General features: G+C 36.1%; 1 long non-coding RNA gene across 1 annotated transcript; it reads left to right on the top strand.

Annotated features, from left to right (window-relative positions):
- The first annotated feature begins 12,540 nt into the window (after positions 1 to 12,540).
- On the top strand, positions 12,541 to 41,503 carry LOC131168384 (uncharacterized). Its single transcript, XR_009140285.1, has 2 exons — positions 12,541 to 12,906; positions 41,138 to 41,503. It is a non-coding gene; the product is annotated as an uncharacterized LOC131168384 (long non-coding RNA).
- The last annotated feature ends 30,586 nt before the right edge of the window (positions 41,504 to 72,089 follow it).

Below are 72,089 nucleotides of genomic sequence, written 5' to 3'. Positions count from 1 at the left end.
CCCCAATTTTTCCTAAAAACTGTAACCCAAAAATGCCATGTTTTACCCAATAGTTTTCCCCAAATGAGATACCAAAACAGATATACGATCATAGCCTACAAGCTTACTGATCCCGATTTCGAAAAGTAACTAATATAAACTGAATCCCCTTACCTTAACCTGAATTCCAACCACGAACTCTACGGTCCCCAAAACTACAAACCGAGACTCCAAAACCTATAAACCACAGTACAATACATTCTTACAATCCATACTACTATACATATTCTGAAATAGAAACGAAAATCGAGCCTTACCTTGATTTTAGCCTGAAACCCGAAAATCCTGAAACGAGATTCTGATCCACTAGAAATATAAAGAATCCTTCCCTGATCCTCGTAGTAACGTTGGATTTATGAATCAAGCAACGAATGGCAAATAAATCTAGAGAGAGAAAGAGAGCTTCGAGTTTTAGAGATAGAGGGAGAGATTTTTAAGCTAACTTAGCTTGGAAGCAACTCATTTAAGCATATATAGCTCTTTGACTCAGGTGGATTCATCGACGAGATAACTTCTTCGTCGATGAGTTCACGAGGTTTCTCATTGTCAAGACGGTAGTTTCGTCGACGAGTTGGATATTTCCAATTTTTTCAAACCTCTTGGCATTCCCTCATCGATGAGCCTCTAAATTTCGTCGACGAGGAGCCATCAATATTTGTCGACAAATGATGGCCTTGTCAACGAAGTCTGCATAATTACCTTTTTACCCCTCTCTTCCATAATTGAATCCATATATCACGGGTCGGGTTCTTATAGGAGTCACCCGTAGCAATGTGGCTACACTGAAGAAAAGGAGATCCGCCGATATATTCTTTGTCGTCACCCTGAGACTTATGGGGTGTGAGTTGGTCGGCAATGTCTAGTTGCCATCTAGGGGTGTCGCAGCACAGGAGGAGGCCCCACAAGAGTTTCCACCACAGGCCGCTCAGCCATCGAACATTGATCTGATGGCTGCCATCACCAACCTCTCTGATTCCTTTGGGCAGTTTAGAGTATCAGTCGAGTCAGATATGCAACATCTTGCATCATCATCTGTTGCTCTTTATGATGGGTACTGAAAGTTCTCAATCTCCATTGCTAGTCGATTCATAGATCTAGAGAGAACCATGGCTATTAATTTCAGTGAGCTGAACGATCGTATTTAGGAGATGCAGAACGAGAAAGATCGGATGACCATGGATTTTGAATTCAATGCCGATGTCGGTGGCGATGGTGGTGATGATGGGGGGAATTCTAGATTTAGTAGAGCAGTCTGCAGATCAGAATTTGTGGCTTTGATTCGTTTTATTTTATATCATCAGGTATGTACCTATATAAAACAACTTTTACTTTTGTTTTGTTTATCATGACGATCAAACACACCACACGCAGATACTATCATGTGATGTTTTTGTTTTTGATTATGATCATATATATTTGGTAGAATTTAGGATTGTGTGAGTCTTTGTGCGTAAATACCTATACTACTAGAATGCATGCTTAGTATAGAATGCCTCTTGTATAGCGGATGCAGTTGATGAGAATTGTCTGTTGGTAGTTTTAGGTTCTCGCATGCCTTAAACTCTGGAAATACTGTTGTTTGAGAATCGATTTTGTGCAAGTTAATTTTGGGAAATTTCCTAATTACAACTGGCATGCTGCCGAATTTTCCGTAAACATTTGCCCAAAAGGCTGAAATGTTTGAATATCTCATGTGCAAATGAACTTTTAGACTTTAAATATTCACACTTCCTTGTTTTCTTCAAATCTTTATATTCCTTGGAGCTGATTGTGCGTGTATACTTAAAGTGCTTAGACATTGACAGATTCTTATGGATTGATCATATTTTCAAATAAAATGCTGCCAAATTTTTTATTTTCTTAAATCTTGAGTTGTGTTTCTAAAATAGTAATTGAATTACACTCAAGTCAATTTCTGAAGAAAATGCATATTTTTAGGGGGAGTAACTTAATATTACAATCATTAGCCTCTGAGAAACAATATGTATTCTTCACCGTGTATTTGTAACACTTGGTATTAGGCCAACATGCTCTCATCATACTATACCATGTGAAAATACATGCTTGTTTGGGGACACCAAAAATGATTATGATAAAATTAACTTTAAAATCTTTTTGATAGGATGGGTGAAAACCAAATGAAAATTAAATCTCATCTTCACATGATCATAAGATATTTAAGGAGTTTCGAGTAAAATTTCCAACTCTAACTACACTATAATTGTTGGTATTTCTCATTGGATTAGACTTAGTAAAATGATCCTTGCTTGTGTATATGACCCTTATGTCTAGAGCATGATCACATTGGCCTTTATGCACATTGATTTTTGCTTGTGATACACAACTCCTTTGTCCACTTCATGATGATATTGAAATTTATATTGATGGACCATACTGGACTGTTTGAGTAGTTGTGGATAAACTGGTAGGCTATATAAATTCAAACAGGTTACATTTTATACAGGATTTATTTTGGAAAGTCTGATTTACAAACGAAACTCTGCCAAAATTTTTCAAAATATTTCCAAAATTTCTAATGTATAAATATAACACTTTCCCATTGCCTAGAGTGTTAACTCTTATAGCCCTTTTTGTTGTTGCCAAAAGGGGGAGATGGAGAGACAAAAATTATTGTGTAAAGTAATTTGGTTAAAATAGAATGGTTGCACATTGATAGGGGGAGCTTTCTTAGGCTTATTCCCATATTTTTTCCAGTTGTATTTATCATCATAAAAAAGGGGGAGAATGTTGACCTCACAGGTCATGCCCAGTTTTGATTATGACAAATACTCATTATATCTAATGGGTGTTTGAGATTATGTGTAGGAACCTAAATTGTCAAGATCAAAATGCACATAGAGATGGTGAAAATTGAAGACGTAATTACTTTGTGTTGTACTATTTAATTCATTCATGTAATTGATCTATCATAGTGATTAGGGGCCTTTACTTGTAATAAATCACACACATCACATGCATGGTCTAATAGGTAAGCTCAGAATCAAAAACTAGACCTAGAAAAGACCCTAAGACACTCACCATTGCACTTGAATGTATTAGGCACTTGAATAGGGTGAATATGGAATGAATTAAGACCGAAATGCACATTTTGTGCACCTTCGGTTGACCGACCTATACAGGTCAATTTGCTTTTGATTGACCAAACCCGTTCTGGGTCAACAAGTTGACCTCAGCCTGGTCGACCGAGCAATGATAGGTCATTTGACCGTAGTCGACCGAAACCCCTTAAAGTCAACAGTTTGACTTCCTGGTCGATCGAGACATTTTTGTACTGCACTAACCTGATCGATCGAGTTCCCACGTGTGGGAATCCAACGGTCTGGTCGACCGACCAGTTAGATCATTTTCACTCTGGTTGATCGAACTACGCTATTTTGGAAAAATCGCCTCAAACTTACCTTTCTGGTTGACCGACCCTAAAGTTCAAAATTGGCCTAATCGACCGAGCCATAAGAACTTCGTTCAACCGAAAGTCTTCTAGTCGACTGGTGCTCTCTAGTTGCCTTGAATTTTTACCGTGGTTAACTATTTTTTAACAAGGTTAAAATTTCTAAACATCATTGAATCCTTTTTAATAATACCAACCTTGTCCCCAATGGTCAAACTTCATGGGGTGTCTATATATACCCCTTCATTTGGGAAAATTACATATAGGATTAAGAAACCCGATTAAGAAATTCACTCTCATCCTAAAAAATCATGGTACTCATCTTCATACTCAAATCACTTATATTTACCCGCTTTTATTGCTCAAACTCTATGTAAGTTGATTGAGTGCTTGTTTAGATTGGTTTGCTCTCCCATTCTTATTAGATTGATTTGATTTTTACGAGAGCTAAACCTAAGTGTTCTTAGGGGACTTTGTTAATAAGTCTCTCCTAAGAAGACTTGTATAAAACTTCTGAGTATTGCATATTTATTGCAATATCTTGAGAAGTTTGTATTTGTTTTTGGGTTGCAAAAATTATTTCAAAACATTTTCAAATATCTTGAATAATTTATTTTGACACACCTTTGAAAAGATATTTGTTTATGTGATATTGATCTTTGTTGCAATATTCATTGACTTCCATATCATTTGATGAATACAAAGATTAAATATCTTTTGCAAACCAAGCATATATATTATTTGATATTTACATGATTGAGACATCCTGCTGATTGGTATATTTGAGACTTGATTGATATCTTTGTTTGAACACATTGATTGGATATCTTGTGAAACAAAGAACATACTGGTTTGTACTCTTACGCACTGATTACACAGATAGCAAACATATTTGAGAGTTAATATATTGAACCACATTGAGCTTACTTACTATATCTTGGTTGTAGTGTTTATGGTTACACATAATTGGGTACACATCTGCTTTACTTGAAAGCATAATCACTGTACCATTTCATTGATTGAGAAAATCTGTTGTATTTTCAGGCACAGGCCTAAAGAGGGAGACTAGCCCTTTGAAATAGTCCTGGATTGGCTTAGACCCAGTAAGGAAAGCTAGGTGTGCGATCCTACTAAGGTGTGTAGGTTGAGGTCAGCCCCGCTAATTGACCTAGTTGTAAAGGTTGAGGTCAGCCCTGTACTAATTGACCCGGTTGTAATCGGTGCCACTCCACCCTTAAGTGAGCCTTTAGTGAAATCCTTGGGCTTACGAGCTAGAGGCGGGGACGTAGGCACAGTTGGCCAAACCCCAATAACATATCGTGTGTCTTGTTTATATTTTCACACGTTATTTACTGCACATGTATGTTATGGTGTAAATGATGCGTTTGATTTAAATTTCGACACACTATATTTGTTGGCGCATTTGGAACTGCATAAAAAGACCCTAGTTTGTATTATACAAGTATTTCATTTAACCTAGGAGATAAGTTTTAAAATTCCAATTCACCCCCCTCTTGGGAATATACCAATTCCAATAGTTCCCGCGTGGTGCATAGTTACCTCCCCCATATCGATTCTATGGAGGAGCATTGCTCAAGGAAGCGCGACAGTCTCGTGCAATATGATCAGCCTTACCGCACCAAAAGTTGTTACCTGATCCACCTCTGCGCTCCCCTAGATGCTTTTTGTCACATGTAAGGCAAGTAGGGTATAATGGAGTACCCTAAAATTCCCTGTTACCCGTCTTCCATCTTTGGCCTCTTCCGTTACCATACCTCCTCTAATGACTCTGCCTCACACCTATATGAGAACCGGAAGGCATAGGCCTCTTCTTTGGGTTCTGCACCCCTACACCCCTCTGTCGACTCGTCTCTGCCACAGTTTCTTTATCCACTAGCTCCAAGAAGTTCTACACCTGCAAAATTTCCACATGTTCAAAGATCTCTTGTCTCAGGCCCCTGTTAAACTTTCGCGCCTTTTTGAATTCGTCATGTACCATATATAAAGCGAAGTGTGATAGCTCCACAAATCGGGCAGCGTATTACTGAATAGTTTGATGTCACTAAGTCAGGTTCAGGAACTCCTCCGCCTTAGCGTCTCTAGTAGTGGCGGGAAAGTACTGATAGAAGAAAATCTCTCTAAAGTGATCCCAAGTCAACGCTACAGGTACCAGTCTTTGTTCCTCTAGTATTTTAACAGCCAACCACCACCGCTCAGCCTCTCCTGTCAGCTTACATGGCATAGAGAACCTTCTGTTCATCGGTGCAGCGCAACACTACCAAAATCTTCTCCATCCACTCTACCCAATTCTCAACTACGATTGGGTTGGCTCCTCTTAAGAACGATAGGGGGTTCATCCAGGTGAACTGATCAATGGTACCACCCAGGTCGACGATAGGATAGTTCTGTCCCCTAGAACTCCACATGACCTCGCCCATGAACTTCTGGCAAAGTTCCGAATCACCGACGTAGAACCATTGCCATCCTCATTTGACATCCCCTCGTTACTGCTTCCTCCAGTGTTCATATTATTATCCTTGGGATCCATCCCGAAGATATGACCAAAATGAATTTACAATTTTAATATCTTAACATGTCTAGTTCATTTATAATGCTAAAAGACCCATTTAATATCTCAATTCTCAATATAAACCCCAAACATCCAACATAGACACAAAATTGTCAATGGTTTTACTGAGACCCCCAAAAACCGTCAATGGAAAACCAAAGATGAAAATACCAAAAACCTGTTTTGAGCAAATCGTCGACAGATTGTGAACACCCCGCGAAAACTGTCAACAGTTTGGCCCCAACCACCCTTACTAGCCCTGTTTTCCTATACACATTTAATAAATTTAAGTACTGGGCCTAATCCATCACCCTCAAATTATGACATTATTTGCCAACTTAATATTCCCTTTCAAATTTTCAAGTTCCAGTCTCTCCGCTCGGAAACAAAATCGTCGATGGATTGCCATGGTTTTTCTGAAACCTTCGTTTCAGGAAAAACACAGAAGTTCGTCAAGGAAATTATGCCCTCGGGCTACAAAACCAAAACTCAAAATTCCTACTAGTATCCTAACTCAAACCTATACTCTGGTAACATTATCTGACAAAGTTTGTAAAACCTAACAACCTAAACTTTGATACCACTTGTGACACCCCAAACCCACCAACACACATACGAAACTCCCCGTCATTATATTACAACCCAAAATAACAAAACATGACAATTGGTATCTCACCAGCTTTGATAGCCACTACCGGCAGTCTAATTTCTAGCCTCGTAGTATGCTAGACTCGATTCCTTATAGGACCTAAAAAATGAGATGGATATTGGGGGTGAGACATTTCTCAGTAAGGTGGATAAGATTATCATCAGTGTGTGGCTAACATGAGTTTCAGGGTGAACATAATACTACCATTTATTTAACTGTACATGAAATGACATTTTAAAACTGTACTGACATGTATAACTGAAAATACATAATTTCTGGATAACATACTCTTGGCTCAATATAACCCATTTTTAGTAAATTTTCCCATATATATGTACAAGAGACAACCAGAACTGCTAAACTAGCATCGTCATGCTTTCCCATCGACATGTTTCCCCCCATGATGGGTTGTGCAGCCCAAAGGCTGGACTTAGCATATGGCCGGCCGACCATAGCTAAGTCAAAGTAGGTTGTAAATAAGATTGTACCTACCCTATACCCGGAATTCTTGTCAGGAGAGTCACTTGGAATTGCATCGAGAGGGGTCTCTCGGAACTGCATCAGGAGTGGTACTGTACCCAGGCCACAAATCGACTATCCATTTTCACACTATCATACCCGTGTGATTGCACTCCTTGCCAAATTTATAGCTACGGTACCGTGCTTATCGAAATATATGATTTTCTCAAGGTTCTTAGATCATATATGGTAATTTACATAATAAAAAATGAAATCATGAATTTAGTTTCATAAATTTGTATAAAATAGTAGTTGTTCATAATTCTATAAAATATCTATCATATGCTATCTCAGTATAAAACCGTCATATCATAACTCGGCGAATAGCCGTCGTATCATAACTCAACACATAACCATTATATCATACTGAATCGTAATTGTATTATTGTGCTATTCATTTTTGCCATTTTAACCATTCTCATGGCGCACAAATTTTTACTGATAATTTATAGTATAGTAATAAACTGCTTGGGAAAACATATAATTTGCTGAAAATAAAAAGGTGATCATCTGTAGGATTTAATTTAACTCAAACTATAAGTTTTACAGGAAAAATAAGATGAACAACCCATTCCTGTTAGTTTTTCCCAAATTTATATAATAAGCAAAATTACCATTTTCATAAAATTTATTTGTACAGAAAATCATATATACCATTTCTAAAATCATAGATCTCAATTTAATCGGTTTATATCTCAAAAATAGCTGACATAATCTAATCCCCTTACATGTTCCTAGAATATTCGCCTAAAACCTTCAGAAACATGAAACCCTAGCCGTTTAAATCTACCAATGATCAATGACCTACGAGCTGGGAGAAGGGAGAGAGGATCGAGTAGCACGTAATAGTAATTCGGGAGGCTTAGGAGAGAGAAAATAGAAACCCTAGGGGGGAGAGAGAGAGAGAGAGAGAGAGAGAGAGAGAGAGAGAGAGAGAGAGAGAGAGAGAGAGAGAGAGAGAGAGAGAGATTTTTATTTTCTTAAGAAAAATGAGCTCACATATATATAGCCAAGCTGGCCCGCACGACACCATCGATGGTTTGGCACTTAAAATGCTCTCGGTTGTTGTAACCGTAAACGGTTTTCTGAGATAGCCACAAACCATTGAAGGTTTGGTCCTGTACCAAACCATCTCCTTTCTTTTCTTTCCCTTTCTCTTTTCTTTTTATTTATTTCTTTTCTTTTCTTTTCTTCTTTGGGTTTAGGTTACTACAAAGCCTGTTACCACGGATAAATTCAAGCATTGCTTAGACTTGATTAATGTCTTTAGATGCCAGACGAGAGGTGTCCCGACCTATTGTCCCAGGTGGAGCTACATGCTATGTTTTACTTTTCTCCTAAAGGGAGAATATTCGCCAAGGTAGAGATTGTTGTGGTATGTGGCTTATATTGAGTGTAACACATATATAGAGAAAGCATGTTGGATTTTTGAGTCCAATCTCTATTTTGATGCTGACAAACACAAGTGTCTCTTATGTGTGTGTTTTATTTTGTAAACAAGTATAATTTAGGTCACACATAAGATTAAGAGAACATGGAAGCCAAGACAAGACTTAAAGCTCAAATCTAACGTATTCCATGATGTCAAAGAGCAAAGGAAAAGAAGAAGACATAATATTTTTTTTTGTAATTGCATTTATTTTTATTATTTGGTCTATAATAATGCATGCATCTACATGATATGATTATTTTTTCAGACAAGACCATAGATTGACCATAAGGAGCCACAAGACCATAGATTGACCATAGGGATACGTTGGATTTTTTGGGTTAACTCAAAGCCATAGGTTGACCTTATGACACATCATAAAAATTCCCTTAAGCCTAAATTGCACAAGATACCAAACATGACATAAAGGCCATTTTTGTGATGTTTCGCGTGACCAAACCTTGGCAATATAAAATTCCTCGGTCGACCGAACTGACTGGAGGTCAACAGTTGACCATGCCTTGGGCGACTGAACCAAATTGAATTGAATGTCCATAGTCGACTAAACCTTAGAGCTACCACTTTTTACCTTCCATAGGCACCTGAACATTTAGTTCAAAATCACCCTGGGCGACCGAATTATGAAGTTCGACAGACCGAACCATTCACTGGGTGACCGAACCTCAAACATTTGAAAAATTGCCTTGGCCCAGCCACCCCAACATACCCTCGGGCACCCGAACTTGAAAAAGTAACTTTTCTATTTGTTTCTGTTTAGGCGACTGTCCCTAAGGACCGAGCGACCAAAACTCTCTGGTTGCCAATTTTTTACTGGGATAATTAGGGTAAAAACTTAATTAAAACATTTCCCCAACGGTCGTATTTTGTTGAAAAATTATAAATACCCCTTTCATAACTTAGATTAGCAACTTTGATTAGCCAACTTTGCTCTCTAATTTTATCCTAATCAAAGTTCTCCCGAAACACGTTTTTATTGCAAAACTCTTTTCTTGGGGCAAATTTTTTACTCTCCAAAACTCTTTTTATTGTTCTTTGGAAAATCTTTTGAAAGAGAGCAGCTTTATTTTAGGGCATTTACTCCTAGCATTTATGCTTTCATAGAAAAATTTTATCTTGCAAGAATCATTTGAAAAACAAAAACCCTAGGTTCTCCGATTATCTTTGAAAAATATTTTTTAAAGAATATTTTGTTAGGATCAAAACCTTTGAGTGTTCATCATACAAATTACTTTCAAAGGTTGAAATATTATTTTGAAAAACACCCTTACTCTACTTGAGCATTAATTTCATATCATATGAGAGTGCATTAGAGCTTTTAATGTATACTTCCATGCTTATATTTATAAGCATTTTAATATGTACAAAAATAATTTTTATTGTACCGATTTGGGTTCAGCTCAGAAATTGAATTGGAGAGTCTCAGCCCCATAAGTGAGACCGGTTTGGTTCATCCCGAAAATTGAATTGGGGAGTCTCAACCCCATAAGTGAGACAAGTTGGGCTCAGTCTTATAATTGAACTGAGGTTTTCCTCGCCTTATAAGGAGAGGATGTAAATGTCGTCTGCTCCGCTTGTTTAAGTGAGTAGGGGTAGTGTAATCCTTGGGGGGTATGCCCAAAGTAGGGACGTAGACTGGTTTTGCTAAACCTCGATAACAAATATCATGTGTCGCTCTCTCCTTATCTTATGCACTTTAAATCCAGCATGCGTATGCTTGTTCACTTATGGTTATATCGAATTGCATGCACACATTCACTTTAAATGAGATACACATGTATATCTGCACATATTGCTTATTCTGTTTTACATATACGATCATAATTAAAATGGAATATGATATGTGGTGAATTGACGTAAATATTTAATTTAGCCAAAATATTTTTAAAACCCAATTCACCCCCTCTTGGAATCACACCAATTCCAACAATGTATGTTGAGGAAAAAATAAGGAAGTTGGTCTAAAGATAACCGTCAATGGTTTGCAAAGGGAGTCGACAGTTACATCGACGGTTTCAGTCTCAAGAAGAATTTGTCAACGATTTTGTTTGACACTGTTTTTGAATTTTCAGCCGCCACTTGCTCCTGTGGACGTAGGAATTTTGCCGAACCACGTTAATTCTCGTGTCATTGTTTTTATTGCTTTTCTTATTATCTGTGTGATTGTGTTTACATATTATTCATCATTAGTTTCTACATTGCACAATCCGGTTCCGCACACATTCATTTGAACAACAAGAAGCTACCCTTGATAGGGGAACAACAACTGGAAAATTACTACTAATGCTCGGTGTAGGCTAAGGAGCAAAATGAGAAATCTGTCTAGGGAGGAGTTCATGTCTGATTAGCTAGTTGGTGAGACAATGGTTTGTTAAGGCAATGACGACAACTTGAGCATACTTGGGATATATTCACATTTAGATAGTATAATTTCAAAGTGAAAAAAAAATATCATCACTAAGATCTAAAATTATAAGACACAACACAACTCTTGAAAGAGTATAGAAATGAAAAAAAAACATTCTATCTCATTTTTTCCCACTAAAATTGTATTAAAAAATTCATTTTCCTCAACTTTTTTCGGACTTGATGAAAAGATACACATGAAATTCATTAAGGGTTTGAACATATGGAGCAAATTTTGCAAACTGTGGTGCATGCACAATAATTTCGAGCACACATTCACTTGCTTCTAAACCTCCATATTGGTTCACTGCCTCAACTTCTAAGGTAAGTTGTCGCTATGCCAATGAAGTTGTAGGTTCTGGTCTTATTGAAATCCTTTGTTGCAGATCTTACATACAAATCTATTTGTTGTCATTAGGATTTTAGTAAACAAAGAAATGACTGGCATGTTTAGAGAGAATCGAAAAAAAAAAAAAGCATTCTTAATTCTTCATAAATTGATCATTTTTAAGTGATAGAACATATAGCCAAATTACTCCAATAATTATCACGATTTTCCTAATCTTATTGGGCGTTCTAAGAAGATTTCACTTCTTCGGTAGTGTTTCAAGTAGCATCAAATGATTATTTGAAGAAGACACGCTTGCTTCTATAGACACTGATGAAGATGGTAATAGGGTGGCTTGATCAACAAGCTGCTACATTTTGTAGTGGTTCATAACCATTAACAATTATGTGTGTAAAAGGATTGGAAGTGCAGAGAATGTTCAATAGTCGAGAATTGTAGTGGGTGGGAATGGGACGGGGTGGCCATTTAGTTCAGTAGAGAAAAGTTAAGAGTTAAGATTAATAAGTGGGGATACAATGAGATGAACATCAAATTTAGCTTTTAGGGCATGTATGAAATTACAAATTATATGAATACATAATGAAAGGTAAAATTAAAATTAAAATTAAAATTAAAATTTTTGTTATTGTAAGAACTATTATATATTTTTTTTTAAACTTTTAAGAGTAGTTTTCTCAATTATTAGTATATAGCTATTACTACTATATTGTGTTCTTTTGTTAAAAGAAATTAAAAAAAAAAAAAAGAATACACAAGTCCTATTAAAAAATAAACTGCATATATTAACGATCTTAATTATGAAGGAATTAATTATAGTGATTTGTATGTGATATATATATATATATATATATATATATATATATATATATACAAAATGACAAGTGTCACACTAACTCTATTTCTTTATTCACATTTAAAAACTAATTGCTTGTATTGGGAAAAAATAATTGTGCTTCATTAAGATACTTGAATAAATCAATAAAGAAAAGTTATGAATTTGTTTTTAAACAATCATAAATATAGATATTTTTATAATTTTGAAAGTGTCATTTTTATAATTATATAAAAAGCTAAAATAGAAAATAAAATATTTTCGACAATTTTTTTTTTTTTTTTGGGGTCAAAATGTCCTTTTCCACTGTCCCATAGTTTCAGCATTTGAATAAATTGAGAGCTATCTCTTCTGTCAACAGGTCATATGCACCGGAAACGTGCTGGTCTATGTCATCTGGGCCCCATTTCCTCGTCCGTTCGCCACTCCTCCCGTCGGATATAAATTCAGTGAGTGAATCAACGGCTGAAACGGACGAAACGTACTCCCCCAGAAGCACTCCACCACAGCTCTCCTTCAGTTTCGTTAGCGATCGCCTCATCGCACCGACCGGACCGATGAAGCGTACTCTTCCCTCTCCGGTATAAAGAGCATCGACGGAGCATCGCAGTTTCTCCCTCTCTCTCTCTCTCTCTCTCTCTGGTGAAGAGCACCGACCGGAGCATCGCAGTCCGAGATACAAAAAAGGTGCGCAGTTTTTTTTTTTAAAGAAAATTAAGCTCTGCTTTTAATTCAAAGAGTTTACATGTTGTTTCCATTATTTTTTTTTCTAAGATTAATTAATAAATAGAGGATCTTAGTTGTGGAATAGATTTTGATTACTTTGATTATCGCAGGGAGCAGCTCCATATATTTTTTTTTGATTTATTTATTGCATATAGAGATGCATGATTTTAAGGTTTTAGAATTTCACTAAGAACCGACGGGTTTGGGAGGCAGGGTAGGACACTGAAGTTAAAAAAGAAAGATTGATTGTGGGAATTCCGTTCTGGGTGTAAACTTGAAAAGTACGAAGGTCTGTTTGGTAATTAAAAATTTTAAAAAGAAAAAAAATATAAGTTTTTTTAATATTTAATTATTAAAGTGAAAAAAATATTAAATTAACAAATAAAAATAAAAATTTATGATTTTTAAAACTTCTAATCATATTAAAATAAGTTTTTATTTTTAATACACAAAGAATAATAAAAAACAAATTACTTTCTCTTTATTATTCATCCAAACGATTTTAAAAAAGTTAATAAAAATATAAAATAACCTACTTTCTATTATTTTATTATTTAAAAAAAGTGAGAATGAAATTTAAAAATATTTAAAATTGATATATAAAAATTTTATTTTAGGCATCACTACAATTTGTTTTTTTTTTTATTTTAAAAATATAATAAAATATGAATTTACTAGTCTGTCCTTATATTTTTTAATTTGTACAATTAGAAATTTGTACATATTAATGGCTATGGCTTGGAAAGTTCAAATTAATGCAGCATCCTTTCATTTTTGGAGATCAGTCTATTTATTTGAGGTCTAGATTTTATCAATTAAAAAAAATATATTATTTTAAAATTATTTTATACTAATTATACACTAGAAGTTATGATTACTTCATATATTTTAAATAAAAACTCTTTTGAGAGTTTTCTATAGTGTTAGGCTTAGTACAAATAATATTGATATAACTTGTAATATCAATTCATCTTTTTATATGTGTAAGCAATTTTATTTAGATTCACCTATATTTTTTAGATTTAATTAGAATGACAAAAACAATTGCATCAAATTAGTAAGTACAAGTTTTTAATAGATTTTAATTAATAATATAGGAATCAACTTATGTTTTCACTCTTCAAACAAAATTCTTAATCCAAATGAGCCCTTATTAATTAGAAATTACTGTGTTTGAAGTATTTGAAGTAGAAGGCTTGATTTTACTCTTCAAAAAAAAAAAAAAAAATTCTCAATCCAAACGAACCCTTATTAATTAGAAATTAATGTGTTTGAAGTATTTGAAGCAAAAGGCTTGTTCGCTCTCTTTTTCCTTGATATTGCGGTGTTTGTGGTTGAAAAAATAGAATCTATACTTTTTTGTCCAACAACTAGTTTTAGAGATCTTATTAGATTTTTGCAACACCAATCTCAAAATTTTAGATCATTATCAAACACTTTAAAAAAAAAAAAAATCACAATTTTGCATTTCTTGATGGTTAAGGATTACCAATTGTTTAAATTATTAAAATACTAATTACAACCTCTAAAACTTTTCAAACTGCTAAACCAAGTAAATATTTAACTGATCACACACTGCATTAACTTGAAACTATAGATAATAGTGTGAACCAAACTCTAAAGTAAAATAGATGTTGATTGATCCACATTCAAGATGGTTCCTGTCTCTTTGCCTCTTACCTTGTACTGTCTCTAAAGTTGTTGGGAAATGAAGTATTGTGGGAATTAGATTTCATTCCTCCAGAGTCCTAATTCAAACAGGACTATTGCTATAGAAATTAAATTTTGATATAAGCTATTGTCATTGAATCATAGGAAGTCAACATGAAATGATACTTAAAATTTAAAAACTACCTCTATGAAAAAGTAAGTCGATGATAAACCATTGATCATACTCTAAGCTCGCTCACTCTTCAATTGTTATCAATAATTATTTCTATTTAAGAGATAGGGGACCCTAAAAATAGGTAAGAAAATCTCACGTTACTGGGCATCCTTTTAGGCACTCGTATAGTCCTTCTTTAACTTAAAGCATCAAAATGTTTTTTTGGAGCTTGAGCTATTTAATTAGCTTGTTTACTCATGTTTGTTAGATGTGACCCAGGACAAAGTTAATCTTAGTTCAAAATTGCGTTAACAATTTGATGCCATATGTGAAAGCATTTGAATAAAAAGACATGGCATGCTCCAATTCTTGATAAAATGCACAAAACAAACCAGTTTCTGAAGTCAAGGGTAATTACCATGAATTTTTTCTTGTCTCAGGAAACAATTGACACAATCGAGCCCAACACCTTTAAAATTTCTCGGATACACCATACTCTATCTAGAGTAATTCCAAATCGTATAGGAATAAATGATTCTTTTTCGAAAATCATATAAATCGTATACATCATACACCTTTATAACCATTGGGACCCATACTAAACCATACCTCTCTCTTGTATGCGTCCGAGTGCTAACATGTCATTTTATAATTAGGTAGTTCGAAATCATGCATATGTGGCCCCTTACAAGTCTTTCTCATTATTTATAATATTCTTAGAGTAGTGCTTAGAGTACCATGATAATGTTTTGATTTCTTTGACGCATCCGCCTAGTATTTGGCATGGAAAGGAGACCATGGTTGATGAAGAATTGGAGAAAAGAACCTTTGAACTAAAAGAAAGTAGTTAGAGGAATAGGCCAAAACAAGCATCCAAGCTCCAACTAGATGAAATATCATTTATTTAAGGGATAACTCATTTTTGGTTTTGAATATTGTTTGTTAACTTTTATGGTAGCAGCACACACATCTAGTGGATCACTTGTGAAGACATTTCAAGCTCTAATGGTCCTCGATGTGGCACTCGAGGCTATAATGTATGGGGCATTTATCCTTACAGAGAAGAAATCAACCCTAGACTTGATATTTTGGCCTTTAGCTAAGCTCGGTATGTTTGAGGATGCGGAAAACTTTGTTAAACGTCGTGGAAATTTAATAAAAACAAAGGGAGTCTATACTAGGAAATTTGAAGCTTAAACATCAAAGCATATGAGATTCCAAACCTAGACCAAGGCATAGTTGTGGCTATGCTTATCTACGGTCACCTATCGCTAGCTGCACCTTCTTTCTCTCTCTAAACAAAGCTCTTGTGCATGGCAAAGAAGTACAAATGAGGCGCAAGACCGAACTGAGAGAGGAGACCAATATACTGTTGCAATGTGTGACAGTTGTAATAGTCTTGGTACATAACATGGCTATTATGTAACGGTATTGATGGCTTGTGAGACTGTTACAAGGCTATAGCTTAAAGGTTCTTCAATTCATGATCATAACAAATGTTACAGTTCATTATGGTATTGTAACAATTGTTATGGACCATTATGGGTTGCATGTCGTTATGGGCTATTAGTGTGTCGGATTGCCTATGAATGATTATAATAGGTTTCTGAGCCTATTTTGTTTTTTTTTTTTCCCTTTGTTTCCCAATATTGATGCTTAGAAACTCAATTTTAAGTTGGTTTATTTTAGTTAGTAATTTTTTTTAATACAAAATTTTAAATTTATTTCCTTGACATATAGTATGCATTTTTTTTTAATCACTATCATTCAAATAAGCCTAAATTTTTCTCCCATTAAATTACATTTGCTCATATTCTAAGTTCTTTCAATTTTTGTCTTTTTTAACACCTAATTTGGAGAGAAAAATACATTCTATTGCTCTGTGTATTTGTTCTTGTTAACATATGAGCATTTTAAATTTTATTTTTTGAATAACAAAATTTCTATTGAAGATTAAAAAAAGTGCAAGATGTCATTCTTTATTTTGTATATATTTTATATTTATGGTTTCTTAGTTTAAGTTAGCATAAAATTTGTTAGATCACTATGATATGAATTCTTACCAAATTCGTGGCAAGTTAGGTGTAGCTCCTATAAAAGATAAGATAAGGAACGGATAACTCAGATGGTATGAATACTTGCAACGTAGGCCACTTAGTGTACCAGTGAGGAAGAGTGAGTTAGTTACTGTGGGGGACAGTAGAAGGGGTAGGGGGTAGACCTAAAATAATTTGGGAGGAAATAGTGAGTAAGGATTTAATATCTCTGAATCTGTCAAAATAAATGGTCCATGATCGCATAAATTGGCGGAAAATGATTCATATAGCCGACCCCACCTAGTGGGACTTGAGGCTTGGTTTTGTTGTTGTTATTGTTGTTTCTTAGTTTAAGCTTTTTTATAATCAATAAAGTTATAAAAAGTAGGAAATACTTGCCAATAGCAACTGAAGCAACCAAAATAGCATCCAATACATGTATATGCTATAATTAAATTGATTAAAATTTACTAAAAATCATTTAAAGCATTAGTATATCAAATCATGGTATCAAAGCATGTGAATCTAAATATTTTTAACGAGTTTTTGCAAAAAATGAATTCATAGTCGTGGTCTACATTACCTTTTACTTAATGTTTGTAGTGGTTGCAACCATTACATTGCATATGTTATCACCATTACACAAACTGTAACTGTTATTTAAAATAATGACCTAGATACATATTCCCAATTTTACTAATGCTCAAGGCATGACACCAAGGATTTTTGTCATTTTGAAGAATTGTCTAGGGCAGTTATTGGACAAGGTTTGTTGGGAATATTTGAGGGCAACCCGGTCAATGGCAAGAAGAATGAAAGTCCGAGGATGATGAGAAGAATTAGATAGGGACTATTTATTGTGATATTTGGAAAGCCCATAGGAGGAGACACCACTTGTGCTCTGAGGGTTGTAGCCAAAAACTGCAAACCAAAGAGTTTATTAAGAAATGAAAGAACACCTTCAAAACATTTCATAAAGACTAATAATTTTACTCTCTAATTGAAATCTCTAGAGGAAAATCCTATATGATGATGCTAGTTGTAACATTAATAATAGAAAACTATGGAGTAAAGGGGACTTCAGCATACATATTAGACTAGAACACGTAGATCAAAGTTAATATTAATCCAAATTGATATAACTATTGAAGATCATGCTATTTGGTTTTGTGGAGAATTTGTTTAACCTCATGGAATGATCTCTTTATTAGTATTATTGGTAAATGTTGCAAGGAAGACCAACATATTGTGAACTTTTTAGTAGTAAAAACTACCTTGGAAAATAATGCCATTTTAAGTTGGTCCAACCCAGACTCCTTGAGGGTGGTTACTTCAACATATATGTTGATGATCAAATTCCTACTGATGGCTAGAAAATGATATTTTCTTATTCTAAAAAAGATAAAGGTTTGAAGCAAAGCCCTAAATGTGAAAAATCTTAAAATGATTGGTGGTGCCTGGACACTAGAGAAAAGAAGCTCTCGACTAAAAGAATTTGAGAAAATCAAACTGAATGAGCAAGACCAAATCAAATTTTATATTTTTTTTTTCTAGACTTTACCCTTTCTTAAAAGAAGAGATGGTGTATTTATTTCAAAAGAATGTTGATGTATTTGCATGGACCATAGAGGAAATGCCTAATATTGATTCGAGCATTATCATGCATTGACTGAATGTTGATCCTACGTCAAGATTTCAAAATTGTAAGGAGTAGAACTTCGACCTTGAACAGAAGAAAGTGATCAATGAGGAAGTCCAAAAGCTTTTGAAGGGCTACCTTCGTAAAGGAGGTAAGCTACTTGAGCTAGTGGCTCTTAATGTTTTCCGAGTTAAAAAAGCAAATGGAGACAAGTTTGCATATATTTAGAAATGTTAAGAAAGATGTTTGAAACATAGTTTCCTTTCTCAAGATTGATCAATTGGTGGTAGATGCTACCTCTAGGCATAAGTTTTTAAGTTTCATGGATGCATCCTCACATTATAGACAAATCCTTATCCACCTGAAGGATGAAGAGAAGAATGTTCTGATCATAGAAAAGAAACTTACTATTGATGGATTATGTGATTTAGACTTAAGAATACTGCTAGGATTACTTATCAAAGACCAATGAATTGGGTCTTTAAAAAGACATAGATTGACATCATGCTTGTGAAGAGTTGTTAGGCTAGTGGACATATCTCAAATTTAGTTAAGCCTTTCAGTGCCATGAGTGGAATTGAAATGAACTTAAGGAAGATATAGGCCCTACATAAATGTTACCATCTCAAGATTTTCACAAGGTCCTAAAGTCAATATTTAGATTTGTAACTATAACTTGATTCATATCCCAAGTAATGGAATGACATTCCCTTTTCTTTCCCACCCCCTCCCCAAAAAAACGCACACACACACACACACACAAAGTTTCGTGGTTACCATAAGAGGAATTGAAGTGAACTTGAGGAAGATAACAACCCTATTAGATATGTAACAACCTCAAATTTTCAAGAGGTCCTAACAGTAATGGACAGAGTTGTGAATATAAGTTGATTCTTATCTCAAGCAGTGGAATGACAACCCATTTCCATATGGATCTGTTAGTCCTGTTTATCTTTGAATAAGGGCATAGTTGGAAGGAGGAAAGTCGGTCTTTTAGGCCAACCCCACATTTGTATTCTACAAGGGACGAGGGAAAGGCTTCTCTTTCTTGTACTTAAAAAAAAGAAAAAAGGAAAGTTTGAGGGACGAAATAATGTCAAAATTCCTTCGAGGAACTCCGAAGGTTTCTTGGTGTCACACTGACCAAGCTGGAGCCATGCGAGTGTCTTTTATCATATCTAGTTGTTTTCAGTTTTGCTATTAGCTCGATTTAGTTAAGGAATACCAATCAATCTGCTATGTCAACCCTTTATTAAGAGGACCAAATCAATGGTAGCAAAGTGTGGGAAACCTGGTTTACACTATCATTGGTTTGTGCAAGGAAGTTGACTCTACTTTTAGGCTTATACCATTGTCGTGCTAATTATTCAAGCCCAAAAGAAGGTGATGTAGAAAGCAAAAAATGTATGATGAGCTAGTCAAATGGTCTTTGGAATTAAGGGAGTTCAACGTACAATGTGAGTTTTAAGGTAGCAATTAAGGTTGAGGAATGCACCATCTTGGATGGAAGCCAATTTATTGAAAGTGATATCATTGCTCTCCCTAGACAACTCCTCCATGGCAAATGGGACTGGAACATGACTATTCCTTTTCTCATAGAATGAAAAATATTACAACGCATGCTCTATCATTTGAGACTAGTTGGGATGCAAGGTAAGCACTAAAATTATGATATACAAGATAATATTTGGATGAAGGTGTGTGATAGACAAGTTATAGAAATTACATTGAATGTTAAAATTTTGAAGCAATGTCTTTTATAGTGAAAATTATGACGTGCAAGTGATACTAATGTAAAGAAAATTGAGACCAAATTTAGATGCCATTCATATTTTGGTTTTTTGTCATGATAATGAAAATGGTTAATCAATGGACTAGTTCCAGTTGATCTATATAATGCAGGTTTGAATGGGGCTATTTTAATGGGGCCAAAATTTGGCCAAACCTCAACTCAAAACTAAGGTTTATGTTTAATTTGGGAAATTTTTATTCCTAGCGAAATAAGATGGGAATGCAAAAAATTGTATAGGAATATAATAATTTTTAAAAAATCACTCTTGCGAAAGTTTTTGTTATTCCATCCAAAGTAGAATAGGATGTGAATGAATACTCTTTTGATGAAATTTAGGAATAGTCATTTTTATTATCTATTACATGTTATAAATATATAAAATCTTTATTTTTAAATTTTCATTTCATTATGATGTTAACACATTCAATGATAAGCTGTTAAATAGTATGATTTGTTCTATTCCTAAAAAACATATCTTAAGAATCAACTTTGAACTTCAAATTAATGTGTACTTAAAATAATGAAAGAAGTGAACATTGTTTGGATACTGTTAGGAACCTGTGAGCATCCAGAAAGATGTGACACCAGAAATTTAACGTGGTTTGATCTTGTTAGGAACCTGTGAGCATCCAGAAAGATGTGACACTAGAAATTTAATGTGGTTCGGTCAATATCGACCTACGTACACGAAGCACACACCAAGTATTCACTATTTCGCCGAAAAATTACAATTCTCACTTTCTCTCTCCCTCTCTTCCTCCTTTCTCCTTTCTTCCCTTTGAGCTTCTCACTTTTACATATCTTGTATTCCTTAGTCCTCTATTTATAGGGCTGATATTTAAATCACAATTAAACATAATCAATCATAAATGGGAAGTTACAATGGAGAGATAAAATGGAGATAAATGCACTGCGTTTCCAACTCATCACGCGTTTCCAGCTCAGCTCCCGCTCTCCTGGCTGTCTCCCGACTACAGCAATCTCCCACTTGGATATAGAGATGCCTCCTCAACCAGTATCATGAATAAATGATGTGCTCAAAATATATGTCTTCAGGCATAAAGACCAATTGAAGTTAACTAAAGTTGAACACAACTTCAGTTTCTCTGTAGTCACCACCATAGTTAACATATCTACCGGATTTCTGCTACCTTGGATTTTTTCAAATATCAACACACCGTCCTCTATCAGAGATCTGACGAAGTGGTAACGCAATCTAATATGCTTAGTTCTGGAATGAAATGCTGAGTTCTTTGTTAGATGTATCGCACTCTGACTGTCACTGTACAAAACATTTATTTCCTACTTTAATCCAAGCTCCATTAACAAACCCTGAAGCCAAATCATCTCTTTATTGACTTCTGTCACTGCTACATATTTAGCTTCTGTAGTGGATAAAACAACAATCTTCTGTATCTGTGACATCCAACTAACAGCTGTTGAGCCAACAGTGAATATGTACCCCGTGGTGCTTCTGCGATGATCAATCTCACCTGCAAAATCAGCATCTACAAATCCTCGGATTTTCAGATCACTTTTTCCAAAACATAGGCACTTATCAATAGTACCACGAAGATATCTCAAAATCCACTTCACTGCTTCCTAGTGTGTCTTTCCTAGATTTGACATACACCTGCTAAAAGCTCCCACTGCTTGGCCAATATCCGATCTGGTACCAACCATAGCATACATTAAACTTCCAATAGCTGAGGCATATGGTACCTTAGCCATAAAGTCTTTCTCTTCATCTGTTTGGAGAGACTGGTCCTTTGAGAGATGGAAATAACTTGCCAATGGTGTATTTACAGCCTTGGCGCTGCTCATGTTGAACCTCTGTAAAACTCGACTGATGTACTCTGACTGAGATAACTGCAACGTGCCTTGTTGCTTATCTCTAGAGATCTGCATCCCAAGAATCTGTTTTGCAGGATCCAAGTCTTTCATATCAAATTCCTCTGACAGTTGTTGCTTCAATTTTTTGATCTCTTGTATATCTGATCCTGCGACTAGCATATCATCAATGTATAACAATAAAATAATATAGCTAACACGATACCTTTTGAAGTAGTAGTAGTGGTCGGCATTGCATTTCTGAAAATTGTTCTTCTGCATATAGATGTCGAATTTCTTGTACCACTGTCTAGGAGCTTATTTGAGACCATACAAACTCTTTTTCAATTTGCATACAAGATTCTCTTTACCTTTTTCTAAGAAACCTTCTGGCTGTTGCGTATAGATTTCCTCATCAAGATCATCGTGAAAAAATGCCATCTTCATGTCCAATTGTTCAAGATGTAAACTTTCTGAGGCAACAATACTCAGAACAGATCTGGTGGTTGTTAGCTTCACAACTGGTGCAAAAATATCGGTGTAATCAATTCCTTGCTTCTGCTCGAAGCCTTTAACTACCAATCGAGTCTTGTACCTCCTGGAGCCGTCATGCTCCTCTTTGATTCTATAAACCCATTTATTGTGAAAAGCCTTCTCGGTAGTCTGCTGAGGATTCTCTGTGTTCTGCTGATGTGTCCTTACACGTTCTAAAACATCATCCACATCTACAAAAGTTGTTTCAAACTCTGTCGACTCTGTTGTGTTTCTATCCTTGTACAAAATCTTTTCATAAAAAATCACATCTCTGCTTTTGATTACCTTTTTTGTTTTCGTCATCTCAAATGCGATATCCAAATTCATCTCCACCATAAACGATAAAAGTGCATTTTCGGGATTTTGGATCCAGCTTATTCCTGACATGATCATGTACATATACGACACAACCAAAAACTTTCAAATGTGAAAGTCTTACCTCTTTGTTACTCCAAACTTCTTCAGGTAAACTATATTCCAATGGTACTGAAGGACTTCTATTAATCAAATAAGCTGCTGTGTTGACTACTTCTGCCCAAAACATCTTTGGCAAGCCTGACTGCATACGCATGCTTCTGGCTTTCTTTGTCAACGTTCTGTTCATCCGCTTAGTTACGCCATTGTGTTGAGGCGTACCTGACATAGTTCTTTTCATTCTGATACCATGCTCATAGCAGAATTTCTTGAACTCGGTGTCAACATATTCTTCACCGTTATCGGTTCGCAGCTTTTTGATTTTCAAACCGGTTTCGTTTTCTACCATCACTTTCCAAATTTTAAAAGCATAAAAAAAATATCAAATTTATACTTCAGGAAGTAAACCTATACCTTCCGTGAAAGATCATCGATAAACGTGACGAAGTAATGCTTTCCTCCTATAGACGAAATGATTGTTGGTCCCCATACATTTGAATGGACTAGCTCAAGTGTCTCTTTCTTCGGGGTATTGATATTTGTCTGGAAATTGACTCACTTCTGTTTCCCAAATATGCAATCCTCACATGTGTCAATCTGCACCGACTGTAAATCACTCAACTTACCCTTTGAGTGCATTACTTTGAGTCCCTTCTCACTTAGGTGTTCGAGTCGTTGATGCCATAAGTTGCTATCATCATTTCCTGTAGCAACTATAATAGACATGCATGCATCAAGAGTTACATAAAGAGTGCAACTTTTCTTACCTCGAGCAATTATCAATGCATCCTTCGAAATCTTCCATTCATCACCAATGAAAGATGTGTTATAACCTTCATCTGCCAATTGACCGACTAAGATCAAATTCTTCCTCAAGTCTAGAATATAGCTAACTTCTCTCAGTTTCCATACTGACCCATTTATTTTGATCATTACTGTCCCCTTACCGGCAATGTCGCACGGTTGATCATTGCCCAGATAAACTTTACCGAAATTACCTGATGTAAACTCCTTCAGGCAATCTCTACTGCAAGTGACATGAAATGAGGTTCCGGAGTCTAAGACCCAAGACTCTTGCTTGCTCTCCAAAGAGCAGATTAACATCTCATTATTTTCGGAAGCAATATTTTGCTTCTGTCTTTGCCCTCGTCTCGTATTCTTTCTTCTGACTTATGCACTAGTTCTTGTAATGACCAGGAGAGCTGGAGCTGAGTTGGAAACGTGTGATGAGTTGGAAACGCGGTGTATTTATCTCCCTTTTATCTCTCCATTGTAACTTCCCATTTATGATTGATTATGTTTAATTGTGATTAAATTTTGATTAAAATATGAGCCCTATAAATAGAGGGCTGAGGAGTACAAGATATGTACAAGTGAGAAGCTCAGAGAGCAGAGAGGAGAAAGAGGAGGAAGAGAGAGAGAGAGTGAGAATTGTAATTTTTCGGCGAAATAGTGAATATTTGGTGTGTTCTGTGGACGTAGGTCAATATTGACCAAACCACGTTAAATTTCTGGTGTCACATCTTTTTGAATGCTCACAGGTTCCTAACAAGATCGTACCACGTTAAATTTCTGATGTCACATCTTTTTGGATGCTCACAGGTTTCTAACAAGTGTTATCAGAGCCGATAGTTCGTAACTATGGGTGAGCGACGTCGTAAAAGTCGAGACGGGAAGTTAATTCTCCTGATGTGCTAACAGTTGGAGGACCAATTATGTGGCTGAGGCCAATAAGGATCATCTAGACTGAGGATGGATCTGAATAGGGTCAAGACGTGAGAGGTAGAATAGGTTCGAAAGCACGTGGAATGCAATCTTACGCATGTAAGATGCCAGTGGGAAGGCCTACTTGAGCAACTGTTGGAGAATTGGATTTACTCCCAGAAGAGAGACGATTTTCGTTCAAGGGGGAGCAATTGGAACTCACAAGTGAGAGAGAGATTGTTGAGAATTCTACTTGTGAGCTTGTCCCACATTGGAAAATTAGAGTAGATGATGGGTGCTTATATACATGGGTTGGGCCTAAGACTCAATAGACTTAAACTTTTGGGTCAAGTTGGTGTTTACGCATGTGTATCAAACCCATCCATGGGCTCCTCCGATCCTAACAAATACACTAATTCAAATTTTGCCTCGTGTAAGAGAGATTTTGTCAGTTTGAGAAAGAGAAATGTATAGAATTGTAATTGCTTGCTCAAAAATAAAAATTATCTTGTATTAAAAATAAATTATCCTATATAAAAATAACCAAAAAAGAATGATAACATTAGTTAAAAAACAAATTATGGGTTTTTTGGGGGCTCGCTTACCGTGTATTCTAGAGGATATCTCAGTTGTTTAAATTTTAAATTTTTTTTTTTAAAGTATCACCATGACTTAAGATTTAACTTCAAGCTTCGACTTAATGGGCACTAGAAATAGGAAAAGAAACAAACCCCAAGTCAAACGATCACCCAAAGGGGGTTGTTTTCAGTGAAAGAAGAGAAATAGGCAGAATTGTTATTACTCGCTCAAATTAAAAAAAATATTTTTATTAAAAATCATAATAATAATAATAATAATAATAATATAGTTAAAAAAATTATGGAATATTCAAGATTCAACTTTCTTTGTATTGAAGGAACATCTTAGTGGTTAAAGTTTGAGAATTTTATATTTGAGATTCTAAGTTTAGATCTTAAAAAGGACGGGAAGATATATTGACTACCTCTTGTTATGTAGCTTAAAAATTTTAGCCTCTAATTGTCACATCCTCGAATTTGAGACATAACATGGTCAAACATTATCTAGAAAATAATCTCTAAATAGTTTGAAGCCATCATTGCATTAGTCTTATCAAAATAATTATTCCAAATAACAATCTCTGATAAATGATGGGTCAATAATGATACAAAAATGTTAGAAATCAATTCTTAAAAAAAAAAATCGAATAAGATATTAAACTTTATTAATGGTAAATACAGGTCTTCAAAATAAAAAATAAAATTGTATTATCTAAAAGCACTGCAGGAAAAAATTATAGAAATATGATTTTAGCTTGCTCCACGTTGGTCTATTATCCCAGGAGTGAGAAACAACTCTTTTTTGGGTTTTGCAGAAGAACTAACGTATTGCTTTTTGGGGTTTTTGTTCATTAAAGCAGGGCTACAATTGAGTCAAACTTTATCTGAGTTACAAATTGGGCTCATTAATTCAATGAGCCATGCTTTATATTGTTCATGTCCAACTCGTTAATTGAGTTTAAAATGAGTCTAAAAGGGTCAAGTCTAATTTTGTTAAAATTTTATTTTATACTAAAGGGCTTTACAATTAAACCTAAAACTACTCATTAATGTAAACAAATAAATGATTAATTCATTCACATAAGTTTAATATTTTGACTTGTTTTTTATTATATTTTGTGTTATAAAAAAATTTCAGAAGATAAATTAAAATATATGATTAGTGATGACTAGGTTGAAAATATTTTCTTAAAAAATATATATGTAAAGTAATGTCAATTTAAAATGAACTCTAAACCAAATTTATAAATTAATGAGTCTCTTCATGAACAAATAAGCATGTCAATTTTTGATCTTATACTAAAAAAGTTGATGAACTTTACATTTTTGAACTTGTAGGCTTCTTAAACATGATTTGCTTGAGTTTTTAAAAAGCCAACCTACAAGCTGGTTAAATGAACTAGCTTGTGAGTTTGGCGAGTCAAGTATCATCTATCTCAAACTTGACTTATTTAATTTTTGAGTTCAAAATCTAAACTCAAGTTTGACTCATTTATTTTAACAGACAAGCTCGAACAAGCCATTATTGAGCCTAGTACCAAATAACTTGCAAATGATTTGGCTTATTTATTGCCCTAACGTAAGGGTTTTGGGCTCCTACACCCTATACAATTAGTTCATAATAAAATTAGTACAATGGTAAAGCTAACTAACATTCTAGTTCAACTAAATCTTTGGTTGGGGCTATTACATTCTTGTCTCATAAGAAGTTTTATCCTTGAAATTATATATACCTTTGCTTTTCAAATAGGTGTGGATACTTTCCTTTTATGTCTTGTTTCTCCTAATTTGCTTTTTTTTTTGGTGAATCATTTTTTCGTTGAACCTTCACTAAGAGAATAGTACGCTGCTTCAAAACTTGCCCCGTCCTATTTATTCAAATAGGATAGTCTCTTTGTGTCAAATCTTCTTCTTGAACTTGCAACTACTCATAATGCTACATGATTTGGGTCCAGAACATATCTCCTCAACATGGATGCATGAAGCTCATTATCCACATTAGAGAGCTTTGAATGCAATATTATCCTATATGCAAATTCACCGACATTATCGACGACTTCAAATGCCCTAACATAAGGCGGACTCTTTTTCCCTCGCTTATTAAACACGAAGTCAATAATTTTGGTGAACAAAAAGTCACCTACATTAAAATACAATGCTCTTCTCTTCCTATTTGCTCAACTCTTCTCTCTATTTTGGGTTGCTTTAAGCGTCTACTTTATCTTCTCCATATAATTTTTATAATTTTTTCCATTAATAATTTTTGCTCACCAATATCATCCCAATATAAAGAAGACTCGTATAGGGCTTAATAAGGTTCCGTGCAAATACTTGTTGGATGATTATTATTATGTACATATTCCATTAAAGGCATATTACTATCCATCCACAACTAATATCAATTACACAAGCTCTTAGGATACCTTCCAAATATTGTTTTTTCCTCTTCATTTGCCTACCCATTTGAGGATGAAAAGCCATGCTGAACTTCCAATTCACCCCCATTGTATATTGTAAGCACTTCCAAAATTGAGAGAGAAACCAAAAATCCTTGTCATAATCACTGCTCACTAAATACTATGCAAATGAATAATGTTGTTCACATACAACTACACCAACTTATCAAGTAGAGTGATAACCTTAATAAGAAAAAACTAAGCTGATTTTGTGAGTTTTTATACAATTACGCACAGTGTCATTCTCTATTGATGACCTTGGCAATCTTGTCATAAAATCCATAGAAATATGCTTTCGTTTCTGCTCTGGTAGAATGATTGCAAGAGTCCTGCTAGTCCATGATGCTCATACTTGAATTGTTGGCAAACCAAATAACATGACATTAGCTTATCTATTTCTTGTTTCATATTCTTTAACTAAGCGTTTTCCCTCAAATCCCTATACATCTTTGTAGCACTACAGTGTATAGTGAAAAGAGATCCATGAACTTCCTTCAAAGTCTCTTTTTTCAAGTTAACATCACTTGTTACATATAATCTACTCATAAATTGCATAGTAACATCATTATGGATAAAAAATTTTAAATAATAGCCCTTCCTTCTCGTCATCTCTAATCTTGTGTAGCACCATGTTCATATTGCTTCATCATTATCTTCTCCACCGATGATGATTGAATTGGTAAACTATCTAACATACTTCCAAAACCAAAAATGCATACTTCAACTTCCATCTTTGCTAATTCATGCAATAAATAATGCTCACTAGTAAGTAAAGTTGCTTATACCCCCTATTGTCTCCTTATTGAGTGCATCAACAAGAATATTGGTCTTTCGTAGGTTGTAGTTAATGCTCAAATCATGGTCCTTGATCAACTCCAGTCATGTCGCCTACTTCATATTTAATTCTTTCTACGTGATTAAATACTTAAAACTCTTGAGATCAATATACATGTTACACAATGCAAATAATGTCAGGAAATCTTCAAGAAAATTCAATTGTAGCTAACTCTTAAGTCATGTGTAGTGTAATTTCGATCATAAGGATCCAATTGCTCGGACGCATTAGTGACAACCTTATCATTTTTGCATTAACAACACAACCTTATCCATTTTTTGAAACATCATTGTAAATGGTAAATCTTGCATCCCCAAAAGGTAGGCTCAAAACAAGTGTAGATACTGACGAAACTTTTCTCACGTTGATCAGCTCAATAATTTCATTCATTTCTTAGTCAAATATATCAAAGGAATAGAAATTTAAGAGAATCCTTCGATAATTTTCCTAAAACTTTTGACTTTAGAATGATTGGTCAGATAAAACCAGTTTATCATTGCTTCAATCTATTTTGGGTCTACATAAATTCTATCCTTAGATATTACATGCTCGAGAAGTGTGATTCTATCCAACCAAAACTCGCATTTATTTAGCTTGGCAAACAAATCCTTACTCCTTAAAATTTGCAGCACAAGCCTAAAAATTCTCTTCAAGCTCCTCCTTGCTTTTAGAGTAGTTCAAAATTTCATCAATGAAAGCAATGGTGAATTAATCAAGATGTTTCTTGACGACCCTATCCATCAAATCGATAAATATTTCATAGGCATTCATTAGATCAAAAGGAATAACCAAAATTTCAACATGGCCATACCTAACATGGAATGCGGTCTTATATCTTCATCCTTAATCTTTAGTTGATGGTAACCGAACCAAAATCAATCTTGGAGAAAAGTTGTGTACCTTGTAACTGATCAAAACAAGTCATCTATTCTAGTAGGATACTTGTTCTTCATAGTCGCCTTGTTTAACTCTCTGTAATCAATACGTAGTTGCAAACTACCATCCTTTTTCTTTACATACAAAACTGGAACTCCCTATGGTGACACATTTGGGTAAGCCTTCTATCTAGCAAGTCCTAAAGTCACACTTCAAGCTAGCATAACTGAGTTGAGCTATCCTATTAGGAGATTTTGATATTGGTCTGGTTCCAGGAATAAGATGAATATCAAACTTAATTTTCTTGTTAGAATTGTAAGCCAAGCAATTCATTCAAAAAGTCATTTAGAAATTTCCTAAATTGTTAGTGCATTTGGTTCTATCTACATCCTAAATCTTAGCTTTCAACCATTACATTTCTCTCCCTCGAATGCAAGACATAACACGTTTGTATAATCTAGAAAAACAACCATTGCAAAGCTATCATTGCATCACATTACATGACAATAACAATTCTCTACATCTTCATATATAATAATCTTTAATAAGCGATAGTTGAACAAAAAAAAATCCCATATGTTATCAAATCAATCCTTAATGAAAATCCAATAAGATATTGCAAGTACAAGTCCCCAAAATAAAAAATAAATCCATATCTCAAATCAATCCAACGAGGATCTCAAATTAAATGAAATCAAACAAGAACTTTCATCTGCTTGCAAATATTTTTGTCTCAAGATGTATCTCCATAGGCTTGCAAGTTGCATGCACTCATTTCTGTTGTTTTTTGTCCCACATTGGTAGAATACTTCCACATTAGTATAAAAGGTTGTTTTGAATTTTTTATATTATTTGTCCCATATTAGAGAGAAGTGTTTTTTAGACTTGAGGTTGAAGCTATATAAAGAGTTCAACTCTTCATTTGTAAAATACACCTCAAAGTTGTACTTTGTCAAGAAGTAGTGGATTGATCATCGGCGCCCGAGGACGTAGGTAATTTTATACCGAACCTCGTAAATTTCTTGTCTTGTTCTTTTTATTACTTTATTATTAGTTTCTGCATTGCTTTAATTTTCTTTTATATTCAATAGCAATGGTTGTAGTATTGGTGTTTGGCACAAGTGGGCTGCCCGGCACAACAATTGGTATCAGAGTTAGGTTGAATAGTGTTGATACGAAGGTGTTCCTCTATTAGGATCCTTGATTCCACGTTTGATGCCTAAGAAAGACCTTGTCTAAGCGAGTGCCCAGAGACCATTGCGGCTCAGTCGCTCCCTTGAGGTCGGCCTAATCAAAGTTGAATTTCATAAGATAAAACAGAGTAGACACAGTTGGTACATACTATTCATCCCAGGCCTTTTGCTTTGTTGGTTGCTATTGAATATATAGAAGATGGCAGAAACTAGTGCAGCAGTAGAAGAAACTCTGTCCACACGAACTCCAACCCCTTCAGCTTCGACATCATCATCGAAGACGATAGCTAATGCTCAGTTTGGGGTGGAGAAATTTGATGGTACCAATAATTTTGGTATGTGGCAATGTGAGGTGATGAACATCTTGTATCAACAAGAACTAGATATTGCTTTGGATGATAAACCGGTAGATATGGGTGACAGAGATTGGGAAAAGATCAATCGTCAGGCATGTGGTACGATTCGTCTGTGTCTCGCCAAAAATCAGAAATATTGTGTTATGAGGGAGACATCTGCAAAGAAATTGTGGAAGACATTGGAAGATACATTTGTGACCAAGAGTATGGAAAATCGGCTCTATTTGAAAAAGAAATTATTTCGCTTCCAGTATCAACCAGGTGTTTTGATTAATGACCACATAAATGCTTTCAATAAAATTTTGGCTGATTTGTTAAATTTGGATGAAAAGGTGAAAGATGAGGATAAAACCATATTGTTACTGAATTCTCTCCCTGATGGGTATGAACATTTGACCACCACTTTATTGTATGAGAAAGATAAAGTTACTTATGATGCTGTTTGTATTGCATTGATTAGTACTGAATGCAGAAAGAAGGATCAGAGGGTCCATAAGGAAACAGCAAAAACACTAACAATAAGGGGACGTTCTCAGAGTCGTATGCCTGGAAGGAAGAGTAAATCTCATGGGAGGAGTAAATCTCGTGGGAGACCTGCTAAAGATGAATGCGCCTTTTGTCGTGAGAGAGGGCATTGGAAGAAAGATTGCCCTTAATTACAGTAGAAGAATAAAGGAAAAGCACATTCTAATACCAATATAGCCAATGATGATGGAAGTGAGTCAGATTTTTCTCTTGTTGGAACATCTTCGTCACATTATTTTGGTGAGTGGATTTTGGATTCTGGTTGTTCCTATCACATGTGTCCCAATAGGGAATGATTTTCTAATTTTGAAGAATTAGATGGTGGGGTTGTTTTTATGGGAAATGATAATACTTGTAAAACAACTAGAATAGGATCAATACAGTTAAAATGTCAAGATGGAACTATTTAGACCTTGACTGATGTTAGGTATGTTCCAAGCTTAAAGAAGAATTTGATTTCATTGGGTGTTGTGTCGGGCACCCCACTTGTGCCAAACACCAATACTATAACTATTGCTATTGAATATAAAAGAAATTAAAGTAATGCAGAAACTAATAATAAAGCAATAAAAAGAACAAGACAAGAAATTTACGAGGTTCGGTATAGAATTACCTACGTCCTCGGGCGCCGATGATCAATCCACTACTTCTTGACAAAGTACAACTTTGAGGTGTGTTTTACAAATGAAGAGTTGAGCTCTTTATATAGCTTCAACTTCAAGTCTAAAAAACACTTCTCTCCAATGTGGGACAAATAATATAAAAAATTCAAAACCACCTTTAATACTATGGTGGAAGTATTCTACCAATGTGGGACAAAAAAGCAACAAATCTCCACCTTGACGATAAATTCAACAAAATTTTCAGTCACCAACATTTTCTGGAGTTCCACATCATCGGCGCCTTCCAAAAATATTCATATTTGTAGGATATTGATCAAGTCCAACAATGTTTGAACTTGATTGTTGTCACAATCTTGGTCAACATATCTATGGGATTTTCAGTTGTAGCAATCTTCTGAAGAAGTATCTTGCCTCCATCAATAATATCCCGCATAAAATGAAACCGAACGTCGATATGCTTCGTTCGTGCATGGTAGACTTGGTTCCTTGTCAAATGAATAGCACTTTGACTATCACAGAACACAACAATGTGCTTCTGTACAACTCCCAAATTTTTAAGTAAACCCTGCAACCAAATAGCTTCCTTAACAGCCTCTGAAGCTGCCATGTACTCTGCTTCTGTTGTAGACAAGGCAATAGTAGACTGTAAGGTAGACCTCCAACTCACTGGACCATTAGCAAATGTAAAAATATATCCAGTCGTTGATCGACGTTTATCCAAATCACCTGCAAAATCCGAATCCACATATCCAACAACACGTTGTTCAATAGTATTATTTTTCTCAAATACTATACCAATATCAATCGTATTCATAATATATCTCAAAATCCATTTCACAGCTTGCCAATGTCCTTTACTCGGATCATGCATATACCTGCTCACCATACTAACAACTTGTGAAATATCAGGTCTAGTACAAACCATTGCATACATTAGACTATCAACAGAACTTGCATAAGGAACCTGTGACATATACTTACGTTCCTCATCTGATTTAGGAGATAAAGTAGCACTAAGTTTGAAATGAGGAGCAAGAGGAGTGCTTACTGGTTTTGACTGCTCCAACATGCCAAAACTCTGTACTACCTTCTTCAAATACTGTTTTTGAGACAAACTAACTCTTCCTCTCATTCTGTCTCTGCGAATCTCCATGTCAAGTATCTTCTTTGCTTCACCAAAATCTTTCATCTCAAACTCTTGATTTAACTGACTTTTCAACTTGTTGATTTCTTCCCTATTCTTTGAAGCTATCAACATATTATCAGCATACAAGAGTAAATATATAAAAGATCCGTTTTGTAGTCTGCAAAAATAAACACAATGATCATGTTTATTTCTTATGTACTTCTGACCCATCATAAACTGATGAAATCGTTTGTACCACTGTCTTGGAGACTGTTTTAAATCATACAACGATTTACCCAGTTTACATACCCAATTTTTTTTTCCCGCAACCTGAAATCCATCTGGCTGAGTCATATAGATTTCCTCTTCCAAATCACCATGTAAAAATGCAGTTTTTACATCGAGTTGAACTAGTTCAAAATCAAATTGTGCTACCAAAGCCAACAAAATTCGAATGGAAGAATGTTTAACAACTGGAGAAAATACCTCATTATAATCAATGTCTTCCTTCTGTGCGTAGCCCTTAGCTACCAATCTAGCTTTGAAGCGAACATTATTTGCATCTGAAAGTCTTTCTTTCTTTACATAAACTCATTTACAACCAATTGCTTTCTTACCCTTAGGCAGCTAGGCTAGCTCCCAAGTCTGATTCTGATGAAGAGACTGCATTTCTTCATCCATTGCTTTTTTCCACTTGTCTGATTCAGAGTTCCTCATTGCTTCTTTGAATGTGTAAGGAACATTATCATCCACAACTGGAAGTGCATAGGCCACCATATCAGTATACCGAGCAGGTTTTCGAATTTCTCATCTTGGCCTTTGAGAAATAATTGATTCTTGTTGCTGTGAAGATTCTCGAATTGAAATCTCCTCTTCTTGTACACTATTCCCCACCGTAACTGGAGAGTTAACTTGTGTAGTCTCATTTCTCACTGGGTTTCCCAAAATTGTCTCAACCTCCACCATCTAATTCTTCAAAATTAGAAAACCATTTCCTATTGGGACACATGTGATAGGAACAACCAAAATCCAAAATCCACTCACCAATATAATGTGACGAAGATGTTCCGACAAGAGAAAAATCTGACTCACTTCCATCTTTATTGGCTATAATGGCATTAGAATGTGCTTTGCCCTTATTCTTCTGCTGTAATTTAGGGCAATCTTTCTTTCAATGCCCTCTCTCACGACAAAATGCGCATTCATCTTTAGCAGGTCTCCCACGAAATTTACTCCTCCCATGAGATTTACTCTTCCTTCCAAGCATATGACTCTGAGAACGTCCCCTTATTGTTAGTGCTTTTACTGTTTCCTTATGGACCCTCTGATCCTTCTTTCTGCATTCAGTACTAATCAATGCAGTACAAACAGTATCATTAGTAACTTTATCTTTTCCATACAATAAAGTGGTGATCAAATGTTCATACTCATCAGGGAGAGAATTCAGTAACAATATGGCTTTATCCTTATCTTTCACCTTTTCATCCAAATTTAACAAATCGGCTAAAATTTTATTGAAAGCATTTATGTGGTCATTAATCGAAATACTTGGTTGATATTGGAAGCGAAACAATTTCTTTTTCAAATAGAGTCGATTTTCCAGACTCTTGGTCATAAATGTATCTTCCAATATCTTCCACAATTTCTTTGCAGATGTCTCCCTCGTAACACAATATTTCTGATTTTTGGCGAGACACAGACGAATCGTACCACATGCCTGACGATTGACCTTTTCCCAATCTCTGTCACCCATATCTACCGGTTTATCATCCAAAGCAATATCTAGTTCTTGTTGATACAAGATGTCCATCACCTCACATTGCCACATACCAAAATTATTGGTACCATCAAATTTCTCCACCTCAAACCGAGCATTAGCTATCGTCTTTGATGATGATGTTGAAGCCGAAGGGGTTGAAGTTCGTGTGGACAGAGTTTCTTCTACTGCTGCACTAGTTTCTGCCATCTTCTATATATTCAATAGCAACCAACAAAGCAAAATGCCTAGGATGAATAGTACGTACCAATTGTGTCTACTCTGTTTTATCCTATGAAATTCCACTTTGACCAAGCCGACCTCCAGGGAGCGACTGAGCCGCAATGGTCTCTTAGCACTCGCTTAGATAAGGTCTTTCTTAGGCATCAAACGTGGAATCAAGGATCCTAACAGAGGAATACCTCCATATCAACACTATTCAACCTAGCTCTGATACCAATTGTTGTGCCGGGCACCCCACTTGTGCTAAATACCAATACTATAACTATTGCTATTGAATATAAAAGAAATTAAAGCAATGCAGAAACTAATAATAAAGCAATAAAAAGAACAAGACAAGAAATTTACGAGGTTCGGTATAGAATTACTTACGTCCTTGGGCGCCGATGATCAATTCACTACTTCTTGACAAAGTACAACTTTGAGGTGTGTTTTACAAATGAAGAGTTGAGCTCTTTATATAGCTTCAACCTCAAATCTAAAAAACACTTCTCTCCAATGTGGGACAATTAATATAAAAAATTCAAAACCACCTTTTATACTATGGTGGAAGTATTCTACCAATGTGGGACAAAAAAACGACATTGGGTGCCTTAGAATCTAAAGGGTTCACTATCACTTTGAAAGATGGAACCTTAAAGATTAAATCAGGTGCGCTGGAAGTGATGAAAGGAATAAGGAAAAATAATTTGTATTATTTACAAGGTAGTACAGTTATTGGCTCAGCAGCTGTTGTTTCTGAGAAAGATATAGGTTCAGATACAACCAAGTTATGACATATGCGATTAGCACATGCAGGAGAAAAATCTTTGCAACAATTGGCTAAGCGAAGTTTGTTAAAGGGTGCAAAGGTGTGCAAACTTGAATTTTGTGAGCATTGCATTCTGAGAAAACAAATTAGAGTGAAATTTGGCACAACAATCCACCAGACTGAAGGTATTTTAGACTACATCCATACAGATGTATGGGGACCCACAAAAACGGCTTCGTTGGGTGGTATGCATTATTTTGTTACTTTTGTTGATGATTTTTCTAGAAGAGTTTGGGTGTATTTTATGAAGCATAAAAATGAAGTGTGTGATATTTTCCTTAAGTGGAAAAAATTAGTTGAAAATCAAACTGGGAAAAAGATTAAACGGCTCAGATCAGATAATGGTGATGAATACACGAGTGACCCGTTTATGAAGGTATGTCAGGATGAAAGTATTGCTCGACACTTCACAGTTCGAAATACACCACATCAAAATGGGGTGGCAGAGCGCATGAATCTGACTTTGCTGGAAAAAGTTCAATGTATGTTGTCTAATGTTGGGTTAGACAAAAGGTTTTGGGCTGAGGCTATTAGATATGCGTGTCATCTCATCAATCGTCTACCATCATCTGCAATAGGAGGAAAAACACCTTATAAGGTATGGTCTGGAAAGCCTGCTAGTGATTATGATTCTTTACATGTATTTGGTACTATGGCTTATTATCATGTTAAAGAATCTAAGTTGGATCCAAGAGCCAAGAAAACAATATTCTTGGGGATAAGCGCAGAAGTCAAAGGATACCGTCTTTGGTGTCTAGAGACGAAAAAATTGATTTTAAGTAAAGATGTAACTTTTGATGAACTTGCGATGATGAAGAAAATAATATGCAAGGAGTCACGAGTTGAAGAGAAGACCAGTGGTACTCAACAACAGGTGGAGGTTGAGACAATTTTGGGAAACCCAGTGAGAAATGAGACTACACAAGGTAACTCTCCAGTTACGGTGGGGAATAGTGTATAAGAAGAGGAGATTTCAATTCGAGAATCTTCACAGCAACAAGAATCAATTATTTCTCAAAGGCCAAGATGAGAAATTCGAAAACCTGCTCGGTATACTGATATGGTGGCCTATGCACTTCCAGTTGTGGATGATAATGTTCCTTACACATTCAAAGAAGCAATGAGGAACTCTGAATCAGACAAGTGGAAAAAAGCAATGGATGAAGAAATGCAGTCTCTTCATCAGAATCAGACTTGGGAGCTAGCCCAGCTGCCTAAGGGTAAGAAAGCAATTGGTTGTAAATGAGTTTATGTAAAGAAAGAAAGACTTTCAGATGCAAATAATGTTCGCTTCAAAGCTAGATTGGTAGCTAAGGGCTACGCACAGAAGGAAGACATTGATTATAATGAGGTATTTTCTCCAGTTGTTAAACATTCTTCCACTCGAATTTTGTTGGCTTTGGTAGCACAATTTGATTTTGAACTAGTTCAACTCGATGTAAAAACTGCATTTTTACATGGTGATTTGGAAGAGGAAATCTATATGACTCAGCCAGATGGATTTCAGGTTGCGGGAAAAAAAAATTGGGTATGTAAACTGGGTAAATCGTTGTATGATTTAAAACAGTCTCCAAGACAGTGGTACAAACGATTTCATCAGTTTATAATGGGTCAGAAGTACATAAGAAATAAACATGATCATTGTGTTTATTTTCGCAGACTACAAAATGGATCTTTTATATATTTACTCTTGTATGTTGATGATATGTTGATAGCTTCAAAGAATAGGGAAGAAATCAACAAGTTGAAAAGTCAGTTAAATCAAGAGTTTGAGATGAAAGATCTTGATGAAGCAAAGAAGATACTTGACATGGAGATTCGCAGAGACAGAATGAGAGGAAGAGTTAGTTTGTCTTAGAAACAGTATTTGAAGAAGGTAGTACAGAGTTTTGGCATGTCTGAGCAGTCAAAACCAGTAAGCACTCCTTTTGCTCCTCATTTCAAACTTAGTGCTGCTTTATCTCCTTCCTTATGCAAGTGCTGTTGGTAGTCTGATGTATGCAATGATTTGTACTAGACCTGATATTTCACAAGCTATTAGTATGGTGAGCAGGTATATGCATGATCCGGGTAAAGGACATTGGCAAGCTGTGAAATGGATTTTGAGATATATTATGAATACGATTGATATTGGTATAGTATTTGAGAAAAATAATACTATTGATCAACGTGTTGTTGGATATGTGGATTCAGATTTTGCAGGTGATTTGGATAAACGTCGATCAACTACTGGATATATTTTTACATTTGCTAATGGTCCAGTGAGTTGGAGGTCTACCTTACAGTCTACCATTGCTTTGTCTACAACAGAAGTAGAGTACATGGCAGTTTCAGAGGCTATTAAGGAAGCTATTTGGTTACAGGGTTTACTTGAAAATTTAGAAGTTCAAAAGCACATGATTGTATTCTGTGATAGCCAAAGTGCTATTCACTTGGCAAAGAACCAAGTCTACCATGCACGAACAAAGCACATCGATGTTCGGTTTCATTTTATGCGGGATATTATTGATGGAGGCAAGATACTTCTTTAGAAGATTGCTACAACTGAAAATCCCACAGATATGTTGACCAAGATTGTAACAACAATCAAGTTCAAACATTGTTTGGACTTGATTAATATCCTGCAAATCTGAATATTTTTGGAAGGCGCTGATGATGTGGAAGTCCAGAAAATGTTGGTGACTGAAAATTTTGTTGAATTTATCGTCAAGGTGGAGATTTGTTGTTTTTTGTCCTACATTGGTAGAATACTTCCACATTATTATAAAAAGTTGTTTTGAATTTTTTATATTATTTGTTCCACATTGGAGAGAAGTGTTTTTTAGACTTGAGGTTGAAACTATATAAAGAGCTCAACTCTTCATTTGTAAAAGACACTTCAAAGTTGTACTTTGTCAAGAAGTAGTGAATTGATCATCGGCGCCCGAAGACGTTGGTAATTCTATACCGAACTTCGTAAATTTCTTGTCTTGTTCTTTTTATTGCTTTATTATTAGTTTCTGCATTGCTTTAATTTCTTTTATATTCAATAGCAATAGTTATAGTATTGGTGTTTGGCACAAGTGGGGTGCCCGGCACAACAATTTCATTAGTTTAAACGTCGGTCGAGAGGAAAAGGAAATAAGCTACAGCTGCTTAGCAAGTACAACCTTACACACTAGCAAATCAAGCACAACTTTATATGTCATATATTGTGCCCATATCCATAAACATAAATTCTAATATACTCAATAAGCAATGCAAACAAATTCATAATTATAAGAGTATATGTAGATCTCCTAATTCAATTCATAAATCAAAATTTTAAACATTCTTTATTTTTTCCTTCATAATGATAATTCTGACTCACGTAGAAAAACGACATTGCTATGACCACTTTAGTCCGATGACGTAGGCCATATAGACAATTTCATGATTTCTGTATCAAATTTATTCCTGTTGGTAGGACCGTTAGAACTAGTTCTAGGCATCGATTATCCCACTTGAGGGACCATTAATTTGATCACAACTGTCTAAGTTGTAAAAACACACTGCATAGTCCAAAACCAAGTATAGTTCATAAACATGCATTTCATTTGCTAACATCTCTGCATAAAAGCAGAGGTAAGGCGCATACATTGTGACGACTCTCCTCTTACATCGCAAAGCAGGGAGCCTTGTGGCCCGGGTATGCCTTTTTTGTTTTTTTCTTTAAATTTGTATAGCTTGAGCATAGGAAGTGGAAAGATTCATGCATAAATATCACATGCTTGACTTTGTTTTGAATGTAAAATAATCATCAATGACAATAATTTTCATAAAGAAATTCATCATTGAAACATCTATGCAAAAGAAACCGTCATTATGTTGTATTTCGCCAGAAGGCAAGAACACAATCCGCCCCCCCTCCCCCATCACCTCATCTAATTGAACCATCTTGAATAGCAAACTAATATTTTTGTTTTCAAATTAAATAAAGCGTGTAAGATTCTAATTACCTCCCAATCATTCCAAACAAGCAGAAATGTCTAACAAAACCAACTTAGAAAACCGGAACAGAGCGTTACATTATAATAGACTCAGTTTTAACCTTTAGGCAGAAATATGCCAAAATTCATACAGTTGAGTAAAGCAACCATAATTTGGCGTAGAAACTTGAAATTATAATCCTTTTGTTGCGTTAGGAACTATAATTAACCATCGATTGGTTCATCCAATGAAATCATAGTACAGAGCTTTTAAGAAGTCCTGAAACGTCCACTGGGCGTGGCTATGAGCAAGTTTACGTACTGTTCAAAGATTTGTGGCATAACTCATTCTAGAAATATTGGATTAAGGTGCCGTTTGTGGCATTAGGAACTGGACTCAATTATCTTTCCAGTGACATATAATAAAGATACCATAATTTTGGCTATTAGGTTTGGTTTCCATGTTAGAATCAGACTTACAATTGAAACCCAACACCCAAAACCAACCAACTCATCTTGATTCTATAACTCTAATTGATCCAGCAGTCAGTCTACCTTATACTTTATTTAGATAATAACCAACAATCATATAGTGATCGAAATCTATAAAATTCGAAAAATCATATCGAACTTCCTCAACTCCAGTCCTTCCTACCTAAATTTGTCAACCAAGAACAACTACACAATAAAACACAAATTTTCTACTAACCAAAAGTGCGCACGGAGAATTCTAGAATCACAATTTAAAGCTCACTCTAAGCTGCTCTTTTGCCCTAGGAATAAGAAACAACTCTTTAGCGTTTTACCAAGGAAATTGCATATTGGTCTATTTTTTTTTATTTTCTCATTAGGAATGATAACAAGCTTTATATGTGTTTAAGGGCTTTGTGCTCCCACTTCCCACTTAGCGCATGATAAAAATAATACAGTACTCCAGCCCATATAACTTTTGGGTTGTGGGATATTACACCAATCAACCCCAATAAAAGATATGGCTCAACCTTCTTTGATTTGATTAGTTAATTAAGAGATCAATGAAAATTCATCCAAAATTTTGTTCACAAATTGCATTTAATGAATGAATGAATGGATGCAGAAGTAAGCGGCAACGGTGGAAGATGGGGTATATAGTGGTGGTGTCGTTGCCGGTGATTCTGTTCATCTTCATCGTAGCTCTCGCTTGTTACCTTTTCGGAAGGTCTCGTGCACGATGCGAAGCTGCGAGAGTTCCTCAATATTATGGCCCTCCAGCTGCCCCCCACCCTTTTAACACCCAAACTCCGCCTCCTGAGAAATCATCACAAGTCTAGCACCACCACCATAACAATTATGCCTTTTATTTATTTATTCATTTATTTAATTAAAAACCCCCTTGTCTGTGTGTATGTATGAATTATGTGCTGTTTGTATAGAATATATAAACAATTAAGCTAATATGAAATAACTACTGTTTTTTCTCCTATTTGCATTTGGCTCTCTCTCTCTCTCTCTCTCTCTCTCTCTCTCTCTCTCTCTCTCTCTCTCTCACACACACACACACACACGTGCGCGCACGCACACTATCAGTGATGGTCGGAGATGCTTATTTTTATGAATTCTTTAGTGTGATTATCTTTTTTAAAAAAATTAAAATTTTAAACAGAAAAACTAATTGTAAATGCGATAACATTTTTTGTCCTACTCACTTTATACCAAGATTCATTTTCTTAACTAAGTTTCATTGTCTTTGATTGTCTCATTTCTAAATAACGGACTAGGAATATGTTTTCATTAAGCTATCAACAAATTTATAATGTGTACTCATAAAATGCAGAGGTTTGTCTCCACAACTTTAATCATATTTGTTTGATCTCTCTCTCTCTCTCTCTCTCTCTCTCTCTCTCTCTCTCTCTCGTTTCCTATTTATCAGCCAATTTTGCTCCACAAATTATCTTTCTATTATTTATGGTTGTAGTTTTGTGTCAAAACACCAAGGCACGTGGTGTTGTAAACTCATGTGCTAAGATAATAGCACGAGATGACATGTCATGTGTTATCTTGACAATCCATGAATTAACAATCTACGTACTATAGAGTGAGCACATTGATGCTATCTTGCCTACTTGTATGGTCAAAGATGAACATGATTGGGGCCCTGGTCTTTGACAAAGTCGATACAGTGGTTGATTTCAGTTGACATGGTTGGATGGTTAAGTTCGACATATATCAAGTGCCTTATTGACATGGTGTTTGCTTGTGCATGAGATAAGTCATGGTTTAGGGGAAATCATGTATGGCACAAGGTGTTGATCGCATGCTTTGTCATGTTGACCAAGCATGCGATTACTTGAAGTTTTCCATGTAGGGGCTGACATGCAGACTTGTTTGAAAGGATAACTCATGGGTTGATCTATGACAATGTTTCTAGCCACATAAGTATAGACATAGTTGTGTATTGTTGACAAATGCTGCTACGTCTAGCACAACTTTGGTTGTTTGGGGTCAATTGTTGACCTTAAATAGTTAGAGATGTCAACTATTTAAGTATAATATGTAGATGACATGAAACACTGGAGTGAATGGTATTTCTGCACATGTTATGACCATCAATGTTTCGACTAAAAATAAGATTTAATTGTCATTGGCTTAACCAAGTGAGACTTGGTGCCATCATAATGTCAAGGTGTGTTATTAGAAATTAGACCTTATGACAATTGGTATCAAATTTTTGTTTAGTGATGGCAAACTTAGGTTGACGAAATAGAGTGGATCAATTGGAAGAAAAACTTCCTTGATTTTCAACAAATAGACAATGCAATTTTGCTGGAACTACAATACTAGCGTTTAACCAAGGAATTGGTTGACTAGAATCGATTTCATGATTGCTGTAGAAGCTAAGATGTGAATGCTGCTGAGTGGTAGCTAAACCATGAATGATAGACTTGGCTTGGTAAATAGTGAGATTACTCTTGTGAAGAGAGTCATCTCCTTAAATTTTGGTGGAAGTGAAGCCTCCCACAAGATTTGAGCCCCTAAATGAAATCCATTAAAGGAAGTCATAGCGCCAAGAACATTGAGATTTTCTTATGGGATATGGAGTAGTATTTCAAGGCCGCCTAGATCCCTAAGAATGAAAGTTGTCATATTTTCAATGTATCTATTAGGAGATGCTAAACTATGGTGGCACACTCAAAAGTAGGACAATGAGAATACAACAAACCTTGAACTAAGACTTCAGAGATCTTGAAGAATTCCTTGCGACAAGGTTTGGGTTGTGAGCGATGCCTTTAAACAATTGAAGCAGAAATCATGCAAGATTATATCAAGGAATTCAGTCCCTTGATGTTGGACATCAAGAACATATCAGTGGAAGACAAGTCGTTCAACTTTCTTCTAGGTTTACAACCATGGGCATAGATAAAATTGCATAGACAAGGGGTGAAAATGTCCTTTTAGCCATTGTAGCAATAGATGGCTTGGTTTATTTTAGAATCAATCCTAAGGTCAAGGGTTTAAGGCCAAGCCTAAGAAAGACAAAGATAAGGCAAGGCTAAGAAAGCTAAGGGAAAAAAGAAGGAAAAGCGGGAGAAATCAAAGGGTGAAAGTAGCAATGAGAATAACACGAAGGATACTTCCCAAAATCTTCAAAATTCTGGTTGTTTCATCAGTAATGGTCCTCAATAAGCTTGTCAATTTCTAAAATGGGAGAAGTTGGATGCCTTAGTAGCCTTAGATTTGAAAGATAGTGATCCAGAAAAGGATGGTCCATCATATGTCAATCCATTGTAGTTGTTGAATGCTATCACTATTCCGAAGCCCCTCTCTCAAAAGGGTTTGATGTATGTCCAAGTATCAATGACATTGAAATTGATGCCATGATGGACTCAAGCGCCATCCACAACCTTGTTGTAAAGAAGTGACAAAGTTCAGCCTCAACTCACTTAAACTTCAAGTCAGATAAAGATGTGAATTTAGAAGTGAGACCCATTTCCTAACTGTTGGATCATGGAAGGAAAATATAGTCTAATAACAGTACCCTTAGATGGTTTTGATGTCATACTTGACATGAAATTCATTGTGAACACTAAACTAATGTAGATGGCCCATATTGATGGAATATTTATTTTAGATGAGAAGGCGTCTTGTTTTGTTCTAGCATTATACAAGGATTTAACCATGCAATTGAATGAAAAATTTCAAAAATTGAGATTCCACATCCTTGGTTGCACTTGTGAAAATTAAACCAAACCAGATATTGGACTACCTCGATGTGGTTGCAGATCTCTTGAAAGAGTTCTCTGATGCCATACTTGCAAAACCCTCAAAATTCCTTCCACCTAGACGTACTACTAACCATTAGATAGAGTTGATGTTTGGTGCTAGACATCTTGCACATACCTCATACAAAATGGGAACCTAGGAGTACGTAGTGTCAAGGAAGCATTTGGACAAGTTGCTGAGCGTAGGACTTGTCCAACTCTCCAAGGCTGCATATGGTGCTCTAGTATTTCTAGAAGAAGCAAGATAGTTCCCTAGATATGTTTGTAGATTATCTAGCCTTGAACAATGTGATGATAAAAATAATTATCATGCTTCCAATGCAGAATTTTTTGGCCAAAGCTTCATTTTTTTTTGCAAAGCTAAATCTGCAATCAGGGTATTAGCAAGTGAGGATTACAAAAGGGGATGAATCCAAGATGACTTGCGTAGCTCTATATGGTTCCTTGGGGTTCCTAGTAATGCCACTTGGTTTGACAAAAGCCTTTACTGCTTTATGCAATTTAATGAATGATGTTTTATTTTATTAATTTATATATTGGTTTGTTGTTATCTTATATTGTTGTTTATAGTGATTCTTTAAAAGATCATGTAGAACATTTGATTAAGGTGTTTACCAAACTATGAAAAACCAATTCTATCCAAACTATGAAAAACCAATTCTATCTTAAGAAGGAGAAATGTGAAATCTTCTTATAGGTGAACAATGCTGAAGGATATTTTTGACTGGCTTGTACCTTTGAAAGTTGCTAAACTATGTCTGTTCTTGGGTTTGGCTAACTACTATCGGAAGTTCATCCAAGTGTACTAATAAAGAGTAGCCCTATTGACATATTTTCTAAAGAAAGATGAGAAGTGGGCATGGACATGTTAGTGCCAACATCCCTTTGATGAACTAAAGATAGCAATGTTATCATAACAAGTGTTGCGATTGCCTATCTTTGATATGCCTTTTGAGATGCACACTAACATTTCAGATAGGGATATTGGAGCAGTTCTTGTTTGAGAAGACCACCCTGTGGCCTTTGAGATTGGAAAAGTGAAAGAATTTGAGACTTAATACTCCACTCATAAGAAGGAGGTTGTTGACTGGTGTGACTCATGAAGTTGAATCAGTTTTATGTGTAGTTATTTTAGGAGTTGAATCAGTTTTATTTGTTGCTATTCTTTAGGAGCAGAAACAATTTTATTTGTTGCTATTCTTTAAGAGCTGAATTTGTTTTATTTGTTAGGATTATAACAATTTCTTCATGTTGATTTTTGGGCACTTAGTTGTTATGCTCAACAAGTAGCAGATTTTTTTGCAATTTAGTTTTCATTATGCTGTATAAATAGATATCTTGTTGCTCAATAAAAATTAGCCTTCTGCAGTCTCTAAATCAACTTCTCTCATTATCCTTGAATCTGTTTTTTAAAATATCCAACAAATTGGTATCAGAGCTATAGTCTTGAGGGATCTGTGAGATTTTGTGAGCTCAAACACAACCTATTCAGAATGAATTCAAAAAATTCATTTACTGCAATTGCATCTCCAGTGTTTGATGAAACAAATTATCAGTTGCGGGCTGTTAGAATGGAAGCCTATCTTGATACTAATGATCTTTGGGAAGCTGCTGAACAAGTATATGAAGTTCCACCCTTGCCAAACAATCCAACTCTTGCAAAAATCAAAAATCAAAAGGAGATGAAGCAAAGAAAATCAAAAGCAAGAGCAACCTTGTTTGCAACAGTCTGATCCACCATTTTTACCAGAATAATGACACTAAAAATAGCCAAAGAAATTTGGGATTTTTTGAAGCAAGAATATGAAGGAAATGAAAGGGTCAAAGGGATGCAAATGCTAAATTTGATTTGAGAATTTGAGATGCAAAATATGAAATAATTAGAAATACTTAAGGAATATTTTGACAAACTTCTTGGCATTGTCAACAAGGTAAGACTCCTTGGTACTGATTTTTCTGATTCTAGAATTGTTCAAAAGGTCCTAGTCACAATTCCTGAAAAGTTTGAGGCTACAATTTCATCTTTGAGAAAACTCAAAAGATCTATCAAGCATTACCTTGGCAGAATTGTTGAATGCACTACAGGCACAAGAACAAAGGAAGCTTATGAGGCAAGAAGGTTCTGTGGAAGGTGCTTTTCAAGTCAAATCATAGAACAACAATGGTGGAAAGAACAACATAGTGGCAAAAAAAAAAAAAAAAAACATAGCAAAAACAACAAGCCTGGAGGTTATGCAAGCAACAACAAAAAATAGCCAAAACAGCAACACTCAAATCTTTCCACCTTGCTTTTATTGCAAAAAAACCAATCATCCACATAATAAATGTTGGTGGAGACTAGATGTAAGATGTCACATGTGTGGTTAGTTAGGGCACATGGAAATGATATGTAAGACTCAACAGCAACAAGGAGAAGCCAAGGCTGCTGAGGATCAACCTCAAGAGGAGTAGTTGTTTGTGGTATCATGCTTTGCCACCAACAGCTCCACAGAAACCTAGCTTATAGATAGTGGTTGCACAAACCACATGACTTATGATCGAGAGCTCTTCAGAGAGCTTGACAAGACTGCTATTTCTAAAGTCAGAATTGGGAATGGAGCATACATTGCAGTAAAAGGCAAAGGAATAGTAGCGATTGAAGGCCACACAAGTCTGAAATTAATTTATGACGTTTTATATGTTCCTAAAATTAATAAAAAAAATTTGAGTGTTACTCAGTTGTTGGAGAAAGGCTATAAGGTGCTGTTTGAAGACAAAAATTGTGTGATTAAAGCTACAAAAGGCATAGAGGTATTCAAAGTTCAAAAGAAAGGCAAAAGTTTTGCCTTGGATTTGATGAAAGAGGAGCAGGCTGCTGTACACAAAGAAGATAGCAATACAGTGCTTTGGCATAAGAGATTGAGGTACTTCCATCATGCTGCTTACTTTTCATGAAAAAGAACAATCTGGTGAAAGGCTCGCTTGAATTAGAGGAGTCTCCCAAATGTGCTGCTTGTCAATATGGAAAGCAAATCAGCTTCCTTTTCAACAAAACAAGGCTTGGAGGGCTACAAAAAGGTTGCAATTAATACACACAGATGTGGGAGGACCAATGAAAACACCATCATTGAATGGCAGTAAGTATTATATTGCTTTAATTGATGATTACTCAAGAATGTGCTGGATTTATTTTATAGAACTTAAATATGAGGTTGCTGACATCTTTGGGAAGTTTAAAGCTTAGGTTGAAACTCAAAGCGGATGCAAAATGCAGGTGATCAGGTCTGATAATGGAACTCAATATATCGATGAAAAATTTAATAAGTTTTGTGAAGATGTAGACATTGAACATTAGTTGACAACACCTTACACTCCTCAATAGAATGGTGTTGTGGAGAGGAAAAACTGAAAAATTATGGAGATGATAAGGTGCTTGCTTCATGACAAAGGACTACCAAAGAAATTTTGAGCTGAGGCTGTAAATATAGTAGTTTTTCTGCTAAACAGATTGCCAACAAAGCTTTGCTGAAAAAAACTCTATTTGAAGCATGGTATGACTATAAACCAAATTTGCTTAATCTAAAGACATTTGGTTACCTATGTTTCTCTTACATCCCTTAAGTTAAGAGAGACAAATTGGATAAAAAAGCAAAATATGGAGTTGGGAGGATGACAAAAAGCTTGAGGTTCAGGAGGAGAATGATGATATGGATGATGAACCTGTTAGAGGAACCATATCACTCTCTGACATTTATCAAAGGTGTAATGTTGCTGTAATGGAGCCTGCTGGGTATGAAGAAGCTGTAACTGATCAGAAGTGGATAACTGCAATGAAAGAGGAGCTTAAGATGATTGAAAAGAACCAGACATGAGAGTTGGTAAATAGACCTAAACACAAGAAAGCTATAGGAGTCAAGTGGGTTTACAAGACCAAGTTCAATCCTAATGGTTCTACAAACAAGTACAAGGTAAGACTTGTTGTCAAGGGATATGCCCAGATGTTTGGGGTAGATTTTTCTAAAACTTTTCCCCTAGTTTCCAAGTTGGATACCATAAGGATGTTGTTGGCTCTTGCTGCACAAGAAGGCTGGTGCAATGAGTTTCTGATACCAATTGTTAGCTTTGGTGTATTCCCAAGAGGGGGGTGAATTGTAATTTTAAACTTTCTTCTAGGTTAAACCAAATAGCAGCAGTATATCCACAACTTAGGGTCTGTCTATACAATTCCAAATACGTAGATAAATAAAACGTGTGAAAATTAAATCATGCACAGTATTCACAATATAACGTACACGTGTAGTAAATAAATTACGAAAAAAATAAAATTTACACATGATATGTTATCGAGGTTCGGCTAAAGCGCCTACATTCTTGCCTCTAGCTCTCAAGTTCGAGGATTCCACCAATGCTCCCTTAACGGGTGGAGCGGCATCGGTTACAACCAGATCAATTAACAGAGCTGAACTCAACCTACAACTGCACCTTACCAGGATGGTGCCCTTATCTTTCCCAATCGGATTTAAGTTAATCTGAGACTATTCAACAAGACTAGTCTCCTTCTTCAGGCCCACGCCTGGAATACAACAATCAACTAAAATTTACGTACATAGAAATGCTTCTTACACCAAAAGATATGTACCAATACAATCAATCAATGCATATCAATAATATAGGATCTATAAGCTTAGTGCAATATGTGTATTCACACTCAATCTAATGTCAATAAGTAATCGATAGCAAGAGTGTGTTCTCAATCTAATCTTTGAAACAATATATCAATATATCTCAATCACAAGTGGTGTTTCAAAGATTTCTAAATAGAGTAATCAAAATCTCTCAAAATGATTTTCTTAAAAGTTCTAGCACAAAAAATTTTAGAGAAAAAGCTTATCAAATGATTTTTGTGATAACACAATACAAAACAAGCTTAATGAGTCTTGCAACAATAGTGTAAAGACTCACTAGCTAAAATTTTTCCCCACTCAATGAGTTTATTAGTTAAACTGGGGGGAAAGACTTTGGCTAAAAACTCTCGATCAAAAATCAACAAACAATTTAAACTAATGACAGTTATAGCTTTTGTAGGATTTCTCAAGATATGCTCACTCAAAAAGATTTTGCATGGGAATAATAAGAGGAGTATTTTGGCTTGGAGTATGAAAAAAGGGGTCTCAAAAATTTAGAGAAAATATTTTCTAATTAAATCCCTAATCATCCCTTAATCTTGCAAATGAGGCCTTATATGTAGACATGACCAAAATTATGACCGTTGGGGACACCAAAGGTGTTTTCAAATTTGTTTTAAATATGTTTTAAGAAATTAACCCAATTAACCCTTAATTAACTACGGCAATAATTGACCAACCCGAGACTTTCGGTCGACCAAGCCATAGATTCAGTCGCTCGAACAGACATAATGGAAAAAGCAAGTTTTCCATGTTCGGGTGCCTAAATTTATATTCGGGTGGTTGAACCAAGCGATTTTCCAAACGCTCGAAGTTCGGTCGCCTATTCTTAAGTTTGGTAGCCCGAACTTGAAACTTCGGTCACCCGAGGGTATTTTAAACGTGAAAGTTCGGGCCCGAGTTGGTGAAAAAGTACCTGACATGAGTTCGGTCGTGTCATGCCCCGAACCCGGTAATGGGACCTAAGGGTGAATTAGTAATCTAACCTGTTCCTGTATCAAACAAAATACCAATGATACAATATGAATGAGGGTTCGACCCCATGGGGTTCCTGTACACCCTATACACATTCACATACATAACATTTACACAGCGGAAAATGTTCTTTCTATACATACATGGTGCCATACTAGAGTCTATACAAAAAGAGTCCAAGTTCCATAATACCAAACATAAACCCGGGTGCCAGCCAAAACCCAAAACGACAACCCGATATAGTCCTAGTACTTACACAAGTACTTCACGTAGTACACCGACCACTACGCTCCCAATACAAGGACGTTAGTTCTGGTTACTCGAAGGACCTGAAAATATGTACGTACAATAGGGGTGAGACACCTCTCAAAAAGGAAGACACACGTTACATCGGTGTGTGGCATATGAGTGTTATCATGACGTAAAAACATACACTATTTAAACAATTCTAATATTTTCACAAAACAGACAATACAATCTGGTGTCGTCACACCCTTCGGCCGAAGCCGGATTGTTTGGTGATATTTAACACCCTTCAGCAAAAGCTGAAAATCTGGTGATATTTCACACCCTTCGGCAAAAGCTGGTGCTCCCGGTAACCTGGCATAGCATACGTCCACAGCGTTGAACTAAAGTTGATCTGGTGTTTTCACACTCTTCGGCAAAAATCGGCCAATTTGGTGGTATTGCACACTCTTCGGCAAAAGCAGGATATCAAACCTTGAACAATTCGGAACCCCATTCCTATTTTATTTCAGCAAAACACAACTCATGCATGTTCATATAACCAACCAATCCACACCCATTTAGTAATCTAAAATCATGATTTTCCAAAACTATACAGTTTAAACAAGTCAAGCACGGTCATCTCCATAACACAATATATATCATAGTATATTGACGGTTTTCCAACGAAACCAAAGATGCAACCTAATGCCCCATTTTTCCCAAAACTGTAACATGAAAATCCCGTAATTTCCACGCATTAGAATTCCCCAAATAAGTAGTCAAAACATACATAGGACCGTGAACCACAGTTCTACCGAGTCCGATTTCGAAAATAAATGACATAAATAGAATCCTCTTACCTTTCCCCGAATAGCCAAACCTGAACTTTATACTCCCTAAACAGCAAATCGAGTTCCCAAAACCTATAAATCACAGTACACAACATACTCACAATTCCATTCTCTATAGAATTACCAAAATGGAATTGAAAACTGAGCCTTACCTCGATTTTGGGTCAAAACCCCAAAACGCTCGAAATGAAGATCCGTTCCCCAAATCTCGAAGAGAATCCTTCCCTGATCCTCGTAGTTACGCCGGATCATCGATTCTAGCAACGTACGACAAAGAAATCTAAAGAGAGAGAGAGACAGTATTTCGAGTTCTGAGAGAGAGAGAGAGAGAGAGAGAGAGAAAGGATTTTAATTTCTTAGCTAAGAAGTAATGGAAAACGATATTTATAGCCCTTTGACTCGGCCAACCTCATCGACGAGGCGGCGTCTTCGTCGATGAGTCAATGTAGACAGTTCATCGATGAAGCGATGGCCTCGTCGACGAGCTTGAGACTTCCACATTTCCCGAAACCTCTTGGCTTCTCCTCGTCAACGAGCCTCTGTATTTCATCGCTAAACAATAGAAGGACCCTCGTCGATGAATCTTGGATTTTTTGACGAAGTCTGCTCAATTATCGTTTTACCCTTTTCTTATTTATTTATTCCATATATCACAGTTCGGGTTCTTACAACCTCCCCTCCTTACAAAAAATTTGTCCTCGATATTTGAAATCTCTCATTCATGAACTCATTCATACAATTAAATGCACACTTGACTCTAGAAGAACTGGCGACTACTACAATCCAGCCCCGTCACAATTCATATATACCCTCACTTATGGCGGAGGAATACCGTGGTTACATACATAAGTTGTCTTAGGAGTTCACAATAATACACACTCCAAACGACTAACCACCTATCCCAATACAATAGTAGGATAATATATACATACTCACTAATCCTACTATCAGAACCACAACTCAGAACAACTGTGGATACTTACAGCGTATCTCCGCTTCCAATTACCAAGAAGGTTCCTCAATCTCGTGACTCTGCCACAATACCTTTACTAGCGGTATATCCTTGGTACGTAGCTTTTGAATTTTACAGTCAAGAATCTGAATTGGTACTTCCTCGTATGCTGAAGTATCCTCAATTTCCAAGTTCTTGTAACTAATAACATGCGAAGGATCCGACACATACCTCCTCAACATGGATACTTGAAACACATCGTGAATCCTTGAGAGCATTGGGGGTAGTGCAATCCTATAGGCTACCGGTCCCACTCGCTCAAGAATTTCGAATGGTCCGATATACCTCGGGCTCAGCTTGCCTTTCTTCCTGAATCTCATCACCCCTTTCATTGGAGCGATCCTCAGAAATGCCTTACCCCCCACCTCGAATTTCAACTCATGGCAACGAACATCCGCATAACTCTTCTGCCGACTTTGAGCCAATCTAATTCTATCTCGGATCAAACCCACCTTCTTAGACGCCTACTGCACGAATTCAGGTCCTAAAACCTGACGTTGACCAACTTCATTCCAATACAGAGGAGACCGATGCTTCCGACCATAGAGAGCCTCAAATGGTACCATCCTGATACTAGCTTGGAAGCTACTGTTATAGGCGAACTCTACTAGTGGTAGAAACTGCATCCAACCACCACCGAAGTCTAACATGCATGCCTGTAACATATCTCTCAAGATCTGTATTGTTCTCTCCGACTGTCTATCAGTCTGGGGGTGGAACGCTGTACTGAAAGTAAGTTTTGTCCCAAATGCTTCCTGCAAGCTCTTTCAAAAACGAGAGGTAAACCTCGGGTCTCGATCTAACACAATGGACACCCGTACCCCGTGCATTATAACTATCTCATGCACGTACAAGTCTACTAGCCTACTCAAAGAGTAGGTAACTTTCATCGGTAAAAAGTGAGCAAATTTCGTCAACTTGTCCACGATCACCCAAATGACATTCTACCCGTGAAGCGCTAGCGGCAATCCGATCACGAAGTCCATGGAAATATGCTCTCCCATTTCCATTCTGGAATAGCTAAAGGCTATAACAGTCCTACCGCCTATGATGTTCAGCTTTCACCTGCTGACACGTCAGACACTGCTCCACGAACTGAGCAATCTGCCTTTTTATACCACTCCACCAGAAGGTCCCGTACAAATCCCGATACATTTTCGTACTACTAGGATGTACTGTATACAAAGAATGATGTGCTTCCTCCAGAATCATTCTTCTGATCTCGTCGTCGTTTGGAACACACAGCTTGGTTCCAAACCTCAGCACACCTCCCTCAGAGATGTCAAAGTCCACAACTAACCCCTGCTGCACTTTCTCCACAATCTCAGCTAACTCCGCATCACTAGCCTGCGCTGGTTGGATCATCAAACTGACAATGAAAGCATGATGATCACCGGACACTAACTCTATACCAAGGCTTTCCAGATCCTGTCTGATATGATGCTGAGCTATAACTATTGATACTGCCACATGCTTTGACTTCCGACTCAGCGCATCAGCTACCACGTTAGCTTTCCCCGGGTGATAACTGATGGTGCAATCATAGTCCTTGATCAACTCAAGTCACCTCCGTTGCCTCATGTTCAACTCCTTCTGCGTGAAAAAGTACCTGAGGCTTTTGTGGTCAGTGAAAATCTCACATTGAACACCATACAGGTAGTGTTGCTAGATCTTTAGTGCATAAACTACAACAGCCAATTCCAGATTATGCGTAGGGTAATTCTTCTTGTATTTCTTAAGTTTCCAAGAAGTATATACTATTACCTTACCCTGTTGCATAAGCACACATCCCAAACCCTTTAGAGACACGTCGCTATAGATCACAAAACCGGCATTCCCCAAAGGAATGGTCAAAACCAGAGTAGTAACCAATGGCTGTTTCAGCTCTTGGAAACACCGCTCGCAATTCTCGGTCCAATCAAACTTCACCCCCTTCCTGGTCAATCGTGTCAGAGGCCCAAACAACTTAGAGAACCCCTCCACGAAACGACGATAGTAACCCACTAGTCCTAGGAAACTCTGAACCTCCTGCACACTCTTCAGTCTCACCCAGTTAACCATAGCTTCGATCTTGCTAGGATCAACTAAGACACCACCTTTAGACACCACATGGCCTAAAAATGCGACCTAATTCAACCAGAAGTCACACTTATTCAGTTTGGCATATAACTTCCTCTCCCGTAGAATCTATGGCACCAACCTCAAATGGTTTTCATGCTCTTCTGAACTCCTCGAGTATACCAGAATGTCATCGATAAACACTACTATAAATTGATCCAGGTACTCATGGAAAACTCTGTTCATCATATCCATGAACACTGTCGGAGCATTCGTTAACCCAAAAGGGATGACTAAAAACTCATAGTGGTCGTATCGGGTTCAGAAAGAAGTCTTCGCAACATCCTCAGATCAAACCCTCACCTAATGATACCCTGACCGTAGATCTATCTTCGAAAAGACCTGTGTCCCCTGTAGCTGGTCAAAGAGATCATCGATACGAGGTAAGGGGTAATGATTCTTCACAGTCACCTTGTTGATTTCATGATAATTAATGCACATATGCATCGACCTATCCTTCTTCTTTACAAACAAAACTGGAGCTCCTTAGAGCGAAACACTAGGTCGGATAAAGCCTTTGTCCAGTAATTCCTACGACTGCTCCTTCAATTCCTGTAGTTCTACTGGAGCCATCTGGTATAGAGTTTTAGATATTGGTGTCTTTCCAGGTAGTAACTCTATCGTAAACTCCACCTCACGATCAGGAAGTAAATCGGGTAATTCTTGTGGAAACACATCTAGAAACTCGCTAACCACTCGAACATCCCCGAGCTTTAACTTATCCCGCGGTGGTTCCTTCACGTAAGCTAGGTACCCTTGACAACCATCCAAGAGTAGCCTCCTTGCCTGTAATGCTAATAGAACCTATGGCGTCGAATGCACGCACGATCCTACAAACTCGTACTCCTGCTTTCCAGGAGGTTTGAATACTAACACCTTTCCGCGACAATCAATCATAGCATAACTGGAAGATAACCAATCCATCCCTAGTATGACATCGAATCCAGACATGTCGTATACCACAAGATTCGCCGGTAGTAATCTTTCCTGAATTACCACTAGGCAGTTTTCTAACATCCTCCTACAGAACGATACACTCCCAGATGGTGTAGCTACAGACAATTCTTCATTCATAACTCAGGTCTCAACCCCACATAGTTTTACAAAGTTAGTAGATATAAAGGAGTGGGTTGCATCTGAATCAAATAAAACCACAGCTCTATTTAAAAGCAACATCATAGTACCTGTCACCACATTCCTCGCATGCTTAGCATCCATAGGAGTAAGCGAGTATACCCTTTCCAGAGTTGTGTTCGCCTGATAAGTTCCTCGGGATACCCGATTACTTTCTCGATTTTGACTCGAAGCGGGCGTACCCCTCTTTGGTGTGTGACAATCCCGAGCCATATGACCTGATTGGCCACAATTGTAGCAGTTACCCCCAAATGGCTAGCATTCACCGTCATGCCATTTGAAGCACCTGATACAATGATCGCATGATTGATTAACTTGAGAACCCTGGCGCTCGATATTTTGACGGTAACCCAAGCCCTTGTTCTTCTTCTTTCATTATCCTTGACGAGATCCAGACTAAGAACCAAAAGGTACTGGTATCTTATTCAGTTCCTGATCCACCTCATCCTCCTAGATGTCGGTCTCGATCATAGTGGCCTTATCTACCAAAATCGAAAACTCACGGATTTGAAGCATACCCACTAATCAGTGGATGTCTTTCCTCAGGCCCTTTTCGAACCTCCGAGTCTTCTCATACTCGTTTGAGATCAAACACGGCGTAAAACGGGATAACTCTATATACCGAGCAGTATACCCCTGCACTGTCATATCTCCCTGAGTCAGAGCAAAAACTCATCTTCCTTGGCATTACACATAGAAGCCGGGAAGTATCTTTCAAAGAACACTTCCTTAAAATGGCTCCATGTCATCTCCGTAGGACCGGCTCTCTGCTTTTCCAACAGATTCACCGCAGTCTACCATCGCCCCGCCTCTCTAGACAGCTAGAAGGTAGCATAGAGGATTCTTTGCTTATCTGAGCAGTGTAGGACCTCCAGAATCCTCTCGGTCTTCTCAACCCAGTCCTCCGTTATCATCGGATCGGGTCTTACTGCGAACGTCAGAGGGTGCATACGTGCGAACCTCTCGATGGTACACCCCGCAGTACTAGGAGAGCGTTCGTGTCTCCTAACACTCCGTCCGATCTCCCGCATAACCTGCCTCGTCAACCCTCGAGACACAGATGGAGACTCATCGCTCGCAGTATCCTCGGAGCTACTTTCCAAGTTATTATCCTTGGGCTCCATTCTAAAAATACAATAGGAATCTACTAGCACTCCTATGTCACGTATAATTAACACAATCATTTACAACTAATCATGTTAACCACTATCTCACAGGTCCAGGTCTCCCCTATCACACCGACATGAAAGTCATCAATGGTTTGCCGTGATTTTATTAAAATTGTCATTCTAGGGAAAATACAGAACAGTGCCAACGAGTCCTTGTCTAGCAACAAAACAACCCTCAACCTACTCTACACATTTCCTACATCCTATACTCTGGTATGTACACATAGCTACACCTAACCAAGTCTACAAGACCTAACAACTTGGTTAGCTCTGATACCAAATTGTCATGCCCCCAACCTGGTAATGCGACCCAGGGGTGAATTAGTAACCTAACCTGTCCCTATATCAAACAAAATACCAATGATACAATATGAATGAGGGTCCAACCCCGTGGGGTTCTCGTACACCCTATACACATTCACATACATAACATGTACACAACAGAAAATGTTATTTCTATAAATACATGATACCATACCAGAGTCTATACAAAAAGAGTTTGAGTTTCATAATACCAAACATATACCCGGGTGCCAGCCAAAACCTAAAATGACAACCCGATATAGTCCTAGTACTTACACAAGTACTTCACGCAGTACACTGACCACTACGCTCCCATCACAAGGACGTTAGTTTCGGTTACTCGAAGGACCTGAAAATATGTACGTACAATAGGGGTAAGAAACCTCTCAATAAGGAAGACAGACATTACATCGGTGTGTGGTATATGAGTGTTATCATGACATAAAAACATACACAGTTTAAACAGTTCCAGTATTTTCACAAAACAAGCAATACAATCTGGCATCGTCACACCCTTCGGCCGAAGCTGGACTATTTGGTGATATTTCACACCCTTCGGCAAAATTCGGCAATCTGGTGGTATTTCACACCCTTCAGCAAAAGCCGGTGCCCCCGGTAACTTGGCATAACATACGCCCACAATGTTGAACCGGTGCAGATTTGGTGTTTTCACACCCTTCGGTAAAAATCGACAGATCTAGTGGTATTGTGCACTCTTCGGCAAAAGCCGGATATCAAACCTGGAACAATTCGGAACCCTATTCCTATTTTATTTCGGCAAAACACAACTCATGCATGTTGATATAACCAACTAATCCACACCCATTTGGTAATCTAAAATTATGATTTTTCAAAACTATATAGTTTAAACAAGTCAAGCATGACCATCTCCATAACACTATATATCTTAATATATTCATGATTTTCCAACGAAACCAGAGATGCAACCCAATGCCCCCTTTTTTCCAAAACTGAAACATGAAAATTTCGTAATTTCCACTCGTTATATTTCCCCAAATGAGTAGTCAAAACACACACAGGATCGTGAACCATAGTTCTACCGAGTTCGATTTCAAAAATAACCGACATAAATAGAATCCCCTTACCTTTCCCCAAATAGCCAAACCGCAAATAGCCAAACCCAAATTTTATGGTCCCTAAATAGCGAACCGAGTTCCCAAAACCTATAAATCACAATACACAATATACTCACATTTCCATTCCTTACAAAACTACCAAAACGAAATTGAAAACCGAGTCTTACCTTGATTTTGGGTCAAAACTCGAAAATGCTCGAAACGAATATCCGTTCCCCATATCTTGAAGAGAATCCTTCCCTGATCCTTGTAGTAACATCGGATCATTGATTCTAGCAACGTACGACAAAAAAATCTAGAGAGAGAGAGAGAGTATTTCGAGTTCTTAGAGAGAGAGAGAGAGAGAGAGAGAGAAACAGAGAGAGAGGATTTTGATTTCTTAGCTAAGAAGCAATGGAAAACGATATTTATAGCCCTTTGGCTCGGTCAACCTCGTCGACAAGTTAATGTAGACAGTTCGTCAATGAGGCGGTGACCTCGTTGACGAGCTTGAGACTTTCAGATTTCCCAAAACCTCTTAACTTCTCCTCGTCCATGAGCCTTTGCATTTCATCGCCGAACAACATAAGGACCCTCGTTGACGAATCCTAGCTTCATCGACGAAGTTTGCTCAATTACCGTTTTACCCTTCTCTTATTTATTTATTCCATATATCACAGTTAGGGTTCTTATAGGTCGGCCGTGGACACTCAAGTTATTTGAGTTCAATAGCCCAAATCCAGGTTAACTTTTTGACCGGTCAGCAGTTCGGTCAACAGAGACAAAATACACTGCCAAGTTCGATCGTCCGAATCCATAGGATTTTGCACATTTAAGTTCAATTTTAAAACATAAGATTTCCCAGATAATATATGTGATAATGGGGACATTCCTAAGTGCAAGTGCTGGGACCTAGGGTCTTTCTAAGGTCATTTTGCTTGTCGAAAAAATCCGGCGTCGGTCTACCGAAGGTCGACTAAAGGGTGATCCCTAAGTCTTTCTATGGTCTTGAACTTATAGTCCTATATGCATGATATGTAGATTATTACAGACCTATTTGAAATTAAATTATTGCAGACCCAATAATATTACAACAAACAATAAATGTGTCGGGGTCTTCATATTTCTTCAAGTTACTGCATGCTATCAATGTGATCCAGTTTAGTATGATCCTGCATATAAACTTGAAAGTCATCAAATACCAAAAGTATTTATCATTTTCAAAACCGGATATGACCTATAATGTCAACATTGAGTTATTAGATTTATGGATTAAAGTTATTCCCAACATATTTCTGGTAAATGGTAACAATTAGGTTTGACTTGGATGAGTCACAACAAAAATTTCAAATGAAGTCAATGAAAATGCACACCTTTTCCTTTACAACACTGTTGCTAACACTGTCATGCAACTCCCTCCCCTTCTATTTATCAACTTCTCTTGACAACAAGCCTAAATTAATATGTCATTTGCAAAGCTAGCATTGGGTTCAACAATCTATTGCATTAGTTGATGTGCTAGAAGCTATCATAATTTTAAAGCCCTACATTGTTCACCATTAGCTTGTTCAATGTAGAGAATACGTATTAGTTTAGGGAGCTTAACCGCTTTTTCTTCTATAGCCATCTTTTAAAGTTAATAATATGTTCTTTTAAAGTTAAGCCTCCCTCTTATTTGTATTTTCCTCATGGACTAATATATTCTTGTTAGCTTTTTCAAGAAAATAAAAGAAAAGCATAATATACTTACAATCAAAATGTCACACTTACATTCACTAAGTGTGATATTTGATTAGTAAGTACAATAATACTGAATTTCTAATAATTAATTATTAAAAATTTAAGTTCATGAGATAAATAGTTAGCTAAAAAGTTAATAGCATCTCAATGTAACATCCAACAATGTCTTAAACAAAATTATTAATGGTCATAGCATAATTTGCATCAAGAGGTCGAGAGGGACATAATAATTTTATCTCTATTGAATTGCTTGCTGGGTGAGGAGATTGCAGGATTTGAAGCTCAACTATTTCATTTTTGATATTTAGGGGCGACTTCTGATGTTTTTTTTTTTAAATTTTATTTTAAAATAATTATATATCTTTGTTATTTTTATAATGTTAAATTTAACGAAAATTGAATTTATTCACATCAATTTAAAGAAAATAAAAATATTACGTATTATTGGTTTTTGAGTAATATCAAGTCCAAATATAATGTTTGTAGAAGACATTGATATATCATACTCAATAAAATGTCTCATATCTATGTTGTTTTCATAATGTTAAATTAAAATGAATTGACAATGAATTTATTCAAAAAATGTTTAAAGAAAAAAAAAAGTGTTATAGATTATTGTCTTTTGACTAATATTATGGGCAAATAAATACAATGTCCAAAAATTTTAATATTAAAATACATTTTTTCGTTTTGTAATCTTTAAGTTAAAGACAAATTAAATAATTTTATATATCTTTTTGTTTAAGGGAATTTTGGCCTTTGAATGATTAGCCTATGCAATAAGTATTCTAATTCAAATATGGGATGGGATAATAACTATAGTTAGTCTAGTCCAATTCTTAAGCTCTGAGACACCAAAGGAAAAATGCACCCTTTAAGGCTATCCTTGGTTCCATGATTCAAAGTGTTTAAGTTGGAACAATTCATAGAATGAGAATATTAGGGTTATTACTACCTTTTCCGTACATAATTGTATTTTTCCGAAACTCAACTTGGTCTTATACATAGACCATAAATCTTGTCTTTTATAAATTAGACATAGGTACACCCCAATTTATCTAGGGCTTATATAACAAAATTTAACAAATGTTTATTTCATTAAAAATACAAAAAAAAAAAACAAAAAAAAAACAAAAAAAAAGAAAAGAAAAAACAATATAGGGAAATGAATTTTACATACAAAACAATATTTATATAGGATAAAAAGCGAGAAGTGAGCCAGCAATTTTTAGCCAGCAATTTGAGCTTGCAAAAGGAGAAAAAAAGAAATTAAACATGTGCAAAAAATAAAATAAGAGGTGATTGGCAGTTTGAAACTTTGATTGGTAATTTGCTTTAAAATTTGATTGAGCAATCAAAAGTGATTGATTAATCAAATTGAATTTGAATTACCACTCCAAGCCTATAAATAGAGGTTTCTGAAGTGAGAAGAGACACGAGAAAATTTTCATATAGAGGACTGATTCATATTAGTAAATTGAGGGTAAAGAAGAGAAAGTTATGACTGAAGAATTTGTGAGGTTACCGAGGAAGCGCCTGAGCTAAAATTTGGAGCTTAAGGATTGCCAAAAGTCAGAATTTGGAGTCAATGAAGTTCAAACAGGACTAAAAGAGAAGCAAAAGATTGAAGGAGATTGAAGATTGAAGGTTTGTTTTTGTTTTATCTTATATTCTGTTTATCATGTTTAAATCAATAATTTAAGGATAATTTGGATTCGATTTATTGATTAGAATCATTAAATCAGGACCCAAGTCTGTTAAACCCATATCTGAATTGGTTGACCCATTAAACCAGGATTCATATTCCCAAACTAATTGACTCATTCGACTTATGGGCCCAAAAGCCTGAGACCCAAATCCAGTGTGGACTTGGGTTCATGATCGATGCAAAACTGCAAGTGTACAATATCCTAGTTTTATAGTAAAGTGATGAGAAGAGTATCATTCTCTAGGATTGGTGACCTACTTTTGCCAAGTACCAAAATTATACTAATCTTGACTTTATTTAGAAAAGAAATTAAGATTTTTGTGAGTGCAAATTGAAATAAAATCACTTTAGAGAAAATATTCAAAGGAAAATAAAATTGTTTGCTCAAGTATCAAATTAATGAGAAAGAAAACTTATAAGAAATCGATTTCACCTAGTTTCTCAATATGCTTTACTTATCTAACTAATAGGAATTAATTTTCTCTGTTTGTTAGCAAATCTCAAATTCTTCCAAAAGCCTCTTTTGATAGTCAATTGGAAACTATTCTTGTTCATCATTTAACACAAGAGTATGCAAATTAATAAAACAAGAATGTCATAAGACCCACGATTTTAATACTACATAAGTTCATACAAGTCTTTCAATCACTATATTTACCTATGCCGAAATATCCAAGATCTATCCTATAATTCCCTCTTTTGATAGCAAATCATAGGATCAAAATCATCTAATTAATGACCAGTTAATCAGAGCAAAGCTCAGAATAAATCAGACAAACATGGAAGAAAATTACTTCAGATTAGCATAGACAAGTAAGCATAGTTTGAAACCAGATTACATCATTTTCCTACAAATAAGAAAATTAGTTCAAGCTGAAAATAAAATTCCACATAAACGAATTCACTATCTTTTCTTTTCTACGGAGAATAGAAGAAAAATCACACATAGCCCCAACTGAAGCTTGCTACGTTCGTGCTTCAAGAATCTCTCAAGAACTGCTGCTGTTTGTGTTCATCTCTCCAAAAGAAAACCTCCCCGGCGGTGCTTGGCTTCCTGCTGCAGCTACTCTCCTCCACGCACAGCTGCCGCCGTCCTTCTCCCTTTCCTACTCACTCAACTAGGCCGAATGGAAGATGTTGCACTCTCCTCTATTCTCCCCACTAAAAGACCTAATTCGAATGCCCCCTATGCGGCCTCCTTTTTTTTCTTTAGCGCAACCCTCCTTTAAAAATCTGGAAACCCTCAAAATCCAATTCTTGCATGGCCGGGTCACATCAAGACTTGATCTCACTTCTAATTTTTTTTTTTTTCTAATTGGATCCAGCGCATGCCCTTCTCTAATACACACACGCACGGTCCAACTCCCCTCCTTTTATTCCAAAACCCATTTCACATCTTATTTAAATTAAAAGCCTAGCTACCCGAGGCCCTTCTCCAAGTCCAGTGCCTACAATTGCTTTTTATTTTTACCGCCCTACATCCATCACATGGCAATCCACTTGTATTTCATGCATAGCTTGCTTATTATTATTTTTTTCTTTTCTTTTAAAACCACGCACAAGCTTGCGACTATTTAATAGCTCACGACTCTCCACTTGTATTTCATGCATGGCTTGTACACAACTTCTCTTCATTAGCACTACTTGCGTAGTGCATGCAATGTCTCCTTGCGTCGTGCACGACTTCTCCAATATTTTTAATTTCGGATTTAATTTCAGATTTTATTTCTTTTCTTCAAATCTGCAATAAAATTAAATGACCGCAGTGAGACCTAAAATCGGCAAAAATAAATAAAATTAGACCAACATTTAAAGTTAAGAAGTGATAATTTATTCTAATATATGCCAGTCATCAAACACCCTCAAACTTAAAACTTTATTTATCCTCAAACAAAAGAAAACAAAATAAAAGACCACTGAAGACAATATCAACTAGACCCTATAGAGAAGTATCATCACTCATCAAGGCATGATCTGAATTTAGTTTTCATCACTAATATCTTACTCGTTTAACATCAACGATAGCAAGAAAATCAATCAAAAATTTAGCAATTTGTCAAGTAAGAGTTAGGTGTTTACTTCAACCCAAAGTTAAGACCTTGAGTGTGTATGTGCTAAAGTCAATTTAACTCCAAACCACCAGAAAATTTAGATAACAGTAGAACAACTGAAAACAAAAGAATTTTCTCAAAACTTAACCCCATAAGTCCAATTTTCAGAAATCCTCTCCACTAATGTAGTCAAATGCCAAAATCAGAGATCAAAAGGTCTTTAATCAGGGTTGTAATGATAGGCCATTGGGTGAGGGCTATGAAAGAAATGGATAAGGAAAATTAAAGCAAACTGGGAAAAATACTTGGTGGAAAGAACAATCAAAGAGATATCCCCAGAATTCACACCATAACTTTCTCTTGACAATATGCTTATATTGATGACAATATTGTTATTGTTGTAACCAATGAAGTAGTATCAAGTACACCTTTAACAAAATTTGAAGTGATCCATACTCCACTTATTGAGTCTTCTCTCTTTCTTTCTTCTTTTTTGAAGAAAATTCTTTAAATGTAAGTTTCCACCAAAGTATTTTCTCAAAATGTAAAGGTAATTTCATGGTTTTTCAAGCTTAGAACGGGGATGGTTTATGTAGCTAAAAGAACAAATAAAGGCTTATGCAACATAAGGCTCAAGGGGGTTGACTATGGAAATACACCATGCAATGATGACATGATAATGAGGACAGTTGGGAAAGCTTTTTTGGTTGTGACAAAAAATATGCCTAGATCATTTCTCTAATATTTGGTATAAACTAGGATTTTGCCTCAAGGATCCATCAACGGATTCTAGAGCAAAGCAAGATTGAACTCCTCTGACCCAATCAATTATACTCATTCTCTTTATAAGAAAAATGGAATAGAAAAAAAAAAAAAAAAAAACCGACTATGTGCACAATTATGTTCAAGGACAAAGATTTAAATCAAAGTACCCCCAAAACTTAGCTTGACATAAAAGAAATTTTTTGAAAATTTTTTTCAATCCCATCCTCAATCACAAATTTCAGAGTCATAGAGAATTCAATCGTACTAAAGTACATGCTTGGTATAAAAATCCAACAACTCAAGACTTATAAAATCACAAGTAAAGAAAAAAAATCAAAATAAAAATAAACATAACCAACAATCAAGAAGACCAAATCACAGTCCCAAACTTAAACAAAACAATTTCCTCATTGTTATTCAAAGGTGAGAAAGATTGAAGAAAAGAAAGGAGCTTTCCTGGTTTCTTGGTGAATCAGTCGAAGAATTAAATTTTTAGCTCCTTATTCATGCTAAATAAACCTGCATCAAAAATCCAAATTATTCAAAAATGAATAACTAAATAAATAAAGAAGTGAAAATAAAAAAATAAACAAAAGAAAATTCTTTGGGTTGCCTCCCATAAGTGCATGTTTTAATGTCTCGAGCTAGAATTTTCAATCTTCATCAACTAGGATCTCCAAGAGGAATAAATGCACAGTTCCTCTCCACTTGTTCTTCATAATAGTACTTCAATCTCTAACCATTAACTTTGAATATATTCCTTGTCTTGTCCTTCAAGTCTATTGCTCCAAAAAGGGAAAACTTTGTCAATTGTATAAGGACCTGTCCATCTTGACCTTAACTTGCCTAGAAAAAGTTTTAATCTTGAGTTGAAGAGTGAAACCTGCTATCCTGGAGCAAACTCATGCCTAAGAATCTATTTGTCATGCCACTTCTTCGCCCGTTCTTTGTAGATTTCTGCATTTTCGTACACATCACCTAAGAATGCATAGCGAAGATGCTCAGGTAATTGCTTTAACTCTGGAGTTATAGGTTTTTGCATCTTTTCTTTAAAAATTACAGAATCAGTCTTTGCTACCATAGGTTCTAGCCTCTCCACTTCATTGCTAAGTGTTGTAATATGTTGCAAGGATTGTTTTAGGTGATCAGTTGGTACATCTTCTTGAAAGCCTTCTTTTACACATTGCTGAATGACATCTACCTGAAAGCAAGTGCTTGGATCTTTTGGGAATTTCATGGCTTGGTAGGTGTTGAACATAACCTCTTTCTTGTCCACTCTCAATGTTAACTCACCCTTTTTAACATCAATTAAAGCCCTTTCAGTGGCCAAGAATGGTCGGCCAAGAATTAGTGAGACTTTGTGGTCATCCTCCATATCTAACACCAAAAAATCAACAAGAAAAATAAATTTGTCCACCTTTACCAATACGTCTTCCATGATTCCACATGTTACTTGATGGATTGGTCTGCTAGTTGCAAAGAAATGGTTGTTTGTTTCATCTCTCCAAGTCCCAATTTCCTACAAACAGAAAGTGTCATAAGATTAATGCTAACACCAAGATCACATAAAACTTTATCAAAAAATGAATTTCCAATAGTGCAAAGCAAAGTGAAACTCCCTTGATCTTTTAATTTTTGAGGTAATTTCTTTTGAAGAATAGCAATGCATTCTTCAGTAAGCTTCATTGTTTCAAACTCGTCCAGCCTTCTTTTCTTGGAAATGATGTCCTTCATGAATTTGACATAGTTTGACATTTGTTCCAAGGCATCTACAAAAGGAATGTTTATGTGAATTTTCTTAAAAATATCCAAAAACTTAGAAAATTACTTATCTAATTTTTGTTTTTGAAAACGTTGAGGATAAAGGAGTGGAGTAGAGAGAATAGGAGGATTGTCAGGAAATGAAATTACTGGAGGCGTGTCCGTCTTTTTTGGTATATCATCCATAATCTTTTCTTCTTCCACTTTATTCCTACTTTGACCATTATTTTTAGCTATAGGGTTGGACATGGTTTCCTTTGCTAGTGACTTCTCAATTTCTCTTCCACTCCTAAGTATGATGGCCTTGCATTGTTCCTTTGGATTCACTTCTGTGTTGTTAGGAAAAGTTCCTCTTTGTTGGGCATTTATGGTCGTAGCTAGTTGCCCAATTTGCATTTCAGGATTCTTCATGGCTGCTCCCATATTGCAACAATGAGTCTCAATGTTATCCAGCCATGAATCTGTCTTTTTAAACCTTGCTTTTGTCTTCATAACAAAGGATATCATGACATCCTCAAGTGACATGTTCTTCTCACTTTGTTGACTATCAAATCCTGAAAGAGGTCGCAACACATTCTTTGTATTTCCATAAGACAAATTCTCATGATTTCGAAACCCTAGATGGTAATATTTTGATATAGGATTACCACGATAGTTGTAGTTCCGATTGTTGATGTTTGAACTTGTTCTTGACTCACTTCATTGCTCGAATCTGTCCTACTTGTAGCTGCCACATATTCTGCACTTTGTGGCATCCTTTGGGTGGTCAAAGTTGAAATCTGATGGGATTGTTGGAATTGGTGTGATCCCAAGAGGGGGGGGGGGTGAATTGGATTTAAAACATTTTGGTTAATTAAGTATTTCGCCGATTCACCACAAATCATATCTCATTCATAATGCAAACATATATGTAAAATAATTGAATTGTGAGTGCAAGCATATATGTATGTAGTATATCTCATTTAAAATAAAGGCGTGCATGTAAATAATATAATAGTAAATAATTAGGCATACACATAATGAACTTAAAGTGCAGTAATTTAAATGAGATAGAGAGAGAGCGACACAAGATATTTGTTATCGATGTTCGGCCAAATTAGCTTACGTCCCCACCTTGGGCATACTCCCAAGGGTTATACTAACACTGCTCACCTAAACAAGCAAAGTAGAAGTCGTTTACATCCTCTCCTTACGGGGCGAGGAAAACCACAGTTCAATTTCCTAGTTGAACCAAACCGGTCTCACTTATAGAACTCAGACTCCCCAGTTCAATTTTTAGGTTGAATTGAATCGATCTCTTACGGGGCTAAGACTCCCCAGTTTAATTACAGGCTAAACCCAACCGATACAATAAAAATGTTTTTGTACATGAAAATGCTTCTAAAAAATGCAAGCATAGATGTACACATTAAGGTCATAAAAAAATACGCTCCAATAATGTGAAATAATGATCAGGGGGTAAGGGTGCTTCCAAAATAATTTTTGTAATCTTTGAATATAATATATATGATGAGCATCTCAAAGATTTAAACCCTAAATCAAATATTTCTCTGAAAAATATTTTCAATAAGATATAGGAGAACCTAGGGTTTGAATGTAAACAAAATGCCTAAATAATACTTTCTTGTAAAAATGATTTTCAAGAGTAAATGAAAGAGAGTGTTTGGAGAGTATGAAAATTTTGACCCCAAAAAGATTTTTCAAGTAAAAGAATATGTGGGGGAACTTTGATTAGGAAAAAGATTTGAGAGAAAAGTTAAGCTAATCAAAGTTGCTAATCTTGGCTTATAAAGGGGTATATATAGAGTCTGAGATTTTTTTTGACCGTTGGGGACACGGCGGGTATTATTAGAAAAGTTTAATTAAATTTTAAATTCATTTTAGCATTTAGAATACCCCAACCTAAGAGTTTTGGTCGACCGAATCATAAGTTTGGTAGCCTGAACAGACACATGAGAAAAAGACAATTTTGAACTCTGAGCGCTTGAAAAATGGTTCGGGTGGCTAAACTAGGCAATTTTCAAAATGTCTGAGATTGGGTCACCCGTTCTTAAGTTCGGTCTGTTGAACTTGCATGTTCAGTCGCCCGAGGGTATTTTGAGCATAAACGTTCGGGTGCCCTAGTTGGTGAAAAAGGACAGGGTACAAGTTTATTTGACCGAAGACGCTACGGTCATTTGAGTTCGGTCGCCATAAGTCAGGTCAACTATTTGACCAGTCAACAGTTTGGTCGACCAAGGAAATTTGACTTGCTTGGTTCGGTCGCCCAAATCCCTTTAAATTTTCAACCTAGGTTATATTTTACCCCTATTATTTTCCTTAAGTGAAGTGCAGGGTCCTAGGGTCTCTCTAATGTTTAGGCATTTTAATTTACCCTAAAAAACCCGACATCGGTTGATCGAAAGTCTACCAAAGTCAGCCCTATGGTCCGTCTATAGTTCTGTACGAGCACTAAGACATATTATGCAGGAATAAATACATATACAATTGAAAACATGTTCAACCACTAAAAACACACATAAGTAACTTGCGGTTTGTCATTATCAAAACGAGGGATCATACTCAAAAAACCAACATGGATAAAGAAGCAACTTGAGATGAAGGGGCAACAAACGGCTCCAAATCATGAATCCTAGCAACTCTCTTAGCCATAGTTCTTTCGGTTGGCCATTGATAGTTATTTGAGGTCATTTCTTCCAAAAGAGAAGTAGCACCCTCAGTTGTCTTTGACATCAAAGTTCTCCCAGAAAATGATATATATTATTATGAGATGATGAAATGTGCACAGAAAATGATGAATATTTAAATTAAATTGAATTGAGATATACTAAAATATGATTGATGATATGTCAATACCACACAATAGTTACGGGTGGGTGGTATTCCATTCCTATTGATGTCGTTGGGGAGGTATGCTCAGTATGGGGACTGTGTGTGTGTGTGTGTGAAGTTCCTACTGATGCCATTGGGGAGGTATGCTCAGTATGGAGACTGTGTGTGTGTGTGTGTGTGTGTGTGTGTGAAGTTCCTACTGATGTCGTTAGGGAGGTATACTCAGTAGGGAGATTGTGTGTATGGAATTCCTACTGATGCCGTTAGGGAGGTATGCTCAGTATGAAAATTGTGTGGTGAAATTCTTACTGATATCTTTGAGGAGGTATGCTCAGTATGGAAATTGTGTTATGAAGTTCCTATTAATGTCACTGAGGAGGTATGCTCAGTATGGAAATTGTGTTGTGAGATTCCTACTGATGTCGTTGGGAAGATATGCTCAGTATGAAAATCGTGAATGTGTTGAGAATTGAAATTATGTGATCTAATGTATTATGTAAAGTACATAAATGTAAATTTATGTATACATAGATATGTAATGAGTTAAAATGGGAAATGATTATGAAAAATGAAAGAGCGTGTGTTTTATAAAATAAATAATTGAGGCGAAGTGAAACTCTTCGCTTGAGGGCTTAATGAGTAAGGTGAGTGCCCTGATAGGTATCAAATGTGGTCATTCCTGACAACATAACATGTTAAGGTAGATAGAAGCTACTTGTATGGGCGGACAATCTCCTATTCTCAGGAACTTCGCGGGTAATTATGTGTGTTGGAAATGAATAAACTTGAGAAATGATTTTAAAGCTTATAAAAGGTTGTGTTGTATATCTATATGATTATGAGAATGTGAATATCAATTTATTTTCTCAGATGAAATGTTGTTTTGGAAAAAAAAAGTAAAGCATGTTATAACTGAACTCATATGGCAACACACTATAAATAATTTATTCCTTCTTATTGAGATGTATCTCACCCAAACTATCTAAATTTTCCAGGGAACAGGGATAAGCCAGGTAATAGAGTTCCATGATCATAAGGAGCTGGGACCCTGACACCCAAGGTGAGTTTATGGACTAGGGGAGGTGTAATTCCTCTAGAGTTGAGTTGTTTTTGAGTCTGTTATGGTGATGTATATAGATGTATATTGATACTCAGGGTATGGTATTCTGATTGATACATATATACTATCTTCCGCTGTTAGGTTGTATAATAAAATAATTTTTAACCCGATACCCAATGCGGGTCGGGTTGTATGAATGGTAGTAGGATTGTTAACGTGGCCGATTTATGGATGTTGATTGATGACAAGTGAATATTTAATTATTATTATTTTTTAAAATTTTATGAAAATCGGGGCGTCACACTCTTGCCTTGTCCCTCAAGTGGTGATCTGCTAAATTGGGCTTGTTGCACCATGCTGATCAAAGTGGGTTTGAGCTCAAAGTTGTTGGCATTAATGGTCTGGTGTCTAATACCCGAGTAGTTGTCATTCACAACTGGCCATATATAATCCTTCAAGGCGTGTGGCTGCACATTCTGTTGTCCATTCTCCATGGCTAGAACCTTCTTCTTTCTTAGTGCTCTGAGAGTTCTTTCAATCTCTGGATCAAAAGGAGTAATGTCACGAGTTCTAGCACGATGCATCCAACATAAAAAACACACCTGAAATAAAAATAAAAAGAAGATTAAATAAATAAAAAAAATAAAATTCTAAATTAAAACCAAAAATTACTTTGTATCGATATTGGAAAAATAAGAAAAAAATCAATCCTTGGCAACGGCGCCAAAAACTTGATCGTGCAAAACTGCAAGTGCATAGTATCATAGTTTTATAGTAAAGTGATAAGAAGGGTATTGTCCTTAGGGATTGGTGACTTACTTTTGCCAAGTACCAAAATTATACTAATCTTTACTTTATTTAGAAAAGAAATTAAGATTTTTGTGAGTGCAAATTGAAATAAAATCACTTTAAAGAAAATATTCAAAGGAAAACAAAACTATTTGCTTAAGTATCAAATTAATGTGAAAGAAAACTTCTAGGAAATTGATTTCACCTAGTTTCTCACCATGATTTACTCATCTAACTAATAGAAATTAATTTTCTCTGTTTGTTAGAAAATCTCAAATTCTTCCAAGCCTCTTTTAATAGTCAATTGGAAATTATTCCTGTTCATCATTCAACACAAAAGTATGCAAATTAATAAAACAAGAATGTCATATGACCCACGATTTTAGTACTACATAGGTTCATACAAGTCTTTCAGTCTCTATATTTACCTATGCCGAAATATCCAAGATCTATCCTATAATTCCCTATTTTGATAGCAAATCATAGGATCAAAATCATCTAATTAATTGTCAGTTAATCAGAAGCACTAAGCTCAAAATAAATTAGACAAACATGGAAGAAAATTACTTTAAATTGGCATAGGCAAGCAAGCATAGTTTGAAACTAGATTACGTCTTTTTCCTAGAAATAAGAAAATTAGTTCATGCTGAAAATAAAATTCCATATAAACGAATTCACCATCTTTTCTTTTCTTCAGAGAATAGAAGAAAAATCTTACACTGCCCCAGCTGAAGCCTGCTGCGTTCGTGCTTCAAGAACCTCCCAAGAACTGCTGTTGTTCATCTTCGTCTCTCCAAAAGAAGACCTCCTCAGCGGCGCTTGGATTCCTACTACGACTTCTCTCCTCCACGCATGGTCGTTGCTGTCCTTCTCCCTTTCTTACGCACACAAGCTGCTCACAGAGCAGCTTGGTCAAATGAAAGATGTTGCACTCTCCTCTATTCTCCCCACTAAAAGACCTAATTCGAATGCCCCCTATGCAACCTCCTTTTTTTCTCCAACGCAGCCCTCCTTTAAAACTCTAGAAACCCTCAAAATCCAATTCTTGCATGGACAAGTCACATCAAGACCCAACCTCACTTATTTTTATTTTTATTTTTTCAAATTGGGTCTAGCGCATGCCCTTCTCTAATGCACACACGCACAGCCCAGCTCCCCTCCTTTTATTCCAAAACCCATTTCACATCTTATTTAAATTAAAAGCCTAAATACCCGAGGCCCTTCTCCAAGTCCAGTGCCTACATTTGCTTTTTTATTTTGGCCGCCCAACATCCATCACATGGCAATCCACTTGTATTTCATACATAGCTTGCTTATTATTTCTTTTTTTTTTTTTTTTAAACCATGCACAAGCTCACAACTATTTAACAGGTCACGACTCTCCACTTGTATTTCATGCGTGGCTTGCACACGACTTCTCTTCATGAGCATGATCCGCGTAGTGCATGCGATGTCTCCTTGTGTAGTGCACAACTTCTCCAACATTTTTAATTCTGGATTTAATTCCGGATTTTCTTTCTTTTCTTCAAATCTGCAATAAAATTAAATGAGCG

This window comes from Malania oleifera, chromosome 11 (assembly GCF_029873635.1).
Source record: "Malania oleifera isolate guangnan ecotype guangnan chromosome 11, ASM2987363v1, whole genome shotgun sequence".
Taxonomy (NCBI): domain Eukaryota; kingdom Viridiplantae; phylum Streptophyta; class Magnoliopsida; order Santalales; family Ximeniaceae; genus Malania; species Malania oleifera.
This window is presented reverse-complemented; position numbering and strand designations above follow the sequence as displayed.